General features: G+C 36.8%; 1 protein-coding gene, 2 long non-coding RNA genes and 1 other non-coding gene across 4 annotated transcripts; 1 reads left to right on the plus strand and 3 right to left on the minus strand.

Annotated features, from left to right (window-relative positions):
• Nucleotides 1-1415: 1415 nt before the first annotated feature.
• LOC145004064 (uncharacterized) lies at nucleotides 1416-4028 on the minus strand. The gene is made up of 2 exons (XR_013662254.1): nucleotides 2256-4028; nucleotides 1416-2184 (listed from the first exon to the last, which is right to left on the minus strand). It is a non-coding gene; the product is annotated as an uncharacterized LOC145004064 (long non-coding RNA).
• Nucleotides 4029-5578: 1550 nt separating this feature from the next.
• Nucleotides 5579-35339, minus strand: LOC145006401 (uncharacterized). The gene is made up of 4 exons (XM_078965486.1): nucleotides 34847-35339; nucleotides 6297-6976; nucleotides 6090-6212; nucleotides 5579-5993 (listed from the first exon to the last, which is right to left on the minus strand). The coding sequence occupies exons 1-2, from the start codon at nucleotides 35223-35225 to the stop codon at nucleotides 6339-6341; spliced, it is 1017 nt and encodes a 338-aa protein (XP_078821612.1). The 5' UTR covers nucleotides 35226-35339; the 3' UTR covers nucleotides 5579-5993; nucleotides 6090-6212; nucleotides 6297-6338.
• On the plus strand, nucleotides 8160-9685 carry LOC145005928 (uncharacterized). Its single transcript, XR_013662717.1, has 3 exons — nucleotides 8160-8958; nucleotides 9263-9358; nucleotides 9446-9685. It is a non-coding gene; the product is annotated as an uncharacterized LOC145005928 (long non-coding RNA).
• Nucleotides 35340-51547: 16208 nt separating the features above from the next.
• On the minus strand, nucleotides 51548-51654 carry LOC145007813 (small nucleolar RNA R71). Its single transcript, XR_013663177.1, has one exon. It is a non-coding gene; the product is annotated as a small nucleolar RNA R71 (small nucleolar RNA).
• Nucleotides 51655-72089: the final 20435 nt, after the last annotated feature.

Consider the following 72089-nt stretch of genomic DNA (forward strand, 5'->3'; position numbering starts at 1 on the left):
AGTAGTTTCCGGACTTCGGTCCGATGCAGTAGTTCATATGCTTGATGTCTTTGTGATTCAAGCAGGTTTTGCATTATGTGTTCCGGGCTTCGGTCCGATGCAGTATGCAGTAGATGTATTCATGCTATTTGTTATGATTATGCTATGCTATGTTCAGTCAGTTCCGGACTTCGGTCCGATGCAGAGGGCAAGGCCCTGGTTAGTTCCGGATTTCGGTCCGATGCAGAGGGCAAGGCCCTGGTTAGTTCCGGATTTCGGTCCGATGCAGTTTCCGAACTTCGGTCCGATGCAGAGGGCATGGCCATGGCCAGTTCCGGACTTCGGTCTGAGGCAGTTTCCAGATTTCGGTCCAATGCAGTAGGCAAGGCCCAGTAGTTGCTTTATATGTTATTGTATGGTATGAGGTAGTTTGGGGGAGCTCACTAAGCTTCGTGCTTACAGTTTCAGTTTCTGGTTTCAGGTTCTTCCGCTAGTAAAGGGAAGAGCTCGGGATGATGACATGACACACACCACAGTTTTCAGTTAGCCTGCGAGTCCACTCTGATATTTTGGATATGATTTGATATAGTCTTTGATATTAGACATTGTTATGGTTTTTGAGATACATGATGTATGGTTTTATTATATGATACTTGATGTTTGTGATTTTTAGTAATATTAAAAAAAAAAAATTTGGGTTGTATTTTTGGGATGTTTCATTAGAACCCGATCCAAAAATCTTCTTCGACCTTCCGCTATTTGTAAATTTCTTAGTCATTTGCTTCCAAGTGATTTAGGGTTTTAGTTCAATGCTTCGTTCAATGTTGCATGCGGAACTGAAAGGGGCATTTTTCAATTTTTATTATTTACGAAGCACTAAAATCTTGGTTTTGTTGGAGCGAGAATCCTTCCACTTGATAACCTCAAAAGTAAGGTTTTAAATGACATGACATTTGACATCGTGACAATGTCAAACGCATTTAGAACGACGTTTCTCAAGACATGGCGTTGGGTGGCGTTTCTTAAGGACTGACGTCGGAGACTCATCTTGGACTCATGACACGCATCGGCGCCGTCATGGTGAGCCTTTAGAAGTGCGTTCACCGGTTTCTACTTTCTAATGTGATTTTCAAAAATTACAAAATATTCCATTCGTAATTCAATGTTTACATATTTCACCCCTCGCACAACCATATATGTATTTCATTTAAACTTGGTTTTTACAATAATATTTTCGGATTATTCCCACCACTTCAATCTATCTCTAGATTGCCAAAAAATTAGTTATAACCGAAAGGTGATGATTTAGGTAAGAAATTTATTTATTTTGGAACACAAGTTCAAGAAAAAATGTTGTAGGAGTAAAACTATATACCGATAAATAACAATCGACAATTTTTTAATTTTACTTAGATACACAAATTCAAAATGTAAGATGTGATAATCATGATGCTCAAGAATGTAGACTTTAAATCATTATTGTTATACAGTAGAATGCATGATTAATTCCAAGATATGTACTAATTCCACTTACCAAAATACAACCTTATGGTGTCCGCATTAAATCTTCTATAAGCACTTTTCCTTTGCTTGCCAAATATGGGTAAATGGGTCGACCGAAATAGATCTACTATGAGGGGGAATTGTAGAGTGACAAAAAATGAAATCGGGATGAAAGCTAATCCACATATTGGACCAAGCATCCATGTTTTTTCATCACAAAAGACAAGGAACAATGTTGCGCTGAAGGCTACCATCATAGCAGTTGTTGAGATCAATAAGGCACAAATACCAATAAGCAATCGTCTTGGAAGACTGACTAGAAAATCGTTCTCAGCAAAACGTGCAGTAAGGATCGATAAGAACACTAACATATGCGGTAGTGGATGCAAATAATGAAATTGCATCTGATATTGCAAAAATAGAGAAGGCAATGTCTTTTCTAAACAAAGGAGTGCCTGTTGTTTCATTGGTTCCACCTGGTACTGTAATTGCTGCTGCAAATACAATTGTGGTAATTAGTGCTGCAGTGATGCTGCATGATTCCGCTGTGGTTTTCATCCAATTTTCACCTTCTTTCAACAAACTCTCGTGTTCCCTTGTGAACACCCTGTCTGGTGTCTCCTTAAAAATGTTATCTTGAGTTATGTATGTAGGAAACACATGTTTCTTCACCTCCGGAAGGATTAGTTCAACTTGTTTATACTACCATATATAAAAAATTCATTTACGACTGAGTTTATACTACTATGATTTATAAATTATTTAATATTTACCTCACGCCATTGAAGTTCTCGTTGTAGCTGTAATGCTTGCACCTGTTCTACGACTGAGTTCATCTGAAGGTGCCAACTTTCCAACTAAGTGCACGATATTATTCTTAGAAGAATCAAGAAACGTTCTGTATAGATTCTCCCGCTCCCCAATGTCATAGATAGGGTTGTATACTTTATATGAACGGTGTAAAACTGGTAATATAATGATGTCATATCCATTTTTATCTGTACAGTGAATCGCTTCAGGTGATCTAAATAAAATCTCATCAACAACCTTATAAACATTTTGACGCGCAGCCTCAAGAATTGGTCCCGTGTAATTGGGATGATGTGTACCACAATATTCTAACTTGTCTATTTCATCACATACCAATTTTAGAAGATTTTCTGCTTCTTCCCATTCCTTCTTTTTCTTCTCGATATGCTTAATGGGTTATGGGTGAATTACAATTCCAATTATAGTGGATGTTTATTTTCTAGAATCAATAAAATACCGCATTATATAACCATGATACAACCAGCTTTAGAATTACAATTCCAATTATTCTAATTTAGCTTCCTTAAAACCTAGCTTTAGTTTATAAAAAGCACGAATACTTTTCACTCTAGCAATCAAAATTGGATAGCTTTGAATTTTCGTAGTGTCCATATCCTCACTTAGTCTATCATAGCGGCGACACAATCTTTTAGCGGCGACAAATGGTTGAGTCGTCGGTAATTGTGTCAACGCTAAAGGCTTTTCACTCGAATCTGCGTTATCCCCTTTTGATATACTTCATCCGTTCGATCGAATATCTAATACAACGGTTGGGGCCTATTATCCGCACAAAACCAATACCGGCGACATTTTGTCGCCGCTAAAGGTCGAAAAAGTCGCCGCTAATAGTGGTATAAAAAAAATAAGCGATATCATTCCCTCCGGATAGTCACCGTTGTTAACATTTGTCGCCGGTAAAGCCTCTATTGTCGTTGCTAAAGGCGTGCGCAGATAAAAAGAAAAAAAACGACGCATTTCATCAATTTTGCTTTTTGTGTTCGGTCAAAACCCTTTCTCTGGTTCTTTCTTGTCCCGTTTTCTGCGATTTACCTTCGATTCCATCAAGAAATCTCCCAACATTGTGAGATTAAGGGTCAAAGGTGTTTAGGGCTTCAATTAAACGGGTTTAAATCACGAAAACAACAAATTACTAGCTCCATCTCGGGTAAATAGGTAACTTCAAGTTCTTATATCTCTTTATATTTCTCCTTCACATCGATTTCTAGCTCCATTTGATGATTAATTGCAAATTATTTTTCAATTTCAGTGTTTTTGGTCCTTTGTGTATTTGGATTTACTGTGAGGGGTAGGTGAGAGTATTTTCCTGTAAGTACCAATTTTACTGGCGACATTGAGTAATTTCTGCCACTACAAGTTCTATTTACTTCTATTTATTAAGAAATTTGAGTTTAATCGCAAGCTATGTGTAGTTGTATAAATTATGTGAAAATTGGCATATATTTGATATATATATATATATATATATATATATATATATATGTGTGTGTGTGTGTGTGTGTGTGTGTGAATCAATGTAAATTTGGTGTATATATGTCAATGTATATGTGTTTGGTGTATATGTGGAATATTAATGTGAAATATGTGTATTTGGTATAAGTAGGTTGTTATTATCTATATATGTGAAAGTATGTGTGTATTTAGTATAAATAAGATGTTATTATGTATGTATGTGAATTATGTGTGTTTGATGTATATATATATGATATATGAATGTGAAATTTGTGTATTTGGTATAAATATAATGTTACATATATATATATATATATATATATATATATATATATATACACACATAATGAAAGTATGTGTATTTGGTATAAGTAGAATGTTATTATGTATGTATGTGAATGTATGTATATTTGGTGTATATGTTGTATATATATATATATATATATATATATATATATATATATATATGTGTGTGTGTGTGTGTGTGTGTGAAAGTACGTGTATATGATGATCTTTGTGTATTTGGTATAAGCAGGATATTATTATGTATGTATGTGAAAGTATGTGTATTTGATGATCTTTTGTATTATGTGAAAGTATGTGGTTTTGGTATATGTAAGATGCTATAGTTGGAAAAAAAAAATGTTATAAATTTTTTTAAAATACAATGTTATAATTGGAAAAATGTATCTATATATACGATGGAAAAAAGCTAATCGCTAAACATATAAAGTACAAGTAAACATGTGTATTTTTAGAACATAAGTAATTGTAATTAAAATTACAAGTAATTATAATTAAAATTAATTAAAAAAATACATAAATTACAAGTAATATCTACTTTTTTGAGTTAACATGTGTATTTTTAAAACAAAAGTTAGAGACTGTTATATTTTCAACATGTGTATTTTTAAAACAAAAGTTATATATGCATGTTGATTTGGTAATTTTCGTTTTGTGGTGATTATTTGTTAAAAACTTTGGTAATTGAGTTTTTGTCCCAAGTGCAAAAAATACCAATATACTTTGGCTTTTTGTCTTAATTTAAAAATAACAATGTGCTTTGATAGTTTTTGTTAATGTTTGATAATTTAACTTATAAGTTTATATATGTTGTTATTTATTATGTAGTTGGAAAATCTTTAGGCAATACTCAACGACCCGACATGTAGGGATGATCCTTATTCGTTTTTTCAATCATAGAATAATCGAGGAAACGATGGGAACGAAGATGATGATATGTAGGAATGAACTTTATTTGTATATTACACTTGTTGTCACTTTTTGCAACTTGTTAGAATTGTAAAACTTTTGGTTGTTTTATGTAATTACCAGCGATACTATTACTGGCGACACTATTATTTTTGATATTTAATCGGATATTATTATGTAATTACTGGCGAAACTAATACTTTTGATATTTAATTGGATGTTGTTATGTAATTACCTGCAACCAAAATCGTTGATTAAATAAAAATTAAAAAATGAAAATTGTTATTATCGGCAACACTATTACCGGCGACTATACTCTTTACCGGCGACACAAGTATTAACGGCAACTGTCCTCTTTAGTGGCGACAAATTGATCAATAGTGACGGAGCCATAGCGACGATTTATTACCGACGACGTGTCGTCGCTATTACCATTACTGGCGACTTCATGACCCTTTAGTGCCGACTTTTGTTGCCGCTAATTGTCTTTTTCCTTGTAGTGATGTATTAAAGTAAAAAAGAAACTATTGATTTTATATATATATATATATATATATATATATATATATATATATATATATATATATTATTAAGTTGGATCCCCATTAAGTCAACTGAGTGAAAAGAAACACCATCTTAGTTTTTAGAATTTACCTAGATTTCAAATTAACCAAGTTGCAATAAGTGGATTGACTGCACATGCTCTTACCTATCACCGATAAAGCCTTCCACAAAAGATAATATATGCAACAAACCACTGATATGAGGAAATATATCAAACCACCGACGAAGAAAGGTATCACCACTAGAACTGCAAAAGAACAAAAAAGTTATCAGCAGAATAGACTTCGCTTTGAGTTCAAAATATAATAATAAATCCTTGAATGGGTAACTGCTCCATTTTGGGATAGCGTCATCCTCCACCACGAAGAAACTGTGTATAAAGAGCGGGATAATCAGAAATGACCCGAAAACCATTATTGTTGCATTCTCTAGTGCTTCCCAGATACAGTCCAACGCTAAAACAGGAAAACCACACAATCAATTACCCTTAGAACAAAAATAGAAATAAAAAATAATAGAGAAAGCTCTTTCCTAGTACATTAAAATCTTACATGGATAGATAAGTGTTTCCTAATGGTTTAGTCCACTCGGAAAGCTTTTAGCTAACGCCATGAGTACACCATCAGTTTTCACAGCAAATTTAGGAAAATCTTCAATTAATTCCGATGCTAGATCTGCGAAAATAATCAGTAAAGTATGATTATTTAATGCAATATGTCTTTATGTAACAATATTTATGTGATATTGCGGCTACTCACTGAATTCGTGGGCAGAAATAAAACTAACAAGAAGGTCATCCCCTATTTGCACAGTAGGGTGAAGTTGAGGGTGAGTGAAGTAAGCGACCTGCTTTTTAGCCGTGAAGGAATAGACAACGCCGTGGTTATGGCAACAGTACCAGAGGCTTTGAACAAATATACCAAGGTATCAAGATGCATATTTTCATAAGCTTTATGCAATGCTTCATTGCCTTTATGGTCTTTAATTAGTAACAAGCTTTTGTCTTTATCAACCAAGAGATGCGCTGCATATCTATTCCCAACAATTGCAGCGATGTGGAGGGCTGTGCTTCCATCAGAACTTCTCCTTTTACATAAGTCTCCATCTTTTATATACCAAAGTAAATTTTCCACAAATTCGTTATGACCTATTCCAACAGCCAAGTGAAGTATTGTGCTGCCGTCTTTGCTCATTTCCAATTCCACTGCATGTTTCTTGTTTCTTATTATGCTTTCTGCTTTATACCAATCCCCCTTCACAGTAGCTTTATGCAACTTCTCGTATTCGTCTATTGTTACGGGTATCATGTTTTCTGTCTGATTATCATCTGTTCCAATATTTATCGTGGCTGTGTCGTGTGGGTCTTGTGTTTCTGCTTCCGCTGTAACCACTTCTTCTATGTCTTCTTGCGTTGCTTCTAATTTTGTTGGACCTAGATCTGCATACCATTTTGGAATTTTATATTGGTGATTTTACATCACTAATATTATTTAAGTGTAATGAGGTTAATTTGTTGATTAATGTCGCTATGAAAATTATTAGACAAATTAATATGGTACGGAGTGTATATTTATTTAATTTTGTCTTTGTTGGAAGTATATTGTTATTAAGGGACGAAGCTCCTGAACAGGGGTCCGGGGGCAGCGACCCTAGGAGCGGGGTCCAAGGGGTGGTAGCCCCTAGCTAGTGTCAAATTTTCTGTAAATAAAAATGTCATTTGGCCAATTATATCCAATTCTATAATAATATTAATATGTGTTACGTTGCTATATAAAAAATGTATCAAAAATCCATATTTTCAGTAAATACACCTTGTTTTGTTATCTATATTTCAGACCCGGTTTTTAAGTTATTTTATGACCGTTTTGGACAGTTTTAGGACATAAACTATCATTTGATAGTTTTAAGACAATAAGTTGTTTCCTGTTATATGATCAATTTCGAAATCATTTTGGATAAATAACTTCATAACATCTTATTCATTCTTCATTCTAGAAAACAATGAGTTTTATCCGATTAGAGATTTTTCATTATACTATCGAAATACTTTAATCTGAAAATGTTTTACAACTCTCATTGATCCAAACAATTCTATACCCCGATTTTCTAACATTCTAGTTATGTAACAAGGTCTTTTAAAACATCAACTTTTCTTTATGGACTGTTAATTACAAAATGGTTGATTAGTTTACTAGCAATAATAATTAATCACCAAATTGTCCACTTATTACATCGAGGTGGAAGACAAACGTGCAAAAAGCGATGCCATATAAATAAAGGTAGACAATTTTCAAATTGATGAGTTATTTCCACATGTATTATCCTTTAATCCTGTGTATTTCTATTACATGATAAATTCATCCGGAATATATTGGCTGAATCATTTGGTGGTTATTATTCCAGCATCGATATAAATTCCAAAGAGATGGATATATCCCTACATATGGATTAGAAATAATGCTTTTATATATATATATATATATATATATATATATATATATATATATATATATATATATATATATATATATATATATATATATATATATATATATATATATATATATATGTTAGAAATAATCACTAGTACATAACTCATTTAATACTGCGATGCCATTTTATTTTTTGGTGCGGTCTTGTTTAAAAACCGCAGTATTAAATATATATACATCGCATAAAAAAAACAAAAACAAAAACCACACCAAATATTGTTGTTGGTGCGGTTATGTGGAAATTGCATTAGAGCATATGGTATGGGCAACAAGAAGTGATATTTTTGCTGATGTGGCATCTCATGACATGGTCATAACACCATAAATACCATTTCCCCCTTGGTGTTATGGCATATCTTGTTCGCGTTATGACATATTGAAATGAGAACATTGATTGGCTACACATTTCTTCTCTCTCTAATTTTCTCCTCTTAACCTCCTCATAACATGGTCATAAAACCATGAACACCATTTCCCCCTTGGTGTTTTAAGTTGTTATAACACCACCTCAACGAGCCCATACCTAATGCTCTTAAATGTTTTTACAAAGTTACTTTTTGGTGCTATGTATCTAAACCTCACCACTAAAATAGATTTATAGGTGCGTTTAGATCAAAGACCGCACCTTTAAACCAAACGAATTCTCTTCTAATATTTTGTTTCCTGGGCAATGTCTTCCCTTCTAAATTTTCATTGCCCCGCGATGCTTTTTTTTCCAGTGCGATGCTATTTCTTAACCTAATTTCATTTGATAACATCATCGACTCTTGCCGCCATGACCATCATTGTTGAGTCCTGTCACCCCATCCCCATCAACTCTGATTCCGGCTAACCCCACCCTCCATCATTGTCAATTCACGACTTCAGGTCAACACCGTGGTGAATCTGATTTCTCTTTGAGCCATCAACCCACCACCAAGACTCTAAGGTATGTGTGTTTGATACTCTGTTTTAGCAATTTTGATTCATAAATTTCTTAATTTATATGTATGATACTATGATTTGTTAAGTTAGGGTTTCAACTTATAACTTTTAATTGATTAATGTTCATTTAGATCGGTCCTTATGAAACGTTGGGTGCAAAAAATGTCAAGGCCACAGTTAATGTGCAACTTAACATCCTGAAGTTGTTGAAATAGAATTTGCATTAGTAAATGTTATATCTTGCCTAATTTTCTCAAATTTTGTTGAAAATACCATGATATTATTTTCTTTTGTGTTTGTTGCCATAGTTTTTAAAAGTTATGATGAAAGTGGCTAACAGATTTACAAAGACTAATGTTGTTGGTCATACACTTGCTGGTTCTAGCCTGTTAACTCCAAATCATGTAAGTTATTTTTTTTTCGTTTTTTGGTGAAACTTTATATATGTACAAGTTGGATAAGTCATGGCAAATCATTGGTTCGCCATGCAGGTTATGGAAGCACGAAGGGGTTGGGCTAAGAAGCAGGAATTTGAAGTTTCTGAGAATTATGTTATCCTCACAATGATAGATGAGCCGTGTAAAGCTCAAAAGAGAGCATAGAAATGTGTAAAGAATTAAATAAAAAAGAAACATCTTTTTAAGCTGCGGTTCTTTTGTATGATTTAATGATGCGGTTCTATCATTTAATGGGGACACCTGTCAAGCCTTTTTTTTATGAAAAAACCATTTGTTTTTTTTTGGTGCGGTTGTGGTTTTTTTTTTTTAATGCAGTTGTATAACCGCACCATTAAATAAGGGTGTTTCTGATGCGATATTTGTTGGTGTGTTTCAATACCTATATCAATAAATCATTTTAAATGCATCAAAAAAAGCTTTGTGTACTAGTGAATGCTTATTGGCTTTTAAACTTATGTATATATAGGTACTACTCTCTATAAATATTCATGTGATTTTTCTCTCTGATCAATTAAAGTAACATGTGTTTGTAAATACATGTTCAATCATAACCTTGTATGAGGATTATAAAGGATTGATAAGGTGGATCAAGTCTCTGAAGGTTGAACTTTAGGATGGCATTTGAGAAACTCATTTGAATATGATAAATCGTGGACGACATTAAAAGTCTTGGATCTTGTTTACACATATTTTTATGGTATTGGGTTAATCGATCTCAACAAGTTCAAAATCACGTTTTAAATGAACGAAGGGAAACTTAGGAAACTTTATTTTCATTATTTGATTCTTTATTTATTTCTTGTTTAATATCTTATTAGGTTTATAATACTTTTTGTATAAAATAGATGTCATTCTTCAAATTTTTATGCAAATTCAACACTTTAGGTTTATTTTAACATTGTGAGCAAGTAAATTTCTTCTCCCCCTATTTTGTTTGTTTCATTTGTGCACCACCATAAATTAGTCTAGTTTATATTTCGTTCACTTGGTGTCAGTGAGTCGGTTTTGATGTCAAGTTGAAGCATCTCAACAACATTACCAATTTCTCTTGATGAGACTTGTTCTAATTATAATGAGAGACTAACCGAAGGTGTGTAATAAATGAACAGAAGACATCAAAGAAGGTAGCTTTGATTCAGTTCATTTTTGTAGGTGATAGAAAACGGTAAAGGTGCACATGACCTTGTTTACTTGATTGGTGAAAGAGTGCTCTCAGAACAAGCCTGATTAAAGAGGTTGGGGCTGTCAAAAGGGTGAATAGGATGTCAATAGTTAAAGAAGAAGGTTTGATGTCGTATCAAGTTTCATCTTTGAATCCAATGAATTACTCTATGTGGGTAGTCATAATCAAGTAGGATATGGATGAATACATCATACCGGAGACTCTCGAATCAAGGGCATTAGGTGATGTATCAAATCGAAGGAAGTTAAAACAAGATTTTTCCTTTTTGTTTCAATCAACACCTGAAAACATGGTAGTGCAAATAGCGAGTTACACCAAACCAAAGCAAGTGTTTGATGGTCTAAAAACGCACTATCTGGGAGTGGATTGGGTTTGAACGACTCGAATTTCAACCTTAAGGAGGGAGCTTGAAAGTTTACGCATGAAGGAAGGTGAAACAGTTGATGATTTTTTTGACAAATTTATCTGGTTTAGCCTCAAAATCAAGGAGCCTTCATTACGAGCTTGAAGAAGTAGATTTGATGAAAATGTTACTTGATTTGATGCCTAAGTATTATCTCCAAATCATGGCTTCAATAGATCAATGTTTCGAGTTGGATTCGATGTTATTCCATGAAATTGTAAGTAGTTTGAAGGTATATGAGGAGCATATAAAAGGAAATGAGAAAGTGGGGGACATTCAAGGAGGGTTGATTTTGGCTAGTGAAGAAAAATAGCATGTTTGTAAGCATTGTGGAAATGAAGGTTCAAATCAGGATGACTTTGGATGTGGTCGGGGAAGGGTTCGTGGGTCTGGGAAGAATCGAGATGGTAATGAATGAGTTCAGGATAAAAGTCATGTTAGATGTTAGAAATATGGTGAGTTTAATCACTACAACAACAAGTGTCCTAAGTGCAAGAAACAAGAAACACACTTGATTGAAGAACTGACACTACTGTGAACGAGTGGTATGATCAAGCCGATTAAGTGGGTGACTATTGGCTTAATCATATTTTATTAGAACAAGTTCAACCTCATGTTTTGAAAAAAGGGAAATTTAGGAAACTTTATTTTTCATTATTTAAGTTATTATCTCTGTCTTGTTTTAGTATCAAATTAAGTTGCAAATCCTTAGTATAAAATAGGTTTCAATCCTCAATCTTTTTTTCATTTCCATCACTTCCGTTTTATTTTAACTTTATGATCAAGTTAATTTCTTCTTCCCTTATTTTTTTCCCTATGTTTTGTTTCTTCTCTGCACCACTAGAAATTAGTCCGGTATATCTTTCTTTTAAAAGGCGAAATGACACATTAGCCCTATAACGTATTGTATATTTTCCCATTCAGTCCCATAAGTTACTTCAGTGCTTTATGAGGGAATAAAGTTTTTTTTGTCGTTTCTAATTAGTCACTTTTGAAGAAACGAAGGGGTCAGCCGATGACTTCTTTTTCACCTCATCTAAAATGCTAACAAGTCAATAACTTCTTTCCCAGTCCCTTATTTCTCTCATTCCCTTCTTCTTCAATTTCTTTTTCTCCTTTATTCTTTTTTTTTCCTACTACATCCAAACAAGAAACGATGGTGAGGTGCGATTATGCAAGTATGGCTATCGTAAGGACTTCCACCACTAAGAAGAATCTAGGTAGGGAATAATATGCTTGACCGAATATGGTACACCATTCTAACATAGTTTTACTAATTTATGATATTGAAATTTGTGGGGAATCTAGGAGTGGGTTTCATTTGTGGGTTAATGAGGCTGAAAATCATGACCATGATATTGAAGTCCAAAATCAAAGTTTGATGGAAGTGGTAATCCAAAATCGGAGCCTGAAGATTTTCTTGAAGGAGGTGGTAATAAAAAATTGGAAGTTGAAGATTTGTTTAATGCTTAATTGGATATATATATATATATATATATATATATATATATATATATATATATATATATATATATATATATATATATATTGCATAGTTTTCTGCAAGCTGTAATTTGATGTATCTTAGAACTGGATTTGTTATGGATCAATGATAACTTTCTTTTGGTTTTTGGAAAAATCAGAATCTTCGTCTTCCTCCTCCCTCCTCCAACATTAATAATCTTCTTCACACCACCATTTTTACCGAGGTTTATATCCATCACCATTAATGTTGTTATATTATAGTAAGAGAACAAAAAAGAAGATCAGTCTGTAGAAAGAGAAAGCATTTGAGGTCGATGAAGTCGATACAGGGAATGATCAATGATATTGGATTGCAGAAGTCGATACACTCTTCGACTGTAGAAGTTGATACACTCCAAAGATGTTTTCCGGTTTACATACCCATGATTTTGACTTTTACAATCTGATTTTGACTTTGAAATGGTAAAATGCATAACTGAACAAGAAACCATCTACTAACAGTAGAGGGCCTAAAAAGACAAGTCATTAATAACTTTGTTCCCTTAAAAAAGATGAAAATTACTTAAGGGAATGAAGCTTCAAATGCGCAATACGTTTATAAGGATAATGTGTCATTTATCATTTTTAAAATACAAATGAGAAGTATTTGGAGCATGTAAAACTTTCTAAGTCACTTATTGAAAAGCAAGGTGATTGTGTAATCAAATGTTTATGATTAGATTTTTGTGGAGAATATAAGCAAAACTTCTTCCAATTTTGAAAAATAATGATGTTCGCCATTAGTTCTCATCACTTTACAGATCTCTACAGAATGGAAAATTGGGAAGGAAAAACATAACTATTTAGAATTATCAAGAAGTATAATGAATGAAAAGTTGCGAAACTGTAACATCCGGGATTTCAATTATATTAATTATTCTTTTTATTTTGAGTTTTGTGGAAGAACTCGACGAGTTGGTGCGTAGACTCGCCGAGTTGAGACGCGATTTCTCACCCGGATTGATGCCCGGACTCGGCAAGTCGCCTTGGTAGACTCGGCGAGTCTGCGCTGTTTAATGAAACCCTAATTTCTCGGGTTTGAGGCCTATTTAAAGGGCCTTATGGCCGTCATTTGTGCTCATCAGTCCCCAGAGTGAAACCCTAGAGCATTTGAGCAATTCAAGTGAGGGAAGGAGCCATTATTGATCTTGGAGTTATTTTCTAGCAAGGAAAGAGGAGATCTAGCCAAGAGGAAGCAAAAGAGGGGTGGATTCCCGAAGACTAAGGTCCAGAACATCACAACTAAGGTACAATTCCGAACCATTCTCTGTTACTGTGATGTTCATGTAGATTTAGGGTTTTTGAACCCATTTATGGCTAGATCTAGTGTCCTCATGGTCCCTTAGCGAGTTAAGGTTCTGGATCTGGACCCATAGAGGTCCAGAGCATCCCTTTACCAAAGCTTTATATGCATCCATGGAGGTTTTGGCTTGAGATCAAGGTATTTGAGGCTAAGATGCCATTCATGAGCTATTCGGTGCTTAATGAGCACCAAGACTTGGACTTTATGTGGTCAATCAGCTTAAGGGGACTGGATCTATGAGTTAGTAAAGCGGATCTGACCTCAGAAGGTCGTTTGGGGTTGTGCATGGAATGCACTCGCCGAGTCCATTCCCAGACTCGGCGAGTTGGTGCGGGTTGTTCAGTGATTACAAACCACGGGTTGAGTAACCGAGTCGGGTGAGTGACTCGGTGAGTCGAAAGAGATTCAGAGGGATCGGGTCCCGTAGGGACTCAGCGAGTCCACGCCAGACTCGGCGAGTCGGGTCAACCGTTGACCATTGACCGTTGATCGTTGACCAGAGTTGACTGGTTTGACTTCGTGGTATTAGTCAGCCAGGGTCAAGGTGGTATTAAGTAGAAATATGCTTGTGTTGTAGGAGGACGATAGCTCGGGAGATCGAGCACTAGTAGTTACGAGATTTACGAGTTACTAAGATACGCGAGGTGAGTCTTCTCACTATACATCACCTTGAGTAGGTATTTCGAGTTGACCAGAGGGTCTTATGTGCTATGTATGAGATTATGTGTTGTCTTAGAGATTTCGTGCTATGTGTTATTTGTATGATGTATGATTATATAGACCGGGCCGGAGGGCCCAACGATTCTGACCGGGCCAGAGGGCCCAATGAGCTATGACGGGACCGGAGGGTCCGACGAGCTGTGGGACTGGAGGGTCCCGCTGAGACATCTAGACCGGAAGGTCGGATTTAGCCTTGAGTGGCGTATTTGTGGTATGTGGTATTTTGGGAACTCACTAAGCATCTGTGCTTACCGTTGTTGTGTTTGATGTCTCAGGTACCAGTGAGGACCGTGGGAAGGCGACGGCTTGACTTGTACACACCCACCCCGATGGAGTTTATGTTAGAGAGATCTTGGGATTTGTTTGAAAATACTGTTGTTATGGATTTGAAATTATGATATGATATACATTTTGTGGTTTTAAAAATGAAAAATTAAATTGGAAATTTTACGTTGTTACAGAAACAATTTTGGGTAGAGGTAGTCTCTACTCAACCTACTTGGTAAATCATAATATTACCATAAGTGTTCAAGGAATGACTCCTCAAGAAGCTTTGAGTGGGTATATGAAATCAACCTTCAATTAAAGAACCACGAGTATTTGGTTGTATGGCCTACTCACCTATTTAGGATCATAAAATGGGAAATTAGATGATAAATCAGAGAAATTCATTTTCATATGGAATAGTGAAAGTTTGAATGTTCATAAATTGTTTAATCCACTCAGAAAAGAGTAATTATGACTAGGTATATCATCTTTAATGAACAATGTACTTGAGATGGCTATGTAGGATAAATGAAAAAAATAAGGATTTGTATTAAGGATAAAAGGGAAGAAATTATAAGTGATAACCCATAATCAAGTACCAATGAAAAATCGAATTAATCTATTTCAAGTACATCACTCTCTTAATCGAAGTTAAAATAAAGGCTTTAAAATGGCTATATCAGTCCTTATTACCCATATAACACCATAAATGCTTTGAAAATAGGGAACACAAGATTTGATACTTAGACACTTAAACTAATGGTAAGCTTTGGTGACTAAGTACCATAATAAGAATGATTTATTAGGGTTCGATAAAGTATTCTTTTATGTCTAAGTTGGAACTACCATGAGGAATTAGATGATAAATCAGAGAATTTTGGTATGTCTAAGTTGGAACTACCATGAGGAATTCCATAATTGTGGAGTTGAGAAAAGATTTATATAGTGCCATTTCCAAGTTAGAAATTACTCGTGAAGTGAAGAGTACAAGTGGAGACTATATGAAGACATTCGTTGCTCAAGTTGGGGCTACCGGAAGGGATGCAAATATGCTTAAGCTGGAGCTATTAGAATAGAATGAGGTGCTCATGTTGAGCACATTGAAGAGCTCATCGATAATAATTATTACACCTTCAACTCGATTGAACGGTTCTCAAACAATAAATATTGTAATAGATGAATATCAATTATTATACCTTCGGCTCAATTACCACATGTCACACTCTCATTCAATTTTACAAATGTCATTTTGTGTTTATTTTGAATTAATTTCTTTTCCAGAAGTCATTTCATGGATTTTTCTATTTTAATAAATTCCACATAATATTTTAATGTAATAATTTCAATAAATATAGTAATAGATGAATATCAAATTTCATTAATAAACTTACCTTCTTATTTCAAAATTCTCAAATTAAAGTTTATTGGTTTATTTTGTTTATTTATTTAAATTTAAAAGATAAAAATATCAATTTTAGTAATTCATTATTTTTCTTATTTTTTTATATAAATCCAAAGTTTTTAAATATTTAGACCTTTATATTTAATTTTTTAAATTAATCCATGTAATACAAGAGTTTTATACCTAGTTTTAAAATAAATCAGAAAGTGATAGATGATGACTACTGAGGCAAAGACAAACTTGATGTGGTGACATGTATAAATACATTAAATTCACTCCTAATGTGTGCACTATTTGGTTTGAGTATGACGTTTCCTTTTATAACTTCCTCATTTTCTATTCAATTAAATACTCATTTAAACCCTTTGTACAAGGGTGTCGTGGTAGAGCCGATTGACGAAAGTGACGTTATGGTTAAAGTTTAAATATAAAGGTTTTGGTTAGAAATCAGCCGGACCGTTTTCCATTTTTTTTTAAAATGACAAACTATCTAAACTTACTCCTAAATACCATCTATATCTCCTAAGAAACTCGAACCCATGACCTCTCATTTTAGATGATCACTCCTTACCGTTAGCCCAAAGGCCTTTTGGTTTACAAAAATAGTGGGCGTGGATTGTCTTGCTATACGCATCACCTAAATAATTTTCAATTAAAAGATTGTTGTGGTTGGAATGCCAAATGAATCCACGATAATTGTATGGGGCAAAAAATGTTATGAAGGAATGTTAGTGGCGTCTATGACTAAATATGTTGTATATGTAGCACAACCAAAAGGGGTTGGCCATGGTCGATGTGAAAGTGGTAAAGGATTATTTTGCTTTCGGATGAACTCTCACGGTTACCACAAGATCGAATTAGAGTATATTATTGATTTAATAATGGGAACCGATACAATTGCTAATCGAGAGTTGAGTAAGGTTATGATTATCAATCGGTGTTCCTTGTAGATAACGACATTTTTTTTAATTAATGTCAAAGGAATGTCATCCTTTTACAATATTGATTTGAGAACGAGGTATCAATAGTTAAAAGTACAAAAAATTTGATACTCCAAGGTCTTCCTTTTGTCTCTGTTACAAGCATTAAGAAATCTTGATGATATCGTTTGGGTTGATGATTGTTCTTTTGCTCTTATAGAATCAACGAATGTATATGTCTCTCTCTACTGGATAAATAATTTATAGTTTTTACTTAAGACCTACTCGTTTATTCGAAAAGATAGATGAACACCCGATTCATTTGCATCAGAATTTGGTACTTCTTCGAAAAGAAAAGTTTTATCAAAAGTTCTTTAAGTGAAAATTTTAGCTTAGAGAAATCGAGTTTATCAGACACACGTTGTTGGTGGTGAAGGTATTAAAGTTGATCTTAGACCGGAGGGTATGGGTGGAGAGTTTCTCTCACTTTTTGTGGATCACACCACCATTTCCCTTACTTTTATTTTCCTCACCTAAAACCCAAAAAATGTGTGGAAAACTTCACTCGCTATTTTTTTTATTATTTTTTAAAAATATATTTCCTATAAATATTATACTTATTTTGTAGGGAATGAAAACCATAAGTTTTGATATATTTTTTTGTAATTTTTAGTAGGTATATAATTTAATAAATATTAAAAAATATACAAAAAAAAAGTTAACCAATAGAAATAGGAGAGAGATTGAGGGAGTAAGCTCCCTCACCACCTTTCCCTCAGTCAAGGGATGTTGTTCAGCTGAGAGGGTAAGCTTCCTTCACTCTTTCCCTCATCCATACCGTTCAGCCTTATTAGTGTTGATTTAGTGATACAGTGAAACCGTTCGAGATTTGTAGTTTTCACAGATTAGCTACTTATTACGAACTGTAGAAAAATTTTCTAGTATAGAGGCACCATTGACTAACTTGACAAAGGAGGCTAAATTTTTTTAATTTTCGAAGGCAAAATATGTGGCATATAAACACCTTAAACAAGCCTTGTTTGAAGCTTCGGTGTTGGTACTACTGCAATGAGAAGATGATTTTGTTGTTTACAGTGACAATTGACATGTCGTCTCAAACGTATTTTAATGAAAAAGGACGTGTACTTGCTTATGCATTAAAAGTGTTGAAGGAAACAATGCATGTTACTTGTTAGAGGTGAAATTTCAAACATTAGCTAATCATAAAAGTTTGAAGTACTTATATAATAAAAATAAGCTGAATATACGACAATTGAGGTAAATGCAATTGTTGAAAAATCATGAGTAGAAACTTATATCACCTCAATAAAGCCGATTTGGTGTAGACACATTGATTCAAAAGGAAATACATATTCGAGTTGTGTGTACTTGAATACGAGTTATCAGCCATTTACCTAATATGATACGAAAGACGTAAACTGAAACGACAAAGCTAAAGATTTTGAAAATCGAAAAAATGGTTGGTTATATGAACCATTATGATAAAAAAAAAGTTATTATCAAATTGAATAATCATGTTAAATGTGAATGTGAGTTAACCTCTTAGTGTAATAAATCATATTAACAAGGGATTAATACATTATCTGAATAAGAATCTAAAAAGAGTTTTATCAAGTTTACGAAGTTAAGGTTAGAAATTAAAGTAATAATTAGCTTTTAGTAACTAATAGTGTGAGTTTATAGAATCCTTTTCATTCGAGATACATGGCTTAATTGACTAAGAGCAATACTTTAAGATACTTTTTATTAGAGTAAGTATTTATTATGTCAATAGGGGGTGAAAAATGATAAGAGTGTGATGTAAGTACATACTAAATATTTTCTTATTGTAAGTATTTAATCATATACTACACATGTTGATATTGTTCCTTATGATCATATGGAAAAGAGTAGTGTCTGAACATCTACGATATCCTAAAGATAGGATAAGGGGAAATTTTAATGGGAACATATATCCATTCACGAGGTATATGTTTAGTGTTACCTTAACAAGTTGATTTCTTCTTCCTGTTTTGGTAAGGTTGATAAGGTTCCATTTTCTCATGAACCCTAAGGTCTAGATCAGTATCTAACTAACTAGTATCTAACTAACTAACTGAAGGATTTATGTTAATAAAGAGATACTACCTCTGTCCCAAATTAATTGTCCACATTTGACTTTTGAAGTCTTTGTTCTTCAAATTTGACATTAAATATTTTTGTTTTTGATAGATAATACTTGATGTAAAAAATATGAATGAATTGTATTTTAAATGTCGTCTCATTGTTATAATTTTTATCAAGTAGTATATAACACAAATAAAAATATTTAAAGTCAAAGTTGAAAAAAAAGATTTCAAAAGTAAAAAGTAAACAAGTAATTTGGGATGGAGAGAGTATGATACATGAAGGCCCATAAGACAAAATTATGTTTAAGGTCATGCATTTTATATATGTATGTACATACACACACACATACACACACACACACACACATATATATATATATATATATATATATATATATATATATATATATATATATATATATATATATATATATCACATTGTATACCCATATGGGAAGAAAATATTTTAATTATTATATGATTTGATAAAATATTGTTCTTTATTCCATACAACTCCCCAAACAATGTTGTCTGATATATACTCTCCCCATCCCAAAATTATTATCCACGTTTGACTTTTTAAGTCTTTTTCATTCAAATTTGACCTTAAATAATTTAGTTTTTGTCATATAATTTTTTATGCAAAATAAATGAATAGATCGTTTTTAAATGTATTTTCATTGTTATAAGTTTCATAAAAAATTATGCAACACAAATAAAGTTATTTATGGTCAAAATTGATATGGAAAGACTTCAAAAGTCAAACATGAACAATAATTTTGGGACGGAGGAGTATTTTATTTAATGTCATGTATCTCAAATTTAGGTACAAAATACTAGAAGGCAAAGATATATATATATATATATATATATATATATATATATATATATATATATATATATATATGTGTGTGTGTGTGTGTGTGTGTGTGAGCTTTTGATAAATAGAAATAGACTTAGTTTCTATCATGGAAATATTATATGCTTAGTATGGTTTACTTTTTATTAGTTGTACAACCGTGTTAATATGTTGTTTTAAAAATATGATTTTGGATCCTGAAATGGTAACATTAGGAGCAATCCAAAATCTTCTCCATAGTATGCAAGAAGATAGTAAATAAGAGATGAAATGGTAGATGAAAGAACATTTAGTTGCTTCTTACCAAACACATCTAGAAATTCCTACCGAATCGCAAGCTACCGAAAGTACTTTCCTGACCCAAGAATCCTTACATGAAAGTCCTCCAGATGTTGACAAAAATAATGGATTTTATTTAAAAACCTTCATGGTGTGTAAACGTAAAGAGTATAAGGGTAGTTGTGCTCCAAAAGTGACTATGAAAATTATCAAGATTCATCGAGTTTTTAGGATTTGTAGTTTTCTTCATAATATGAAAGATTTTCAGGAATGAATTTAGATCCTGAACCTGTAACATTAGGAGCAATCCAAAATCTTCTCCATAATATGAAAGAAGATAGTAAATAAGAGATCAAATGGTAGATTAATGAACATTTAGTTTCTTCTTCCCAAACATCTCTAGAAATTCCTATAGAATCACAAGCTACCAAGGGTACTTTTTGGACCCAAGAATCTTTTCATGAAAGTCCTCCTGTAACACCCTATTTTGATTCGTTTCTTAATTCGAGGCCGTGACACAAAGATCATTTGTCAGAAGTTCTTGGGCGTTGAGTATAATGAGGTTTATACCCATTTGGATTTAGGTGATGTAGATTTTGTGATCCAAGAGTTCGGTTTGTACTTTAGAGCATAAGGGTATATTGGTAAAGTGATGGTTTAGACCTTTAATTAAATTTAAGGATTTTAGTTTGATGTGTTTTAAGTCAAAAGTAAATAGATAGGATTGTAGAGCTCATCAATAGCTTTCCATGGGTAGAAGGATTTCTGAAAGTTGAGTTGGAAGGAAGGAGTTATGACCATTTGAAGTTATGAAGATTTTGGGATAGTCAAGAATGTTGGGTGCACAAGGATTATACGTTAGGCGTTTAGGGATGGGTGATCGCAAAGGCTCCTTCGCGTATTCTAGGAATTCCGTAGGAACTCTGGGCATTCGCGACTCAGAACCAAACCCTAATTTAGGGCCTTAGACCATATTTAAGCACCTTAACTCATTTCCAAACCTCCTTACCTTCAGCCTCCACCCTCTTAAGTTGTTCCCTTGAAACCCTAGCCTCATATGGAAGGTTATTAAGCTTTAAATAACTTTGGTGGGTTCTTGGTGCATTTAGAAGAATAGGAACTCATTGGAGAAGAGTTTGATTGCTTAGAGCTTGTAGATCCAGACTTTGTTCACCTTGATCCTTCTTCTAAAGGTATAAAGCTTGAATATTGATGTTGTATTTGTTAGATCTAGCTAGTTTTGGGTGCTATGATGTTTTGGTCATTTTAGTGCATAAAGTTTAGATATTGAAAGTTTGTGACCTTGTTATGGATAAATTTGGAAACTTTATCCATCTAAACGTCATATTGATTCAAATATAAAGGTAGAAGACTTGGACTTAATGGATTAAGTTGGAAAAGATGCACTTTTGGTCCCTTTGAGATTTAAAGACAAGATCTTGTTTGCTTGGAACATGATAATGGTTAAAGTTGGAAACTTTATCCATTATGAAGCTATTAGGAACCATAAAAATGTGATAGCCATGGGAAGTCTTTAAAGACAAGATCTTGTTTGCTTGGACCATTATAATGTCTTAATGGATTAATAAGTTAGGGTTTTGGTTTTTAAAATTTTTCTAGCCATGGGAAGTCATTAAGATGGAAACTTTATGAATTAAGTCGATGTTTTGAGTCTATATCCGAGCTATGGACAAAAGGTATTAAGTGATAAAGTACTTAATGGGGAAATAAGATCAGGTCGTGTAAGTTGGGCGTATGCAGCTGCCGTAGACTTTGACTTTTGACTTTCGTTGACCGTTAACTTTTGACCAAGCTTGAATTTAGGGTTTTGGACTTTTAATTAAGGTTTTACTTGGTTTTGGTGATTAGCGGATTCGTGGAAACACACAGTGCAGAAAGGCAAACATGTCTTAGTTTTTCGAGTTTCTTCATTTCAGGTGAGTTTTGCTTGATTGTATCCGTGGGTCGAAGGCACCAATGTCAGCCCACTAGCTTTGGTTAGCTTTTAATAGAGGGATTCCGTAGGGACTGTATATAGTTATGTAGGATAGGTTTAAGACTCTTGATCTAGGATTTCTTGCATGTTCCTTGTTTGGTTGTGGCTCTAGAGTAGGATCCCTTGTCCAAGTGTCTATCTCACCTCTGAGTATATACAGTTATGCATTCCTTGGATTTTTGGTATTTAGTATGTTGCTATGTTGTAGTGATCTGTTGTATCTGTATCCTATTAATTTGTATGTTGCTATGTTGTAGTTATCTGTTAGATTTGTATCATGTTGTATGTGGTCATGTAGCATAGCCTGAGAACTCTTGATCTAGGCTTTCTTTCTTGTTCCTTGTTTGTTTGTTTGTGGCTCTAGAGTAGGATCATCTGTTTGGGTGGCTATCTCACCTTTGGTTACTTATGGTTATGCATTTCATGGAGGATAGCTGGTAGCGGGAGAGTGTGTGGTGTGAGGACTAATAGGCGGTACTATGCTATATGATTATTGTTTGTCTGTATTATGTGCCTACTTGATCCATGATTGTTTATATGCCGACATACGGTTGTAATTGGTTAAGGCGGTCCTGTTTGGTACTGTAGGCCAAGATACACGGTGTGGGATGAATATAATCCGAAGTCATGGAGGTTCGGGAGGAGCTGTTGGGTTAGGTTGGTAGGTCAACAAACCCTTGGTATTCCAACCTGATGGCTGAGTGGACCCAACGCATGCTTGTATGTTTATCGCATGAGAGATTTTGGGGGAAACTCACTAAGCTTTGTCCTTACCTAATTATTTATTGTTTCAGGTATCATCGGTCGTCATGGGAAGGCGAAGGCATGACCGTACACATTCGTCAATGACAATGAAGATTACGCGCTTTAATACTATCCTGATTTCAATAAATATATTTAGAATAAACAGTTTTCTTCAAAATGGATTTATAAATGGGAAACTTTAATTGAATAAAATGAAAATTTTTTGTTGTGAAAATGGGATGTTACAAGTTGGTATCAGAGCCTTGGTTTGAGTGAATTGTGTTGGATTGGTGTCTAAGCCCCTAATTATATTTGGTAGGTATTTGATCTGGTTGTGCATGGTCCTTTTGGGTTGCCTTCACCAAAGAAACTTGATAGGGTGATTTATTAGGAGAGAGGTTAATTATGATTTATTAATATATTATATGAAATATATATTAAAGGAGAAATCATATTGTTTAATTAATATTAGCCAAGAATTAATTAAGAATTAGTTTTGTGGATAAAAGAGATTAGTTAAACTTAGGGGACTAGAATTGTAATTATAAGATAATTGCAATTGGGCTATGGATCACCTTGGAACATAGGTTGGACAAATTCTATGGGAAGCCCATAATGAATTCGTTTAAGGAGTGCTCTAAAGGGAGTCCATGGGCTGCTTAGAGCCTAAGCAGTCAAATTAGGGTTTCCTTGTTTGATAACCCTAATAGCCTCACTATATAAAGACCCATATGGCTCCAAAAACCTGGTGAACCCTTTTGGAAGAACCCTCGGACGTTTTTTGGTGTTCCTCCTCCCTCTCACAAGCCATTCTCTTGCTCTTGGTGTGTGTGAGCCATTAGAGGTATTACACTTGTGGTACTTGCTTTCAAAGACAAGAAGATTCAAGAAACAAGTTGTTATTACAACATAACAAAAAGAGGTATGTATTCCATTCTTTTTTATGATTTTCAAACTTACTAGGGGCATGCTAGGTTTCTTTTTTGTGCTCATAATGTTGTATGACTAATAGTGAAAACATAGATCCGTATCTAGGATTGCATGTACACATAGGATTGTTTGTATTAAATCCATAAGTGGTATCAGAGCATTTAGTTTTGTTTTCAATTAGTTTTATAAAAAACGTATGAATTTGATATATTAGGGTTCATAGCCAATAAACCCCAAGGGCATGGTTTTCAAAATTAGGGTTCATAAACCCTAGATTCCAAAATCTTGATAGGGGTTCCCAAACCCTTTCCTTAGCCTCCAAGATTTTGAATTTTAGGGTTATCCAACCCTAGGGTTTCAAAATTGCCTCCTCCCCAAGATAAGATCCCTAAATTTTATAGATTTGGATAATTTCATATCTTGTAATTATCCCTTAATTGTTTAAATTTGGTAATTGAAGATTTTGTATTATCCCATCCCAATTTTCGAATTTTAGGGGATTTAAGGGATTAGGTTAAATTAATTGTTTAATTTAATAGATAATCCTTCAAGATTTCATAATTCTAATTATTTATTTAATTTTGGGATAATTATTAAATCAAAGTTTTAATATTTAAAATTTAAAATTAAAAGGTTTTGAGTTTTAGAAATTTTAAATTTGATTAAAACCCTAGTTTTTGAAAAGTTCAAATTACACCCTTATGGTTTTATTAAATTAATTAAGTGTATAATTAAAAGAAAGTTAATAAATCCATAGTGATATGGTTTATATTTAATTAAATTAAAAGTGTAATTTATTAAATTAGACCACATAGTATTTTAAAAGTGTTAAATGCACCCTTATACTATATATAACATTAAATGTCTAGTATTATATAACTTAAATGCCAGTCTTACCGTTAGTAGGCCTCATTCACGAAAGGTTATCGCCTATAAAATGGTTGTTATCGCCTATAAAATGGTTGTTTAATGGGTGTCCACTCTCACCCACCGCTTCGTTGATTGGTGGAGGGTCGTTAGCCGAATGGGTAGGATAAGGCAAACCCTTTCCACTAAAAGTATAATGAATTATAAAGTAACTAAATGTTTTTTACAAAATTCCCAATCTTAGTTACTTTTGGCAAAAGTGAATTTGATGTAATTCCATGAAATTACACTTTGTACCATTGCGAAGACGTTAGTGGAGCGTGTGTGGTTAACTGACACACTAAATGGGCTCTAAGCAAAGGTGGCAAAGGGTGACTCGATGTTTGTCATAGATCGATGGAGCGTGTATGGCTAACCGAAACGTCAATTAGGTGACTGTAACATTGGGGGCACCATGTATATTTGCATTGTTATTCACACCATGTTTTGGGATTCTCGGCATCCAAGTCACAAAAAGAGGGGCATATTGAGATTAAACATGCCATTGAAAAGTTCAATGAATCTCAAAAGATCTAGGAATTTTTGATACATTTAAAACTTAATCTCTATTTTCGTTTTTCATGGTGGAAAATTAGTGAATCGTCATTCACTTACCTTCAAATATTCTACGACCGGATTACAACATCCCTCTTCGTGTTGTAGAATATTGTGTTGGTTCCTAGCCTTAATATCTTATTTGGGTGTTTTATTAAGGACTCAATCAATCAACTAACTTGAATTTTCTCCCATTTTGTAGATGTCAAAGTATAACAACTATGGTCTTCCCAAATCCCTTGGAACAAGCTTTCCACATGAAAATGATATTCCACGATTCGATCGAGGAACAAGAGATCATGCTTCACTTCCTCCACATCCTCCTATTATTCTCCCTGACCCACAAGTTCAAAGGCATGAAAAGTTCAAGCTCACTCAAGCCCTTTTGGCAAGTAAACACGAAGAAGGAAAGTCAGTGTGTGCACATGTCTTAGAGATGAAGCTGCACATTGACAGGTTAAGAATGTTGGGAGTCATTTTTTGTGAGAAGCTGGCTGTTGACTGGGTTCTTCAATCGATTCCTGACTCTTATAGTGAGTTTGTAAGCGAGTACTATATGATAGATCATGATGTAACCCTTATCGATCTCACATATTTGCTTGTTGCTGCTGAATCAACAATGATTTGGTGCACTGGAGAAGCAAAGTTGATTGGTAGATCTGCCTTCCAAACCTCTATGGACATAGGAAATGGCAACGAAAGGCATGCCATGGTCGAAATGTTTGACTATAAGAGAAAGGCAAAGTCTGAGGTAGTTCCGTGTGATGTTCCAAAGGAGTCAATCTAGTTTTATTTCTAAGATAAGGGGCATTGGAGACGAAACTGACCTGTCTATCTGAGAGATCTAAGAGATGGGAGAGTCAAGACGTATGACTCTAGTTCAAGTAAAATCCATTAACTAACTCTATAAGTTCCTATTTTTTGATTCTTAATACATGATGTGATAAGATTACATTTGATGTTTTGTAGGATCGAAGAAAAGAGAGGAAGTTTAGAGGAAGAAGTGAGCTGAGTCTGATCGTGAAGAAATGGATTTCGATCACATGATTCGATGATCGGATTTTTGGAGCTTCTACTTTTAGAATTATGATAGATTGCTAGGAATATGTAATAGCGTAGTTTTCATTTGAATTGCATTGTAAGGACAAGTTTTTCCGCACCTTTTATAAATAAAATAAATTATTGTTTTTGTCTTATTTATTTATTTCCTTGTAATGGCATGTATGAAAAATTGATGTTTGTGTATTTCTAGTTTTAGCAATGTTGAAATGGGATGTGATTCTTAGTTATGTTATTTGTGGAAATGTCGAGAATTTACCAAATAAGGAAAGATTCTTGTCGACCAAGTTTCCGTTGGACAGAAACTCGGAATCACACAACCTGCATTGTATGATGAATGAGAACCTTTATATTTGGAAATTAAGACTAATTCCATGACAAAGAGTCAAGTGAAGGACTAGGAGAACGGGTAAAAAATGTTGTGCACTAGTTAAGTCCACCACAAAGAACAATAAGATTATTCGTCATGATTTACTAAAAGTCTAGTAAATGTGGTTATGCTTACAAGATTAAGTGTAATTCTGAATCATTGAAAAGTTTCAATGTATGGCAGAACGAATAAGAAAAATCAATTAGGCAGAAAGATAAAAAGTTTCTCCAATCTAAGAAAAAGGGAGAGTACTTTTGTATCGTATTTTATAATCATCTTGTTGATTGTAAAACCATATCACAATTAATCCTCTAAGGACATATTAGTGCACTAGTTTGGCTAAGAAGAGGAATCGGAAATTGTTGAAATGGTTAAATCAAAAGGATGAGTCATACTTTGTTCCACAATCAAGTCTTAGAATCATACTCCAAGATTGTGAATTGAGTGACACATCTTAAGAAGTTCTAACACACTCTTCAAATATGAAGTAGAAAATTGTTTTTCTTACTCTTGCACGTTTGAAATTGGTAAATTGTGATGTCTTGGATAAGACAAAGACCAACTAATACCAATGGTGTATAATGTTTATGTTGATAAAAATCCTCACTAACTCTTGAATGTTTGTTTGTCAAGAAATATTTTCTTGACAAGAGAATCATATATGTCAAGGGGTCAATGGGAGTCTAAACGATCTTGAAAAGTTTCAAGAACTAATTAAGAGTAAACCTACTATTAAACATTAGCACACGACTTGAGGTTTGTAACCCATCGTGTTGACGTATTCTTGTTTCTGTGCCATTCCAGTTTAGTAAACTATGCATATGAGTTCTACGAGTTCTCAACAGACTGCATAAGGGCAAGCACCTTGTTCAATGAAAGTACATTTACTAGTATAAGTGAGATGCTAAATAACTTGGAAGAAATGGTGGGATCCTTGATGACAAGAAATCAAGAATAAACAAGTTTAGTCCATATGAGTTTGGATTTATCACAAACATTATCTTATGATTGTGGTGGGACCCTTGATGGCAAGAAATCAAGAATAAAGTATCATGCTTTTATGTAAGACATTATGAATCGTGTCCCATACGCTTCTCGTATATGATTGATTGCATATGTTGTAATATTTGATTGTTCTAAAATTTTCCAAATGTCTAGGGCATTAAGAGGGAAAAAGGGACTAAAATTGATTTTGATAAAGTAATTAAACAACTGTCAAGGACAATCTAAGGTTTGTCAAGGATTAGTTGCTTATGAGCAGTTGGAAGTATACTAATGGATGAGCCATATTGACATTATTATGAATAGATAAGATTCTATTTATAATGAGTTGTCATATGGAAAATATGGAAATGTTTCCTTATTGTGAGTTGGACGTTAAGAATTTATGTTTAGATTATAAATTTTATGCAAGAAGGATGTTCAAAGGAATGTACTTTGAATGTGAGACTTCACATCTATAGTATTGTCTTGTAACAATCTCCAATATAGTACTTTTTAATTTCATTGGCAAAGTCTTGGTGACTTTGGCGTTGTGATATTACCAAAGGACCGTTGCGTAAAATGTTAGAATCTGACATATTCTAGTAGCGGCGAGAGTTTGTATTCTTACACTAATGATTAGGATTAGGAATTGTGAATTGAGCATTATTGGAAATGTTTTCATTTGATCTGTTTCACAAAATAAGGACCATAGGTAAACATAGTGTGCGTGCTTGGTGCATAGGACAACTGTTGTTATAATTCAAATAATAATTTGATTACTCGAAACAACAAATAATGAGTAATCATTATGGTGATTAAATAAAATGTTTTATTTATACCCAAATTTTGGGGCCATATGGGATTAGTATTATTCTTGTGTTTCACTTTGCATGTTTTGACTTCCCGAATAATCAGATTATTCAAATCCTCCACAGTCGCTCATACTTTGGAAGTATGTATGAATGAAGACTGCCATGAATCAGTCTGTAGATTGTCTAAAGTGTTTAGATATAGCACAAGTTTGCTACAGAGTTCATGAGTGTTGTTATAAGATTAGAGTATTGGATTAAACCCACGTTCACTTGGAATTCATTCACTATTTCTGCTCCATGAAATTTCTGACGAGTTTCGTTATTGCTTGCTTGGGACTTGTGATGATTTTTTGTTGTTTTTGTAGGCTTGAGTTGTCTAGTCGTGTTGTAAATCAACTCATTCCACACCCCAAACAAATATTTCCCTCTTACCTTACCTTACAGTAGATATGTTATGAAATTTGTTTCCTATTGAATCATTTTGTCTATATATTATTTTCTTTAAAGGTTGCAAAAGGCAGGGAATATGCTTTATTTGTGAGCAGTTAAACTGGTGGCGTTATTGCTGTTGCAGATGGTGTTTCTGGGTATTATATTGCTTTCTCTCATTTGTCATATTAAGCAATGTTGGAGCTTACAACTTTAAATTTGTGATTAGTAAGCATTGGCCTAAACCAAATATAGTTGAAGGAGTGTCCAGTTGAGGCATGCAAATTCTTATAATTCACTATCTAGCCTCCTCCTGAGATTGGTAAGGTTAGCTTTTTATTGTGCATGTAGAATTCGGTAATACATGAGAACTATACTTTTATGATTTTTTTTTTTGGAAAAGTACTTTTATGAATTAAGATTATACTCTAATGTATTAAAGGCTTGATAAAAACTTTGAGGAGGCTTGTACTCACTGCAATCCTATACGAACTCTAAGAAGGTTTAAAAAAGCATCTTCATTTTAATTTTTCAATCCAAATTTATATTCTTCAAGAAGGTTGCTTAACAAGTTCATCTTCTCTTTTTTTTTAGCTCACTAGTGACGGGACCCACTTCTGTATTGTTTTTTGAGAAGTAGACTTCCTGCTGAAGTAGGTAACCCGCTATTCATTTGCACCATATTTAATATTGATTATTTATTAGATTTGGTCCTTTTATAAGTTCGAATGATATGTATTTTTAGTTTGTTGATTCACTTGATTATATAATGATAATAGGTGTGAAACTAGTATAATACACGGGTTGGTTAAAGAAAATTATATATGAAGATATAAACTTTAAATATTCTTTTAAAAGAAAACATTAAATATCAAAGTGTAAACATTAAGATTTTTTTTAAAATAAAATTTCAAAATATATATACAAACAAAATGATGAATAAATAAATAATTCAATTTATATTAATAAAACAAACTATAGAAAAATAAATATATTTTGACCATATAATATTTTTTTAGTTTGTCAAAAAAAAACCAACAAAGTTTGGTTATTTTTTTTATATAGACCATTTTGTATAAAATGATAATGAACTTTAAAAGAAACATATCAATTTTGAATTATATATATTGAAGGAAACATATTAAAATTTGAAAATATAAGGAAACAAATTAATGTCACATTAATTACTTTTTATAACCTAAAATTTAGATAGTTAGTTAAGAAAATAAAAAATTACCACAAAATGACAAGTGAAAATTAATTTTTAAGAATTAATCGCAAAATTGCATGTGTCCAAATGTATAAGAAATGACAAGTGGCAAAAAGTTATTTATTTATTAGGGAGGAATTAACTATGATATTTTTTACTTGTAATATCTTGTTATAAATCAAATTGATATTAATATATGATATATTATAAAATGTTTTATAAATCTAACTATCTTATCTAAGGTTTACATACACAAGAAGGGTAAGAGTTGACTAAAAGACTTTGACTTTAGTTTGTTGACCTGTTTGGTTTTGTTAGAAATAAAGTGATTGTGTCACTTAGGAACAAGTCATGTGTTTCGAGGGCAATATAGTCTTATTATAGGGTTAGACCTCTGCAGCTTGACCTTAAATAGTCAGAAGTTTTCTAGTGGTTTATGTTCACTCTCTACAAGATTTTAACAACATAATATATTTTGGTTATAATTGTCTCATAATATAATTCATTAAGTTTTGTAATTAAAAGGTTATGAGTCAAATTTGTCTAAAATAAGGTGGTTATATTTACTTACTTTTCTCATCCAAATATATTATTAAATAACTTGAATAATTTTGGACAAAATGTGAAAAAGTAATTTAAAAAAATAAACCAATTTCAGGAAATTTCTTTAGAAGGGCATGGGATAAGTGTTGTTTCACCACAAGTATGGGAAACAAGTGACATCATAAAAGTTGATCTTTCAAGAAACTCAATTGAAGATCTACATGTTGAACGTTGTTCATGTACTTCCCTCGAGGTTAAATCGTCCATTTTTAATCTAATCTTGAAAATATCAGTGGCATTATGGTAATTAATTATTAAACAATTATCGTTCTTGCAGACTTTGATTTTATCAAGGAACAAGATTAAAGTGTTGTCAAATGCAATCTTGAAGTCACTTCAACATCTTCTGTGTTTAAAACTTGAGACTAATCCAGTTACACAGGTAAACTGGAGGGTATATTGAACATTTTTTATTAAAGGGTATATCAGTCATTTTTTGTTTGTTATCTCATTCTCCTTGATTTGTAGATTCCATCAGATGGGTTTGAAGCTGCTTCGAAGCTTCAGATATTGGATTTAAGTGGTAATGCATGCTTTTTTTTTCTTAAATATATAATTTATAATTAGAATGAAATTTTGTTTTATTAACTTTTACTTTCTGTTAAAATAGGAGGATGCAGATTCCAGAAGTGAGGGTGGATATTATAAGTTTGCATAAATTAAGGATTCTTTTTTGAGTCAAAATTCCATTCATTCATTTTGTTTTTGGACCCATGCATCTTCAGATTTAACAGCCTTGTTGTAAATTTTATCGAAATAACCATTTTTCCCCTATGTTCATAACAGATGCAATAAAAAATATTATCGAGAAATAATAAGGCTATTATTGCAAGAAATACCAATATACGTACTCTCATTCAGTTGTTCATTACACCTTTTTACTTTCAAATTAACCACTTTGTTTTTTAGCTAATTGTAAAAAATAACAATGTAGTTTATAGTTGCTATAAGTTATAGCTTCTTATATTCTTTATTTTATTTCTATTCGAGCTTTGGACTTTCACACATTTTCTTTGGCTGTGTATGAGATGAAGTGTTATCAATCGGTTGTTGATTGGGCTATATTATATTTATGATCTAACAACTTATAATTTTTGTTTGGAAAAATAAGATACTATGGTTAATAGCGTTAGTTAATGATTTTTATTTTTGTAATTTGAGTTTTTCTTGTGATTATCTTAACCAGGTGAAAATGGACCAGCAATTTAAAATAATGACTAGATATTGACTTTTTTTGACAACTAAGGTTGACTATTTTCTTGTGAAAAGTGAACTCATTTAGGAATCAATTTGGGATATAATTAAATAATAATAGGTTTCATTTTTTCTGTTTTTAACTTAATTTCATTTAATTGTGTTAATCGACAGATATTCTTTTTATTTTATCATCTTTTAATGTTTTTTTTTCATTCTTATGTTGCTTAATTGAGTATATTTGTCGTTGTATAAATTTAATATGGAACAAATTGCAGAATGATGATATAGAAGTGAGAATATATATATATATATATATATATATATATATATATATATATATATATATATATATATATATATATATATATATATATATATATATATATATATATAGGTTCAGGTTCATTTGAGATCATTCTAATTTTGTGAGACCGTGAGACCAAATCTAAAAATAATTTTAAAATGCAAAATAAATGGAAAAATCCAAAAATTCTTTTTTTTTTAAATATTATTTTCGGAACTTGATTTAACTAAAAAAAATATAAAAAATATAAAAAATAAATAAAAAAAATTCTGTTTTTTTTAATAATACGTGAAATATTCTAAATAGAATATTACACTGACATATTCTAAAAAATAATTTTAAAGTGCAAAATAAATGGAAAATCTAAAAATTCTTTTTTTAAATATTATTTTCGGAACTTGAATTAACTAAAAAAAATTAAAAAAATAAATAAAAAAAATTCTATTTTTTTTTAAAAATACGTGAAATATTCTAAATAGAATATTACACTGTACATATTCTAAAAATAATTTTAAAATGCAAAATAAATGGAAAAATCAAAAAATTCTTTTTTTAAATATTATTTTCGGAACATGAGTTAACTAAAAAATAATAAAAAAAAAATAAAAAAAATGCGTCTCACGGTCTTACAAAATATAGGTGGTCTCAAATGAACCTAACCCTATATATATATATATATATATATATATATATATATATATATATATATATATATATATATATATATATATATATATATATTTTATTACAGCGTGGTATAACAATAATTAGTAATGGTATGGTTGGAAATAAACAAAAAATATAAAAGTGAAAAAGGTTTGTGAGGTGTACAAAGCTCGAACACAAAACAGTAAGGGCGGAAAAAGATTCGAAGTTACGCTTTCTTTCCATTTATACTAGCAAACAATTTTATTAAGTTTTACATGGAATAGTATATATTGTATATTAACTACATAATTTTGTTCAAAATTGAGGCCTAATATTTTTCGGGGTCTTATGTGGCTACACCTCCCGCACATGCTCTCGGCCGGCTATGATAATTAGGTTCCTAGATCTGACCCTTGTTAATTTTTAATTCTTTATTTTAGTCTATTATCAAATTAAAAATATTATTTTGAATTTTGAACTTTTGATATCACATATAGAAATAAGATTTTATTTGCAAGTTACATTTTAAATTTTTTACCTCCTATTCCAATTTTAATAATTACAAATCGCAAATGCTGCACATTGAAACATTCATTCTCAATAAGCAAAATGTTTGATTTTTTAATTTTAATTGGTCGTAACATAAATATAATAGTCACTAAATAAAAAAAAGAATAAAGCAAAAACTTTGGACGGAAATTACCAATATAAATATAACAGTTTTATTTACTTGAATCAAAATATAAAAACTAGGAAAACCACAAATTACCAAAATTATAAAAAAAATAGAAAACCAAAAAAAAAAAACTCAAATACCAAAATTATAATATACTATAATATATTCATGTATTTTAATCTTTTTGAAAAGATAAAATTAAAAATACAAAAAATTAAAATAACAAAAAAATTAATAAATAATATGAAAAAAATTAATAATTACGAAAAAAAAAAGTATAAAATATATGAATATATTAGAGTATATTACTATGAAAAATTTTAAAACATATAATTGAATATAAACTTTAACTTAATTTTAATTTTTAATAAAAAAACTAATCATATATATATATATATATATATATATATATATATATATATATATATATATATATATATATATATATATATATATATATATATATATATATATATATATATATATATTACAAGTGAGAGATACGAGATTTATAGCTCAAAATTTGATCGATTAAGAAAATGAAGATACAATTATCTTGCGATTGTTGAAATGTTGGACTTCCTTGTGGATTATCATTTATAAAAACACTAGTTGTGAGACCTATATATTAAATGAGTTAATTTAAAAAAAAAGTTAAATTTAAAATTCAAAATATTTAAAAACTTTGAATTTATAAAACAATGATAATAATAATGAATTATTATAATGAAAAGATTTTTTATCTTTTAAATTTAAACAAGTAATTTAAATAAACAAACAAAATAAACAAATAAGCTTTAATTTTGATAATTTTGAAATTAAAAGGTAAGTTGATTAATGAAATTGATATATTATTATATAAAAATATTATATGGAATTTAATAAAATAGAAAAACCTATAAAATGTCATGTGGAAAAGAAATTAATCCAAAATAACCACAAAATAATATTTGACAAATTAAATAAGAATATAACAAGTGACAAAAAAAAATTCATTTATTTAAATTTATTTAAGTAGATACCTTGATGAGGACCCGTAGTTGAATCATAGAAGGATTTCAATTTGTCCCAAACTTCTTTGGCGGATTTGAGATCAACCACAGCGTCAAGTACATTTTCGTTAACCGAAGCAAAGATCCAACCTTTGAGAAGACTATTATATTGGCCCAGAATCAAATTGCTTTGAATTCTTGGACCGACAATTGTGTGATCCACGAGGCCAACCATATTGTGACTATTCATGAGACAAAGCATTTGTGTCTTCCATAGATGGTAGTTGCCGTCACTGGAAAGTTTCACAGAAACAAAGTTCGAAATGTTGGCAATTGATGCGTACAAGTAGTCAAGGTCTTGTATTGGTGCTGAAGCAAAAGGAGGAGGAGCGTTTGATGAGCTTGCCATTTGAACGGAGTATAGATATAGGCTGATAGAGAATAGCCTAACAGGTATAGATGAATAAGGTATGGTTATTTTTAAGGTAGATGCAGTCCAAGGTTTATAATGAAGACCGCCCAATATTTCCACATCCAAGATTGTGATAAAATACTCAAAGACTTTTAGTGGCAGATAGCGGATTGGGTCCATGCCATTTTGCTCCAAATTCGTGAACTAATTTCAAGCACACACATAGCTGATTTAAATTTCCGATTATACACCTTGGTTTTACAAAATGTTTCTAGTTATGATGTTTTTCAAAATTTGTTTTATGCCTTTGTAATTTCAATCTTTTTTAAATAGTCCCCTATAAAAGGTTCACTAGTTTTGGTCAAAGATTCGGATAGGAATGTTGATAAAAAATTTTCTCCAAAATATTCGATAACGTTGAACCTGATTTTTTTAACCCGAACCGGAAGCCGCTTTTTGTGCTATATTTCTTCCTGACAGTCAAAGAAGTGGTTGTTCATCTTCAAGATTGACCGATTCTTCATTGATGTCGATGTGTGTTCAGTTGTTGAATTGTTGTGAAGCTCCATTAGTGTTTCTTGAACGCTCTAAACCGAAAGAAGTCCGTTCTTTCATTTCTCTTCATTTGGGGGAACATCCTTCAACCTTAGCCAAGTTTTAAGACATGGAAAAGGTTTGTGGGTTCCTGTTGTTTTTTCATATTATGCCATGGTCGTGCTAAAGACATTGAAATTGCTTGACCAGCTTTGTATATAGGTTGTTAAGATTGTTATAAATTCTACTGAATTCGTCATATTTTAGCCTCAAATCGTGTCACTTGGAACTAATTTGGTGAGGATTTCGACTCTCACTTTCCATTAAACCGTAGAACACAGTTCAAACTTTTTCCGAAAAACAAGTAGATGCTTCAACATCTCCATCTATGGGGTCTTAGGAAGCCGAAACTCATGCTTGTGCTATTTTCTTTTCTTCCTCTTTTGTCCGATTCACCCTTTCTCTTTAATTGGCTTGAGTGGTTTTAGCGGGTTTTTTTTCCTTTTTTTTTGTTGGGCTGGCACCAGGCGCTGTTAAGCCCTTCACCTCCTTCTGATGATCATTCCACTTCTTCGCTGCGGGAACATCTCTCTACTTAAAAGAGGGAACGAAGGCCCCGACCAATCATCGTGAAGAGAACCAATAAGAGCCAAAGGAGGTGATGAAAAGACCTTCTCTCTGGCCCCCTTTTCTTGCAGCTTTCGGACTTGGCCGATCATGAAGAAGATCATCCTCGCTCGGTCACGGGTAGATAAATAAAGGAAAAAGCCTTCTCTGGAGCATGCTTGGTCAGCGACTTTCCTCAGCCTCAGAGCCGACAAAAGCTTTTTTCTTGATTTAGGAGCGAAAGAAGATGGATCCGTGGTGAGTATTGTGTTTCGGCTACAAAATCTAATGAATTTTGTGGTGAAAACCTGGTTGTAAATGTTAGCGTTGTGAAAGTTGGGATTGTATTTGGAATTGTATTTGGAATTGTTGTTGATATACGAAAGCAGTTTGGAATTGTTGTTAAAACGGTTGTTGATAGGGTTGGAAATGTTGATATGGTTGTTGAAAAAGTAAAGTTTGTTAGATAGGGAAACCATTTTGTAGAAAACTCATCAAAACCACCTTGAGGTGATTCCATGATCGGGTATTGATGTGGAGTTGTATCTAATGTAAAAATGTTATCAGACTTGCGGTTTTCAATACTTTGGTTGGGAGCCATGGTTTTGAATTATAAAAGAATAAAAATGCATGTAACTGAATAGACAGAGAAGAATGGTGTGAAAAATATGGTTGTATGAAGTGATATTTATAGGTTACATTTTATAAAAAGAATGAAAATAAAAAACTAGTTGTTACATGGCTAGTCAATCGAGTCAAACACCCAAACTCTTCTATTGGTCGTTGTTCTTTGTCTTAGCTACCACAACCCACTACGAACACGACCAATTATGAGCACTAGGGTGGTGATCATTCTTGTAGTTCTTGCTAGCTTGGACACCGAAGCCCTCTGTTGAGGGTACCACATGAACCATTAGATGATGATTAAACATAAATAAAAAATAATGTATATTAATTTTGACATTTTTTTTAAATCTTTGGGATTAGTTTTCAAAATTATATCAATATCGCATAATATTAACATATTATATATGGTTATAGTGACTAGTAAGTTGAAAACTTTTTTTCTAGATAAAATAGCAAAACTGGTTTTTATAGTTCTTAAATTATGTGGTTTGGTCTAAAAATATTTTGTGGTGCAAAAGTGTTCCAATTTTATGGTTCAAAAATATTAACTTTAACAGTTTAAATGTTAATTTTTTAAAATGATAATTTTACTCTCATGAACCCTTTCTACAACCCAATTGTAAAGATCATTTGTGTATATCTTTTTTTATTCAATTATTATACATGAATTCTTTTAGCTAATTCAATTTTTTATATTAGATTACTTTTTACTGTATTATTATATATTAATAAATATTATTTTAATATATAATATTTATACATTAATAAATATTACTTTATTGGATTATTAGTTATATTTAGTTATTTATTTTTTAATTTTTAATAGACTATTTCTTTTTTATTAGATTATTATATATTAATAAATATTATTTTAAATTTTTAATATTTACATATTAAAAGTATTATTTTACTGGATTATTAATTTTTTTTAGTTTCTTTTTTATTAGATTTATTTTATTTTATTGGATTATAGTTTACTAATAATTATTATTTTTAATATTATATATATATATATATATATATATATATATATATATATATATATATATTAGTTTATTGGATTACAATTTTTTTAATTCCTTCTGATTGTTTTATTTATTATTGTAAATGAAAAAAAACCCAATAAAAATCTCACCCGCCCCATATCTCCTAATTTATTATAAATATTTGTAAGATAACATATTTTTGATAACACCACCATCGTTACCCAGTCCAGCAGTGGTGGAATGAGTGAAGATTTTTTTTAAAATAAATTAGGATAGTGGTGTTGTTGTCCAAAAATAATTAATCAAAGCAATATTGTTGTAACGTCCGTGTTTCGAGGCTAATCATTAGTAAAATGGTATAATAGTTAGGGTGAACAATTATAATCTACTTTGAAGTAATAACGAGAAATTATTTGAATATTATGTAAATTATGTGATTTTATGTGCATTATTATTATTTATAAGATATAATAAGTTAAGAATAAAAATAAGCGTCAAAAATAAAATAATAGATAAATTCAAATCTATGAAGAAAATTGTAGTGGTCGTGACAAGGATTTTGGGGATATAAAGAACGCTGAAATCCGAGCTATAACAAAGAATTTATGACCAGTCGAAGTTTCGTGACAAAACCGGCACGACATCGAGAATCTTAAAAAGTGAGTTTATGATAAACTACTTTTTAGCCTTGTAAATTTAATTTTGTGGTATTGTGAGGGGGACTCGGCGAGTTGGAGCTCAGACTCGCCGAGTAGGGACGCGGATTTGGACAATGGAGCGCGCCTGGACTCGACGAGTCCAGGATATGGACTCGGCGAGTCTGCGCTGTGCAATGAAACCCTAAATTTCCGGGTTTGAGGCCTATTTAAAGGGCCTTATGGCCATCATTTGTGCTCACCCAACCCTCAGTGAGAGACCCTTGTGTTCTTGAGCGATTTGTGAAGAGAAAGGAGCATTTCTTGACCTTGTGTGTGTTATTTAGCAAGAAGAAGGAGACTCTAGGCAAGAGGAAGCAAAGGAGGTTGCTATTTCGTGGATTTGGAGCTTAGATCATCACTCTAGAGGTATGATCTCGGACTATTTTCTGTTTGGTGAAGCATTATGCAATTTAGGGCTTATGATGGTCATTTATGGGATGATTTGGTGCCCATTGGTTCCCTCCTTGAGTTGAGGTTATGGATCTGGACCCATAGAGGTCCAGAGAGCCTCACTCATCAAGCTTTATGTATGACAATGGAGTCCATGACCTTGTGTTGTAGTAAATGAGTCAAAAACATCATATATGGTCATATAGAGGTTGTATGTGCATCAAGATTGTAACTTTACGTGCTAAATGAGCTTGGAGGGACTGGATCTATGGATTAATGGACTGGATCTGACCTTTAGAGCAAGATTGAGTCAGTTCATGGCACGGACTCGCCGAGTCCGAAGAACAGACTCGGCGAGTAGCATGAATGTTGCCCGACCACACAGTGAGTGGCCTCGCCGAGTTGGGGAGGGTGGACTCAGTGAGTCAAGGGGGAGCCAGAATGGACAGGTGGACTGAGTCAAACTGGACTCGCCGAGTTGTTCTTGAGACTCGGCGAGTTGAGTCGTGGTGGCCCCACAACTCGTGCCAGGTGTAACTCGTCGAGTTGAGTGAATGCTCGACGTGTCAGGGGAGGATTCCAAGGAAATTGGGGTATACGCTCAGACTCGCCGAGTCGCTATAGCGCACTCGCCGAGTCCGGTCAAAGTTGACCGTTGGCCGTTGACCAGCTTTGACCTGGATTGACTTGTTATAGTATGGTCAACCCTAGTTGGGAAAGTGTTAATTAGAGATGTATTGTGCTATAGGGGGACTACAGCTCGGCAGATCGAGTGATTAGCGATTTCAGGTTTACGATTTACCGAGACACGCGAGGTGAGTCTTCTCACTATACTTTACCTAGAGTAGGTAACCAGAGTTATGTGATAGAGTATTTGTATGCTATGTATGTTATGTTTTGTACTGCATTATTTCTATGTGATTTATGTGGTGCATGTCTATCAGAGCTAGAACCTGAGGGTTCACAGAGTTTGGGTGCACGGACCCACAGAGTTATAGCCTAGAGTGGCTAATATGTGTTGTATGTGGTATTTTGGGGAACTCACTAAGCCTTGTGCTTACAGTGTTTGATGTTATTGTTTCAGGTACTAGTGACGACCGCGGGAAGGTGCCGGCTTGATCCGTACACACACACGTTCGGAGCTTGATATTATGATCTTGGGATTTTGTATTGTCTTGTTTGGATAATTAAAATGGTTGTTTTTATGAATATTGATGGAATTATGTTTTATAAAAAAATTGAAAATTTTGTTTTGAAATTTACGGTGTTACAAATTGGTATCAGAGCCTTGGTTTGAGGGATTCGGGTACACCTTCGGGGGTATTTGAACTCAAACTGAGGAACTGAAGAGATATTTTCAAAATAAAACCAAAATCTTCTAAGAGTAAAAGATTTTCCAGGAAGAAACGTGTGTACGATCAGTCAGCGCCCGAACGGTGAATTCCCAAAATACCTTTATATTACGTGATAATTATTATTAATATGATGTGTTTGTATGCTAGAGTAGGCTAGGTATTGCTAATAGGACTAGAGTGGCCTGTTTTGTGATGCTTTAGCCTAGGGAGGGGTGAGCTGCTATGAGATGCTGAGAGTAATTAGGTAGCAGCTAGGGCTTTGTGTGAGATCTGTTACAAAGTGATTTAAGTATAATAGAGTACTTGGGGATTGGGATCCGAAGAGGGAGATTTGGGGTGTGTACTGTGACGGTGCGGACAGTAGTATTGGGCCCGTACTACTGAAAGCACCGGTGCGGTACACAGTCCAAATAAGAATCTTGGGATACCAAGAATCAAGGAGGGGTGGATTGTCGAATGTAAGGGTGTTCGAGTGAATTCTAATTATCGCATGTTGTATTTCAGAGGTTGATCATGGTGAGGACACGTCACATGCCGGAGAATGCCGGAGCCAGTGATGAGGAGATTCGACAGATCATTCATGAGGAGGTGGCTGCGGTCATCAGAGCTGAGATACCAGAGATGTTCGGGTCTATTAAGACCGCGTTGATTGAGACATTTGACGAGCGCTATGCCGCTCTTTCGGAGGCTGCTGTTGCAGCGGCTACCGCAACGATCGCTGCGGCAAGACCCCAGGGAGGTGATGCGTCATTGTTTAGGGAGTTCAGCAACACCAAACCACCAGAGTTTGATGGTACGCAGGATCCGGTGGCAGCTATGAGGTGGATATCTGATATGGAGGGATGCTTCTTCACTTGCTCGTCCCCTGAGCATTTGAAGGTTCGGTTCGCACTGAACCAGCTTCGCTTGGGAGCGAAGGACTGGTGGAAGTTTGTGACGGCGCACTTCACACCTACTGAGCTTTCGGCAGTGACCTGGGAGAGGTTCACTACCATGTTTCGAGATAAGTACGTTCCTCAGGTGGAGAGGGAACGTCTGGCACAGGAGTTTCTGACCCTCAAGCAGGGTACCGAGTCAGTTGCAGCGATTACGAGGATGTTTCATGAGAGGGCGATGTTCTGCCCTGAACACGTGTCCACCGAGCAGGCACGTATGAGCCGTTACCTGAGTATTCTGAGACGGGATATTCGGGAGTTCGCTGCGAACTCCTCGTATCGGACATTTGCTGAGCTTCAGGCAAATGCTCGGAAGAGGGAGATTGAGCTTGAGACTCAGGCCAGGGAGGAGGCGGAGTCTCTAGGGAGGGATCGGCGTCCGGCACAGTCCCAGCCGGCAGCCAAGCGGGCCAAGCCCACTGATCCCAGACCCGGGAGCCAGAAGGGCCGCACTTGTGGGAAGTGCGGTAAGGGTCACGATGGAGTCTGTCGAGCAAGGTCTTGCTACAAGTGTGGCAAGGAGGGGCATATGGCCAAGGACTGCCCCAAGGGGTTTGCAGTGTGCTTCCACTGCAACCAGACCGGACACCGGAAGGCAGAGTGTCCGCTGCTGTGCGGAGCATCTCAGGGGTCTACTCCCGCCGCCATCAGAGCTACAGAGAGTCGGCCCGTGAAGGCCGAGGCACCGAGGGCTCGAGGGAGAGCCTTTCAGCTGACTGCGGAAGAGGTCCGCGCTGCACCCGACGTTGTGGCTGGTACGTTTCCTTTCTATTATTTATTTATAGGGTTGAGATATTATGCTTATATCATGCTATGCATATGTACCTTCCTTGTGAACTCTGTACCTGCTTTAGTGTTATTTGACTCGGGTGCGAGTCGATCTTTTGTATCTTTGACATTTAGTCAGCATATCAATGTTAGTCGTGGGGCACTGAGTCGGCCCCTGCGGGTTTCCATAGCCGCCGACAGAGTGATTTGTGCCACGGAGGTCCTCCGGGGATGTGTATTGGAGATTTTTGGGGTTGAGTTCCCGATCGACCTGATTCCTATTGCGATGGGTGATGTCTGTGTTATAGTGGGCATGGACTGGTTGAGCCGATTCGGTGCGGTTATCGATTGCGAGCGTCAGCTGGTGACTATACGAGATCCTAGTGGGGGGGTTCTTTCAGTTTACGGCGAGGGTACACGTTCTGGATCAGCCTTTTGTTCGGCTGCTAGGGCGAGGCAGTGTTTACAGCAGGGCTGTAAGGGTTTTGTGGCGTATGTGATGGATACGCGAGTGATCTCCAAAAGACCGAGTTCAGTGGATGAAGTTCCGGTGGTGCGTGAGTTTCCAGATGTTTTTCCCGAAGAGTTACCAGGTGTGCCTCCCGTGAGGCAAGTGGAGTTCGGTATCGATTTGGTTCCGGGAGCCGCGCCTATCGCTAAGGTGCCGTATCGCCTTGCGCCTCCAGAGATGCAAGAGTTATCCTCGCAGCTTCAGGAGCTGCTGGGGAAGGGGTTTATTCGGCCGAGTAGCTCGCCGTGGGGAGCACCCATCCTGTTTGTGAAGAAGAAAGATGGCTCGCATCGCATGTGTATTGATTACCGGGAATTGAATAAGCTGACGGTCAAGAACCGTTACCCGTTGCCGAGGATCGACGATTTATTCGATCAGTTACAGGGAGCATCTTGGTTCTCCAAGATTGATTTGAGGTCGGGCTATCATCAGGTGAGAGTGCGGGACGAGGACGTCCAGAAGATAGCATTCAGGACGCGTTATGGGCATTATGAGTTTGTGGTGATGCCTTTTGGGCTCACCAATGCCCCGGCTGTGTTCATGGACCTCATGAACAGGGTATGTCGGCCGATGTTGGATCGGTCGGTGATTGTGTTCATTGATGATATTCTGGTATATTCGAGATCTAGAGAGCAGCACGAGGAGCATTTGAGGGAGGTTCTTGGAGTTTTGAGATCGGAGAAACTTTATGCAAAGTTTTCCAAGTGCGATTTCTGGTTGCGGGAGGTCCAGTTTCTGGGACACCTCGTTAACCAGAAAGGGATATTGGTCGATCCGGCCAAGGTTAACGCAGTGATGAGGTGGGAGGTGCCAAGGTCACCTTCTGAGATCCGGAGTTTCCTTGGGTTGGCAGGGTATTATCGGAGGTTTATTAAGGATTTCTCCAAGATTGCGGTTCCACTCACCAGATTGACCCGGAAGGGTGTTACATTTTTATGGGGTCCCGAGCAGCAGACCTCCTTTGAGACGCTTCGCCAGAGGTTGTGTGAAGCTCCGGTATTAGCTCTTCCGGAAGGGATGGAAGGTTTTGTGGTATTCTGTGATGCATCGATTTTAGGACTGGGAGCGGTACTGATGCAGAAGGGACATGTGATAGCATATGCATCGAGGCATTTGAAGCCTCACGAGACGAGGTACCCCACACATGATTTGGAGTTGGGGGCAGTGGTGTTCGCCCTCAAGATTTGGCGGCACTACTTGTATGGGGTTCGTTGTACGATTTACACGGACCATAAGAGCTTGAAGTACTTGATGGATCAGCCTAACCTAAATATGCGGCAGAGAAGATGGTTAGATGTGGTCAAGGATTATGATTGCGAGATCTTGTACCACCCGGGCAAGGCTAATGTGGTAGCCGACGCATTGAGTCGCAGGGCGGAAAGTACTCCACTGAAAGCTGTATGTTTGAGATTGACCGTGATAGCTCCAGTCCTGGACGCCATTCGTGGGGCTCAGGCCGAGGCTGTGCGTCCGGAGATGCAGAAGCGAGAGCGGGTCGTTGGGTTGGTTTCTGAGTTTATATCGGATAGTCGGGGTCTTATGACTTATCAGGGCCGGATCTGGGTACCGTTTGTGGGCGGTACGCGTACTACATTGATGAAGGAGGCTCATAGATCGAAATTTTCGATCCATCCCGGGGCTACAAAGATGTATTTGGACTTAAGGAAGGAGTATTGGTGGCCTTGTATGAAGAGGGATGTCGCATGGTTTGTCGAGAGGTGTTTGACCTGTCGAAGGGTAAAGGCCGAACACCAGAGACCGCATGGCAAGTTGCAGCCATTGGAGGTTCTCGAGTGGAAGTGGGAACAGATCACTATGGATTTCATCACCAAATTGCCGAGGACTGCTAGAGGAGTCGATGCAATTTGGGTGATTGTGGATAGGTTGACAAAAAGCGCTCACTTTCTTGCCATCAGTGAGAGTTCTTCGGCGGAGAAGTTGGTGGAGATTTATGTGAGGGAGGTTGTATCTCGGCATGGGGTGCCGATCTCGATTGTTTCAGACCGCGATGTGCGTTTCACTTCCCGGTTCTGGAAGAAATTTCATGAGGAGTTGGGTACTAAGCTGCATTTTAGTACCGTATATCACCCCCAGACCGACGGCTAGAGTGAGCGGACGATTCAGACACTTGAGGACATGCTTCGAGCATGTGTATTGGACTTCGGGGGTAGTTGGGATACGTATTTGCCCTTGGCAGAGTTTTCCTACAATAACAGCCATCATTCGAGCATCGGTATGCCGCCCTTTGAGCTGTTGTATGGTAGGAGGTGTCGGACTCCCATTTGTTGGGGAGAGGTTAGGCAAAGGGTAATGGGCAGTACAGAGATCGTCAATCAGACGACAGAGCAGATTCAGCTGGTCAGACAGAGGTTATTGACCACTCAGAGCCGACAAAAGAGTTATGCGGATAGGCGCCGGTCCGAGCTGGAATTTCAGGTCGGCGACTTCGTTCTCCTGAAGGTTTCTCCTTGGAAAGGAGTGATCCGGTTCAGGAAGAGGGGCAAATTGGGGCCCCGGTTTATAGGTCCGTTTCGTGTGATTGCAAGGGTAGGCCGGGTAGCCTATCGGCTGGAGTTACCAGCAGAGTTGGGGCAGATTCACAACACTTTTCATGTATCGCAGTTGAGGAAATGTATAGCCGATGAGTCGGTAGTGGTTCCATTAGAGGATATTCAGGTGGATGCAAGCCTGAATTATGCTGAGAGACCAGTGGCTATTAGGGATCGGAAGATCAAGATTTTGAGGAACAAGGAGGTACCTCTGGTATTGGTTCAGTGGCAACATCGGAGGGGATCAGAAATGACCTGGGAGCCGGAGGGTATGATGCGGGAGCAGCATCCGGAGCTGTTTTAGAGCCAGACTTCGAGGGCGAAGTCTAGTTCTAGTGGGGGAGAGTTGAAACATCCGGATTTTTACCAGGTATCTTGTAAATTTAATTTTGTGGTATTGTGAGGGGGACTCGGCGAGTTGGAGCTCAGACTCGCCGAGTAGGGACGCGGATTTGGACAATGGAGCGCGCCTGGACTCGGCGAGTCTGCGCTGTGCAATGAAACCCTAAATTTCCGGGTTTGAGGCCTATTTAAAGGGCCTTATGGCCGTCATTTGTGCTCACCCAACCCTCAGTGAGAGACCCTTGTGTTCTTGAGCGATTTGTGAAGAGAAAAGAGCATTTCTTGACCTTGTGTGTGTTATTTAGCAAGAAGAAGGAGACTCTAGGCAAGAGGAAGCAAAGGAGGTTGCTATTTCGTGGATTTGGAGCTTAGATCATCACTCTAGAGGTATGATCTCGGACTATTTTCTGTTTGGTGAAGCATTATGCAATTTAGGGCTTATGATGGTCATTTATGGGATGATTTGGTGCCCATTGGTTCCCTCCTTGAGTTGAGGTTATGGATCTGGACCCATAGAGGTCCAGAGAGCCTCACTCATCAAGCTTTATGTATGACAATGGAGTCCATGACCTTGTGTTGTAGTAAATGAGTCAAAAACATCATATATGGTCATATAGAGGTTGTATGTGCATCAAGATTGTAACTTTACGTGCTAAATGAGCTTGGAGGGACTAGATCTATGGATTAATGGACTGGATCTGACCTTTAGAGCAAGATTGAGTCAGTGCATGGCACGGACTCGCCGAGTCCGAAGAACAGACTCGGCGAGTAGCATGAATGTTGCCCGACCACACAGTGAGTGGCCTCGCCGAGTTGGGGAGGGTGGACTCAGTGAGTCAAGGGGGAGCCAGAATGGACAGGTGGACTGAGTCAAACTGGACTCGCCGAGTTGTTCTTGAGACTCGGCGAGTTGAGTCGTGGTGGCCCCACAACTCGTGCCAGGTGGAACTCGTCGAGTTGAGTGAATGCTCGACGTGTCAGGGGAGGATTCCAAGGAAATTGGGGTATACGCTCAGACTCGCCGAGTCGCTATAGCGCACTCGCCGAGTCCGGTCAAAGTTGACCGTTGGCCGTTGACCAGCGTTGACCTGGATTGACTTGTTATAGTATGGTCAACCCTAGTTGGGAAAGTGTTAATTAGAGATGTATTGTGCTATAGGGGGACTACCGCTCGGCAGATCGAGTGATTAGCGATTTCAGGTTTACGATTTACCGAGACACGCGAGGTGAGTCTTCTCACTATACTTTACCTAGAGTAGGTAACTAGAGTTATGTGATAGAGTATTTGTATGCTATGTATGTTATGTGTTGTACTGCATTATTTCTATGTGATTTATGTGGTGCATGTCTATCAGAGCTAGAACCTGAGGGTTCATAGAGTTTGGGTGCACGGACCCACAGAGTTATAGCATAGAGTGGCTAATATGTGTTGTATGTGGTATTTTGGGGAACTCACTAAGCCTTGTGCTTACAGTGTTTGATGTTATTGTTTCAGGTACTAGTGACGACCGCGGGAAGGCGTCGGCTTGATCCGTACACACACACACGTTCGGAGCTTGATATTATGATCTTGGGATTTTGTATTGTCTTGTTTGGATAATTAAAATGGTTGTGTTTATGAATATTGATGGAATTATGTTTTATAAAAAAATTGAAAAATTTGTTTTGAAATTTACGGTGTTACACTTAGTGATCTAAACGAAAGTTAAAGTTGTAGAGTATGTGTCCACCTACACGTGGATATAAAAAACGTCAAAAACGGAGTTCGTATGCAAAAGTTATGAGCTTTCGAAGATATAGCAATCTAAGACTATGACACGTGGCAGAAACCCTGATCACCCATGCTCCAAGACGTGGACATAAGATTCACGATGTGAATGTGATCTAGGACACTTCTCAAGTCTAGAATGTAGATGGCAAGTCTACAGGAGTGATGTGTTAAGACTCCACGATATGGACATAAGATTCACGACGTGAATTTAGTATCTTCACACCTTCCAAAGCTATGACACTAATGGCAAATCCACGAGGTAATACAGCTTTCCTTCACGATGTGGACATGTTTTGGGTAGCCTATAAATAGCAAGTTCAACCCTTGCTCTCCTTACACCAAATTCTTTTTTTTTCTTTCTCTCTCTCTCTCTCTCTCTCTCTCTCTCTCGCTCTCGTTTGCTGAAGGCATTCCGCGTCCCGAGCCCGATGATCACGAATTATTGATCGTTTCTAGTTAGATTCTATCAATTCACGCTACTAAGGTGAGTGCATAGTTATTTTCATCTTACACATAAATATGAAGTATTTAATATAAATTACGTACTATGTGTGCATATTATCTGTGTTCTTGATATCTATGCTGGATGAACGATTTATACATGTTATAAATGATTTAAATTGTATATGTATTTTATATCTACAAATATGTTGGGTAAAACATGGGTAGATAAAACAGTTGATGTGTGATGAAATATAATGATGAGAGGCCTCGATCATCCAGGAGAGTATAGATGACGACCGTGGACTATTCTAGACAGTCCAGTGGAACGCTGGCAGGCTCACAACCTATAGTTGTTTTTTTGAACTACATGTTCACCAGGTGTACTCCATCCCCCTCATGGTTGCCTTCTTCGACATGTAATGCTGAGGAATCCCCTAAGTAGTGTTGTCACCTGGCTGAAAACCCTTAGGCTAGGTCCCTTACTTTAGATGCTCTAGGGATAGAAAGTGAGTATAAAGGGAACGGGTAATCAGGTTGTTTGATTTGATGAAATTAATAAACTTAATTATTGTGGGTTGAAAACCCTATGTGCTCACTAGGCTCCCAAGCCTGACTAACTCAGTTTATTGCATTACAGGTAGTGGCAAGAGAGCACATGAGTGATGGTCTGATGAGAGATCAATAGATTATAGGCCACTAGAATAAATAGATATTATAAGGCCTATATTGTTTCTATTTACACTTTTGATCTATATTGACAATAACATCCCAAGGTTTTTAATATAATACATTTCTTTGGAAATGATTTGATAAGTTCATTATCATATTTTTCGGAACAAATTCCGCAACATATTTCTTTAAAAATATACTATGATTTTCAAATAAAGCATAAACAAATCGGTCTTTTGTGGCTGTGAAATTGGGAATGTCACAGTTGGTATCAGAGCATTAGTTTAAGCCAACTAGGAATTTGTAGGATTTCTAGACTTAAACATAGAATTCTAAGCGATGATTTGTGAGATGAGTATCTACTACACTTTAGACACGAGCACTAGTTTATTTTAGGAAAGATGCCTAAAACGCTTTTATGTGATAAATGTTTTATGTTATAGCTATAAAAATGTTTTATATGATATTCTTTGTTTGGATCTATGGTCTATTGCCAACCTGATCTGGAAAACTTATGTGTTCAGGATTCTAAGCATTCGGCTACGATATTAGAACTAGCATGTATCATTTCAGAGTGATAAGGAGGATTTAAAACGTCTATCATAAATAAAGATCTAAATTTTCCTAATTTGGTGTATAGATCGAAATGACAAGAACTCAAAGTTGAGTCAGAAATGCCAATTCAAATGTCAATGAGCAGCCTTAGCTCCAAGTGATTAAGCAAGTGCATGTAGTAGCGGCTGCACCTGAGCCAATCACAATGGCTGGAGTACAAGTGATATTGCCATATTTATACATATTTTTAGGCAATATTTGATTTTTGATTAATATTTTGATTATTTGTATAGATAACTGGTACTTATAAGATTAAATTGTATTTTGCAGCCAAAATGAGCAATCTTGAAGAACAAGGACCAAAAGTGACAAGTGATGGAACTTTGAAGGCTTGGAGATTGAAATGACAGAAAAACCACGGAAAAAACTGAAGCCACGTCATGGACTTTAATTACATGACGTGGCGTGGACAATTCTGGAATATGCGTACACAGAAAGTCGATGTCCTTGCCCGGTAATGATTCAACCAAATTCACGACGTGGAGTTCAAAATCCCGAAAATATATATATATATATATATATATATATATATATATATATATATATATATATATATATATATGGTGATTGGTGGCTTTGATAGGTTGGATAGACATTAGAGGGTTCTGAATACAAATTCCACAGAAGAATTAGCAGAGAAATCAAGCTTTGGCTTTAAAGGAAGGAGAAGGAGAAGATCATAACTTTATTCTTAGTTTGGTACAATTTACTATGTCTTTATTAGTTGAGATTATGTGTTCATTTGTTACTATGAGTAGCTAAATATACCTGCTTTTGTTAGCTAGATGAAGCTTGAACTCATTAATTAGTATTTAATTATGGATTTTTCGTGTTGGTTGAATGCTTGTGTTTGATTACTAATACCTAGCATGTTAGACTTTGATACTTAAATTGCTTTAACTCATGTTCTGTGTAGTTTAGTGAATATTAAATTGCGTGAACTTGACAACGAGTAATTTAGTGATCATTAAATTGCTAGAGCAAGGATCCAACAAATCTTAGTAAAGTAATTAAAGTATTAATTTTGGCTGTGCTAAAGAACATATATTGTGACTATAATATTGTGTTTGCTTAGTCAATTTTACATAGCTCCAATAAAAATTAATAATTGATTCTGTGTTAAATTATGTGCGACCATGCATAGCTTTACATGAATTAATTCAACATTAGTAATTTGGAATTGAATTGATAATAATATATTAATTGGTAACCATTGAGAATTGTCCATAATTAGTAGCTAATCATTGAGGGAAAGTGGATTTGAACTAACAAAAGTGTTTTTGATATTTGATTGAATAAGTTGTCGAGAATTTAAGTTTGTCTAAACTTGCAAAATTAGATAAAAAAAACATATTACTTTTGCTTAAGAATTTTAAGTTAATTTAATAGTAAGTAGCTTAAGTAAATAATTTCGTTCCCTGAGATTGCTACTCGACTGTTGTGCTTTACTATTTACGAAAGGGTACACTGACCTTCGTCAAATAGCTAGTAGGATAGTATGTAAAATTAGGTGTAACTATTTACACACATCAAAGTTTTGGGTGCCGTTACTGGGAAACGGTTATTTTAGTTTTTAATTTATTTTCTTTAGATTAATCGATCCTTTTTGTGGCGTAAAACCTGCAAAAAGTCAAAACTTTGTATTAGTTTTTTATTCAGTACTGAACTCACGACATGAGCTCAGTCATTTACATTTTCTTTCGTTTTTCATGTTTTTGTTAGATTTTCTGCAACAACACGACGTGGTGCCCTTTACCAAGTCGTGGTGAGCAGTCAGTAAGCATTTTTATTGAACTTTTGTTCAGTTTTACATTTTTTTGTTGCAGTAGTTGATGACCCGAGGATCCAACACACCTTTGATACCACCACTTGAAGATCCAAAGTCTGCCTTTCACAAAAAGACGGATCAAAACGTAGGAGAATCCAACCAACCAAAGAAGTCACCTTTCAGAGACCTCAAATCAAGTTTTGGAAAGAAGAAAGGAAAGAACGTAGGAGAGTCAAGCAGTCAAATGAACGACGAAAACAAGATTGAAAGCTTTGAGCAAAATCCTAATCCAAAAGATTTCGATTACGAGACCAAAACTGAATTCGAATTAGAAAATAGTGAACCCAAAGACGAGCTGAAAAACGAGATGGAAAACATTGTTGATATATCCATGGAAGCATATAAGAAGAGAATCCGAGACGACACCAGTCCCGGTCTAGTGCAGCCCGAAATCCCAGACATCGCTACATTCGAGTTGAAGGGACACATTTTGTCCGCACTAAAAGAAGTATTATTTTCTGGGAAGGATCATGAGGATGCTTACAAGCACCTAGATGAAGTCAATGACAATGCTAACTACTTTAACGTCCCAAATGTTCCACGCACTACAGTTTTGCTAAGAATTCTCTCTGTCATTTTCAAAGGATCTGCAAAAGATTGGTTAGAAGAACTTCCACCCGATGCAATTACTACTTGAGCACAGATGTGTGACCAATTTCTAGAACACTTTTACCCACCTTCCAAGGTTGCTAAACTAAAGAAAGCCATAGAAAATTTTAAGCAGCAACCAGGGGAGTTACTATACGAAGCATGGGAACGCTACAAATGATTGATAAGGAATTGCCCCCAAAATGACTTGAATGAGCAACAAGAAGTATCTATCTTTTATGATGGGGTTAATGTCATGACAAGGCAACTCCTTGATTCTCAAGGGCCATTGAATAAAATAAATCCAGATGAAATCAAGGAAATAATTGAAGAGTTTTCCAAGCATTCTTGTGACCAACATAATCCTAAACATGATGGGGCGAAGGGAATTGGTAGTGGAACTTCTGAAGACATGGATGTTGTTCTAGCCATGCTAAACACTATGGACTGAAGGATGATAAAGATAGACCAATCAATTCATGCTATTAGAGTTGGTTGTGAAAGATGTAATGGTCCACACTCGACCAAAGATTTCCACTTACATGAAGACGAGAAAAAAAGGCTCAAGTTTGCTACTCGAGTGGAGATAAGTATAATGCAGGTTGGAGGAAGCCAAAGAAATAGTGCTTGCCATATGATGAGTATAAAAAGAAAAAAGAAGAAAAATATAGGCAACTTGATAAAGGCTTTTATCAAAAAGAACAACCACCTGAAAATAAAGTTGATATTGAGTCTATGCTACATAGGTTCATGGAGGCTTCGGAGAAAAGACATAGTGACACTGATGTTGTGATAAGGGAACATCAAAATCTCATGCGAGACCAGCAAGCATTGCTAAGAAATCATCAAGCATCGATCCAAAATATTGAAGCCCAACTTGGTCATCTAACAATTTTGGTAAATGAAAAATTGTCTCCAAAAATTCCCAAGAAAAAGCCTCAACCACATGTTATGGTGATCGAAACTGAAGAGGATACCATCTATGAGTTCCTTGAAGCATTTGAAGTCGATCCACATCAATCTGGACCAAAGTCGAAGAAGTTAAAACTCAAAGAAAAAATGTTGTTGAAACATCTTACTCACGACGTGGGGATTCAAGTTTCACGACATTGGGAGGGTCTGAACAGAAAATTTTTAATGATGTTCAAGCGTATCGTCCTCCTTTACCATTTCTGCCTCGAGCTCATATTCACCCACTGGAGCAGGAACACTTGACGATTATGAAGCAAGTGAAGGGTATTTCCATAAATAGTCCTTTTATTGAAGCATTGTCTGAAGTTCTTGAATATACGAAGTTTTTACAAGACTTATTAGACACTCACCAACAGTTAGAGAAAAATAGCAAGGTGATACTAAGTGAGCAATGTTCTAAAGTAATATTGGGAGTTGCCAAAGAAAATGGGAGATCCTGGATGCCTCACTCTTTTGTGTGAATTTGGAAATAATACAAAGACTTATGCTTTGGCCAATTATGGAGCTAGCATAAATCTAATGCCTTTTTCATTCAATCAAAAGCTTAATCTTCCAGATTTGAAGGCTACAAGAATGACAATTCACATGGAAAATCGTTCAGTAACTCATCCAAGAGGCATCGTAGAAGATATTTTGGTAAAAAATGGGAAATTTGTTTTTCCAATTGAGTTTATCGTTTTATACATGAAGGAAGATGAAAATGTCCCAATCATTCTTGGTTTCCCTCTACTAAATATTGCTAGGGCCTTGGTAGACATTTGCGAGTCAAAATATACTCTGAGAGTGGGAGATGATGAAGTTACCTTTAGAGTGGAAGATGTTTTTTAAAATAATGATGCTCAAGGTGAAGTATTCAACACTGATGAAGAAAATGAAATTGAGGAACTGGAAAAACTTATAGAAGAAGAGATTCAACAAGTTAAATGCACAAAGCCGAGAGCATCTATTCCAATGGTTTTTGAAATAATTGCTTGTAAAATTCCGACATCTTGGGTAAGTAAAGAGGGTGAAGAAGACTTAGTATCAAGTGATGAGTATGAGGTTACTTCCAAAGAGAAGAGACTAACTTTGGACAAGAAGATGGTACCCGTGGAACTAAAGAATGCAGAAGAAGTGGGACATAAACTTATGGTGAATAAAGGAGTTAAGAGGTAGAATGAAGAAACGGATGCGAAGGGTAACAAAGGAAATTCTAAAAAGGCCTATCTTAGACGAGTTCAAGCTTATAAAAGGAAATGGAAGGAAAAATATTAAAGATGCAATTGGTGATGGATTCTCGGACAATTTCAACGTGAAGCGGCACAGAGTCCGGCTCATGAATTCAACAAAAAGAAGCGGTTCTCGGGAGGCAACCCGAGCTCAGTTTGAAATTCTTTTTGTTTTTGCATTTTTAGTTTTTGAAATTCTAGTTTATTTTTAGGATAATAATCATCTAAGTCATCTTAAGGATAGAAAAGGCAGAAATCTAGTGTGGGGGTTCATAAATATTGTTTGAAATTTTTTTTAGACAAAATTAAAGTGCTAATTTTTTTGGCTCTTTTTGTCATTTTAGCGACACCACGTCATGGTAAATTCATATGGCCTGATGATTCTAAGCCCAATAGATGAGCACACAACGTGTATTTGAAATCCACGACATGGACTTTAAAAAGTCATCGGGGGGGGGGGGGGGGGGACCAGTATAGGTTACTTACCTTTTGACAAATCCCATTTGCCTAACACACGCATGGACGAAGAACGAGCAACCCCACAACCGATTTTTTGCATTTTACTTCCAAAATTTACGGTTTTATTTGTTTCCTAACTGCATTTGGTAAGTGTTACATTCCTTAATCTAGTTAATTTCCCCTCATTTTATGCATTTAGTTTTTAGGGTTTGTCTTAGAGTTAAAATACCCAGAATTGTGTCACTTGGTTGATGAATTTCGAATGCTTGTATGATGTAAGACCTTAGATATATAGGATAAACAAACCCTAAGTCCTATTGTTGGTTAGTTTTGACCCTACTTGTACCGATCTGTATTCTCGACATGAACCATGTCCACAACGTGGATTTGAAACCCACGATGTGGATTCTGAGAAACCGGTTTTTTTCTTTGTTTTGTTATTTAATATCTTGGTGGGTTTGGTTTGTTTTGTCTGTTATTGTTTATTTCAGGAACAAATGGGTCGAATAGCTAGTAGGATAGTAGGTAAAATTAGGTGTAACTATTTGCACGCATCAATAAGCCATGATTCGGGCTATGATGGCCAAATAGAAGGAAGCGATAAGGTAGATGTTGCAAGTAAATAGGAATGAACCTATTGTGACCATTATCCAACTTGAGCTAATCGCCGAACAGTCAGAGGAAGGAAATTACAGTTGCACTGTGATCCAATTGGAACCCCCAATGGCAAGAAGGAATGACCCGGAGAGGGGAATCAACAGAGATGAATGTATGTATAAGAACTTCTTGTGTGCCAAACCACCAAGTCTTTCTACAAGCCCAGATCCTATATAGATTATGGACTGGATCTCTGAAATGGAGATGGTATTTGAAAGCTGCAACTGTAGCGACAATCAGAAAACCGTCTTTGTAGTCAGACAACTAAAGACCGGAGTCTTGAGTTGGTGGAAGTTATTGGCAGATACAATGCCACAAGGAGAAGCCCTGAAAATGTCTTGAGAAGTGTTCATGGAGTAGTTGAAAATGCAGTACTACTTAGAGATAAATCTGAATAATAAATTTCGGAACTTGAAGAAAGGAAAGATGAGTGTTGATGACTATGCCACCATATTCACTTAAAGAATGAAGTTATTTCCCTACTAGGTGCCTATTGAACTCGCTAAGATAGAGAAATTTGCTAACAGATTTCCATCAGACTATGGGTCAGTAGTAAATATGGAAAGCACGTTGAAGGTAACCATTAGAGCATCCAAGAATGTTGAGACCCAGTTTAGGGAAAGAGGCGTGGAAAGAACTGAGGTTGGTGAGAAAAGAAAGTTTGATGGATCTTCGAGGTCCAACAATAAAAGTAAATTCTCGAAGTCTGATTTGAAGAAACTAATACGAGGACGAAATAAAGCGATGTGATGCGAGAAGTGCAGAAAGATGCACTTTCAGAAAGCTACAAGTGTGGAAAGACTGTACATTATGATAGGTCATAATATAGTGGTTTGGGCTAGGCATCCATCTTGTATAGGTCTTGGTAGGATTTTGGGCTTTGTAATGGTGTTTGTAGCTTGTTTTGTGGTTGTGTACGACCAGACTCGTGTGTACGTACACCCTGTGTACGGACATACATGGGTGTACGGCTGTACACGCGTGTACAATTGGTGGTCCTATAAATAGCTTGTGTCAGTGTCAGTTTGAGGGTGACGTATGTGTGTGTATCCGAGGTGCACCTGGCGTTTTTTGATATTAACGTGTGCATGCTTGGTTTAATCTTTCCTCTACTCCATTCTTATTCTAATTGATTGCTATCTGTTTGATCATTGGTTTGGATCCTAGAAACCAGGACTTACAATTGGTATCAGAGCCAAATCAGTGTCAAATTTGATCTTCGTGTGTGTACGACCAGAAAACTTCATCATTTTTTATACTATTTCGAGATTACCTATTGAGCTTCTGCTTCTGATCAACATTCAAAAGCATAGAATCAAAACTTACTCGGAAATTCAAGTGTTTTGGTGTGTACGGTTAAACCCAATGTGTATGGTTGAGCTTATTTGAAGCGTGTACGGTCGAACTTGCGTGTACGGCCGTACTCCATTAAATATCGTTGAATGTAATCGAGTGAACGGTTAGAGTGTCCGGTTGAAGTGTACAATTGAGGTGTACAGTTGAAGAGTATGGTTGTGTGTACGAGTGTAATGTACGGTTGGCGTGTACGGTTGTGTTCCTTGTGCAGCCGTAAACTTCTTAGTTGCTTGAACTTCTTAATTTTAAATCATATTTCTTGTTAAATTTTCGATCTATTCATTTCTAAAAAGCCAAAAACAACAAACAAAAAGAAGGACTCACAAAACTCAACAATCCATCTTAACTGGATTCCATAATAGGAACAACCACACATATTCCACGCCTGTTATCTACCAAAGGTTTCCTAGAATGGAAATATCGGATTGAGAAATACATAAAGATGAAAGATTTCAAAGTATGGCGTAGCATTCGCAGAGGACCTGTCAAGATTGCTACCACACTTGCAAATGGAACAATAATTGACAAAATGTTTGCAGACTAAACTGATGAGGATTTTGAAAAAGTGGAAGAACAAGATAGGGCTTTGGCTACTCTGACCATGGCTTTATCTCCCGATATAGCTTAAGGTTTCAGAGAATATGATTCAACCAAAGCACTATGGGAAGCTCTAATTGAAGTCTACGAAGGAAACGAAGACATGAAACAGAGCCGTCAGGATATGCTAAGACAAAAATTCAATGTGTTAAATCATTATCTTGGTGAAACCCTGGAAGCTCAGTTATAGCGATTTACCGCACTCACTACTGAAATTAGTTGCACAGGAATTTTTGTGCCGAGATTTGAAATCAACAAAAAGTTGTTGAATTCCTTGCCAAAATCATGGGATATGAATGTTGCTATGATCAAGAAAACAAAAGACCTCAATCGTCTAAGTTTAGCTGAAACAATGGCAATCATTAAAGCTTGTGACTTGGATGACAAGCAGAAAGAGATCAACCATGTCAATTCATACTCCACTACGAATCTGGGGATTCAATCCGACAATGCTTTTTCATCTTTCACCACTCCTCAAGTTCAACCATTCGCTGCTTCCCAACCTTCAACATATGTCAATCTAACCATGCAAAACGTTCAATCTCTAGTTTCTTGTCCACAAGTCACTTCATCTTCTAAGGCACCTGCTCCAGCTCTCACTTCAACCCTTGCTGCTAAAGAAAATGACAAAAATTTGGCTCTAGCAACCGGTTTAGTAAATTTTTATAATGATTTTATAGTCGGTGAACTGCCCCCTCAATTGTCATTTGTTGATTTGGACCAAATTTATCCTGAGGATGTTGAAGAAATGGATATTATTTGGCAGATTGCAATGGCAGTATTCAGGGCAAAGCAATTTTCAAAGAAAACTGGAAAGAACAATCGGGGAATGAATGCAGAAAAGAAGGTAGGTTTCAACAAGGGAAAGCTTCGTTTCTACAACTGTCACGAGTCGGGTCACTTTGCTCGTGATTGTTCGAAGCCCGACAGACGAGTAAGCACTGATCGAATGATGGTACTAGTTGGGAACATTCGAGGAAATGTTGGTGTTAACAATGATACTACAAATCTGGCAGTGGTAGCTCAGTAATTTAACTGGGAGGACCAGATTCAGGCCTTGAATATTTCAGGACCTGAAAATGCTCATCTCGCCCAAATCAATGATGTTGCTGAAGGAGAATCTGAAACAGACCCAGAAGCAGAAATGATGGAACTCTAATTTGCATTCATGGTTCAAACCATGCCGGAGTCTGCAAAACCGGAGGTTAGTGAAACTGCTTGTACCCAATCTTGTATTAAGACTATCAAGTTATTATGTGATCAAATCGAGTTAATTAAAAGAGAAAATAAGGATCTAAAATATGAGAGATATCAACTTAGGAAAGGACAGAAACCTTTGCAAGCACAATTAGAAGCAAAAAAAAAAAGATTTTAGGAAAATTTAGGAAGAATACAGCAATAAATGTGCAAACTATAGATATGTAACAGAATAAGTTGCAGAGTTAACTGCTGAACTTGACGCATTAAAACAAAAGTTTGAAAATGTGGATTTTGATTTCAGAAAATTTAGTGCATCGAGTGAAGTAGTTGCATCAATGATGGAAAATAATTTGAGATTTAAAAATAATCAGTCAAAGGGTTTAGGGTATGATAAAGTGCCTCCTTCTCTTAATCACACCTATCAGTATAATCCTTTGACTAAATAGGAAATGGACACAGAGGCACATCTCAAATATGACAATCCTGTTGTATTTGTGTAGGGATGTGGTCCTCAGGTTGCGAGTACTAATGTTTCCACTTCTTATACAGATCAACCATTAAGTCAAATCAAGCAAGAAGCTGAAGAAAATGTGTCTGACAATAAGACTGTTTCTGAACCGGATGTTTTTGTTTCTAATGATGTTACTTTTGTTTCTGATTCAAAAATTAACGTTGTGTCTTGTGATGATTTTGTGTTAAAGTCTGACAGCTTAAGTTTCTTTGATATGTTTGATGATTTGTTTGACAAAGCTAATGTTCCTGTCTCAAGCACACCCACTTCATCCTCACCATCCACCTCACCCTCACTCTCACCCAACACACACACACTAACTTTTGCATATGTACTTGTGGGAAAAATAAGGGCGCCATTAAAGAAAAGAAATCAGAGAAAGGCAATACCAGTTTTCGTGATAAAAAACAATATGTTTTAACTGTGGTACTGCTGGCCACATTGCTCGGAATTGTTCCAACCGGGCATTTGTGCATTTTTCCTCACCAAGGAGAGAGAACAAGTCTCGAGGAAGGTCTTTAACTAGAAAGTCCTCGAGATCTCGCCATTGAGATGATGATTGGAAGGATAATCATAACAAGGAAATGGCCGTTTTTCAAACAAACAAACAGGTTTTAAATAAACAAGTTGTGAATAAATTGCCGAAATCGAATAAGGCTAAGCAAAAGTCGATTTCATCAAAGAGCAGATCTGGATCTTCAACCAATTCTGGTCGAAAATCCAGTTGCTCAAAACAAAGAGAAAAGAAAAATATTTCAAAAATACCCATGATTTTTCAAAAACCTAAATACCAGTGGGTGCCCAAATCTACTTCCGGCCAATCATCATCACCCTTTGAAAGTGTTTCCAATAATGATTCAAAATCAAAAAGTACAAAGGATAAATTTGTGAATGTTAAGGGTCAACCCAAGGTTGTAATGACTTGAGTCCCCAAATCAAAATAATCCTGCTCATTGTGCAGGAACAGTTGCGGAGGAATGTCGTCAGACCCTGGTATGTTGACAGCGGCTATTCCTGGCACATGACAGGAGACATCTCCCAGCTAAACGACATTCAAACTTTTAATGGGGGATATGTTTCCTTTACAGGAGGTGAAGGCGGTAAGATCACTAAAAAAGGAACAATATCAAATGGAGTGATGAGTTTCGAGAATTTCAACTATGCTCCCGAGATAAAACACAGCCTATTGAGCGTTTTTCAAATTTGTGACAAAGGTTATTCAACTCATTTCACAGATAAGGAGTGTCTGATTCTGAAGCCAAACATTGTTATCCTGGAAGACTAGATTCTTGTAAAATCAAAGCGGGGTGGCAATGCATACATCATTGACATGAATAACAACATTCCTGAACAAGTCACTTGGTTCTTCTCCAAAGTGTCTAAACAAAGTGTTATGTTGTGGCACCAAAGACTCGGACATGCAAATCCAAAGAATCTTAATCGTCTTGCGAAAATGATATGGTGCGTGGACTTCCTGTCAGGGACTTCATCACATTTGAAAAGTGTGTATCTTGCACCTAAGGAAAGCATCACAGAAAACCACACCTACTGCAATAGGTCAATTCAATCAACAAGGTGCTCCAATTGTTGTATATGGACTTATTTGGTCCGGTTAATATCCTTAGCATCAACATAAATTATTATTGTCTGGTTGTGATCGATGAGTTCTTGCATTTTATGTGGGTCTTCTTCTTGTCCAACAAATATGGGGTTGCTGATCTAATTAAGAAGTTCATTGTAATGATAGAGAACCAAACCAATCACCGGGTGAAGGCGCTTCAAACTGACAATAGGAAAAAATTTAAGAATGCTTTTCTTGATCACTTTTGCGAAAAAAAGGGGATCATGCGTCAATATAGTTCCGTTCGCACGGCTCAACAAAATGGTGTTGCTAAACGGAGAAATCTAACATTGCAAGACGCTGCAAGGACGATGCTATGTGACTCCAAGCTACCAGTTTTCTTTTTGGATGAGGTGATAAACACAACTTGTTATATTCAAAATCGTGTTTTAATCAAAAAAGCCGAGATAAAGAATCCATACAAAATTCTCTATGGTCACAAGCCTTCTTGTAACACCGAAAATTTCAAGGCAAAATTTTGCATTTAAAATAATCATTTTATTAGAACACTTGTTTAAAATCTCATTCATAATTGAATTACAAGACATAGTTCATTTTCAGTTAAATAGAAAACCAGGATCCTCCAAAACACAACTCTTTCTTCGGTGTGTACAATCGAACCGTTGCCATCCCGCGTTACTGTAAGAACCTGAAACAACATAACATAAACAACGTAAGCACGAAGCTTAGTGAGTTCCCCAATATACACCTTACGCACGTACGCCTTTCCAGGCCCTGACCTTCCGGTCCACTGCACAATGCCTTCCAGCCCATGAGATAATCGCCTTCCGGCCCAATAGATATTTGCCTTCCGGCCCATAAGATAATTGCCTTCCGGCCCATAAGATAATTGCCTTCCGGCCCATAGAATAATTGCCTTCCGGCCCATACACATATATAACACATAATACAATTACTCTAACACATAAAGCACATATATCGTATATCAACCTGCCTTCCGGCCCGAAACATATTCTAACACATAAAGCACATATATCACATATCATACCTGACCTTTCTGTCACATAATACTTTGCCTTCCGGCCCATATAACATGCATATCACGCGTAACTACTAACTTCCATTTACAGTATGAATACATAACGCATAACATGTTCGACCTCCCGGTCACACAATCAAACCCTTCCGGGTAAAGTATAGTGAGAAGACTCACCTCGCGGACACTGGAAGATAGCAACTCCTGAAATCCCTTGCACTTGATCCTCCGAGCTGCAAGCTCCCTGTAACATCATATATCTCTTATTAATACTTCTATCTTCCATGTTAACTGACCCTACGAAATCACACCGGTCAACGTTGGTCAACAGTCCACTGTCAACTCGACTGGACTCGGCGAGTTCCCTGGTGACTCGGCGAGTCTGGTCGTCCTTCAATCCTCTAAGATTCCCCTTCTACTCGTCGAGTATCCTCTTTGACTCGACGAGTTACTCCTAGAAGATTCGCGGGGCCACCCCGACTCCACTCGCCGAGTCTGAAGAACAACTCGGCGAGTCCCAGTGAATCTTCAAGCTACTCGCCGAGTCTGATCATCCGACTCGGCGAGTCCACGCCATGTAGTCGATCAACTGCTTCCAGAATTACGTATGGTCCCGAAATACACACTCATGGGACTTCTGGACCTCTAATCATCCTATTACTGGGGAATAAACTTTTGTATAACAACATAATAATCCATCAAATCACCAAATGGGTTTCATAAACCCTAAATCCGTGTACACGTCAAAATAACAGGAATGATCCGAAACATTACCTGAAAACGTACTCTCTGTGTCCCCAAACCTCAGAACTCGATCCCCTTGATCTTCCTTTGGCCAAAATCCTTCCTCTTCTTGCACCACAATTCCTTCAAAGTCACTAATGGCCTTCAAGCTTGCTCTAGATGCCACAGTCGTTTAGGGTTCTCCTCAATCGGCCAAAAGACGAACAATGACGGCATAAGATCCCTTATATACGTCCCAAACTGAACGGCTAGGGTTTTCCGCTGAACAGCGTCGACTCGCCGAGTCCATACCTGGACTCGTCGAGTCCAGCCGCGAACCCGCGACCACAACTGCGACCCTACTCGGCGAGTCTGGCTCCAACTCGCCGAGTCTCCCCTTTAAAACACCCCCAAAATGCAATTAAACAATACTTAAGATTTTGGGCTGTTACAATTCTCCCCCACTAGAATTAGACTTCGCCCTCGAAGTCTCACTCTGAAAATAGTTCTGGATGCTGCTCCCGCACCACACGTTTCGGCTTCCCTAGACACTTCCGATCTCTTCCGAGGTTGCCACTGAATCAATACCAAAGGTACCTCCTTGTTCCTCAGAAACTTGATCTTCCGATCCCTGATGGCCACTGGCCTCTCGGCGTAACACAGGCTCGCATCCACCTAATCGTTCTCTAGTAGAACCGCTGCTGACTCATCTGCTATACACCTCTTCAATTACGACACCTAAAAGTGTCATGGATCCATCCCAATTCCGTTGGCAGCTCCAACCGGTAGGCCACTTTTCCTACCTTCGCACCTTCACGCAAAACCCCAACATACCGGGCCCCTACTTATCCCTCTTCCTGGATCGAAACACCCTTTCCCAGGGAGAGACCGTCAGGAATACGAAGTCGCCGACCTGAAACGCATGCTCGTAACGGCGTCTGTCTGCACAACCTTCCTGTCAACTCTAAACGATCTTTAACCTCTGATTAACCTGTTGCATCTGCTCTGTCGACCAAAACACGATCGCTGTACTGTCCACCACTTCCTGCAACCGAGAATTTCCCAAGACGCGACTCTGCTCTAAATCTCAATGCTCACACGACCCATAAGGGTTATGAAACTCTGGATCACCGGTTCCCCGATCCTAAGCCCACTTTATCCATATCGGAACAACTGAGGGACCTATTCTCAATTCTCAGGGCAACTCTCACGAGTTCACCTCTTGCAATCGTATACACATGCTGCACTCGCCCCAACATACCTTTCCCTTCCCTCACTTAGTGAAATCCGCTTAACAACCTTGCCACTACTCCCTGTATCACACATGCACTGGATCTGCTCGCAAGGACTCTTGGGCCCATGCATTACCTTTCCTCAACGAACGAGGTTCCGACATCACCTTCCATGCAACAGCTCAAAGGGCGGCATACTAATGCACTAATGATGGCTGTTAATATGGAACAACTCAACCAATGATAATTACGTACCGCGGCTTCCTCCGACAGCTAATACACAAGCCCGAAACATGTCTTCGAACGTCCGCATCGTTCGCCCTCTCTAAAGTGTCCTCAGATGTCATCATGATAAGCTCCTTTCCCATATTCCTCTTCAAGACTAATTACCAGATCAACTTTTGGCTCCACATCTGAGCCCCCAACGGTCACCCATATCACGATCCAAATATTCCACTGACTTTTCTCCCCGTGACCACTATCCCGACCCAGTGACAAGTAAGTCACAAAATCTTCTTTTCCTCGTGAGAGAAAATACAATCCCACCGAGGATCGTCTCAACTCTAATCTCTGGTTTCTGCTGTGCCTCTTCCTTGCGTATCTCCCCGCATCTCCCGATAGAGACGAAGACCCCCGTCTCACCCCGACTCAACATCCAAGCTCCAAAGACTCAATATAAGGGCTACCCAAACTCGAAGCTCTTCCCCCTCATACGCTGCTCGAAAATATTCCAACCTAAAAAAATTCTCTTGCCACCCAGTGAGTACTGCAACTCCACGCAGTATCACAACACCCTCTGGCTAGTGAGTACTGCGACTCGAACATCCACCACAGTCTATGGAGGCAATCAACATAACGAACGCCCGTCTTGCGAAAATCCACCCTCTCAAATAATCTCCCTGAATGCCCATACCCGCAAACTCCTACTAAATCCGCAGATACCTGATATGCCACATGTCGATTCAGTTCGGGATTCCCGAATAACTCCAAAATAAGGATATCATACCCGAATATCCCGGAATACTACCACCACCAATGATCTCCTGCACCCCATAATTAAATCTATATTTTCCCCGCCTTACAACCTTGGTGCATCTAATTTCTCGATCGGAATGCGAGATAACGTTGACGTACGAAATGCGCTGATAATTCTCCAAATCCCTTTTTCCCGACACTCAAAATCCAAACAAGGATACGCATACTGACTCCGGAAGTTGACTACTCAATCATTCTCTATCTTCTTGCAACAACACCAATCTCCTGTCATGAATACGTTCGTTCTCCTCTTCAAGTACTTCCCGCATTAACTCACTCTAACCCCTTTACTCGATCATCGACACCTCTGGTCTCATGATTTCCTACTGCATCTCTATACTCCACTTATAACTACTCTTGGCAATTCTTTGTTTCCTACGTTCTGCACCCGGTTCTCCCCCACTAGGGTTCGAACCGTCACTAGTTAGCATACCATCAACCCACGACTATCTTTCACCAGCGAAATCGTACCTGCTCCAGGAAAGTGCTATGCAACGCCCAATAGTCCCTCCTCTTATGAAGTCAATCAACCCTCTATACTCAGAACCTCTGGTTAACTCTCCAAGAACTTCTCATCACGGCTGCCTCTAATCGTTCCAAATCCCATACCAATCTAATACTAAGCACCTGCACTGCTCGATAACATCTTTGACTCGTAGACTGCACCGCAAAATCATCGTTCCTCTCATCTCAACTCATCAACCCATATCCAACGCCGTATTTGTCCCAAGGACAGGAACTCACTCTCAACATAGACGAAACTCTCTGCACTGCAAAACTCGACTGAACTCTTCACTGCTACCACTATAACACAACCTGTCATTCTCAATTAGGTGTGGTGTGGTTCTCGACTACCTCAGTCCCAACTGACTGTCTGCTCACAGTAAATCACTGTCTCGCGGCACACCCGCTACCTGATGCTCTGTGGGAAGTTATTATCGAAAACTACCTGCAGGGTGTACTCCCAAACCCAGAACTGAAACACCAGACCCCTCGTGTCTTGCACACGAACATAAATGGCACTACCCACCTAGAAGGTGACCTCTCCTCTATCGACTGATTTCTCGACTTAGACCGAAATTTCCCTCTTCCTTTAACTCCCTACCACAATACTCTGATAGGTACCCGCCTTTCCTCCTCTCAAGGAACGCCTCTCCATCCTCAATCATGGTCCACAGACCTAAAACCCATAGCATCCGATCTCTACCTCATCGATCATAACCGGATAACAAGATAGTAACCAGCATCATCCACTACGAACCATGGTACTCATCCCATGACATGCCTTCTCAATTTGCTCCGGTGTATGGTACCTGAACCATAACATCACCCTCCATCTGCTCCAACGTATGGCACTCGAACCACAACATCTATTTCAATCTGTTCCGATGTATGGTGCCCGGACCATAACATCACCCCGCAATCTGCTCCGATGTATGGTGCTCGAACCATGACATCACTCCTCATTCCGTTCCTTAGGACCTTCAGAATGCTCCCTGTATCAAGTATGGTCCTCTTCTTTCAGTAGTACGGGCCCATACTACCTGCCACATCTACCCATACTTTCCACACGGACCATCCCAGAGTTCCTAAGTAGCTGATCGAGTTACTCTTTCACCAGTCCCATCGCGCGTTCTCGCTTTCCAGCGAAATCCTCTACTCTACCAGCGCACTCATCTGGCTAGTTTTACTCCCTAGTCCCTTCCGCCGTCCCCCCACTTCTTTGCTATCAGCTGCTGAAGAGTTCCTAATGATGCCAGCCATCTACCTCCTGAGTATCGTCATACTCACTTAGTAGCTGACTCCCATCATCGAGAACTCCACAAATCACGAAGCAAGCAGCATTCGAGCATCGAAGCATACATAGGACTCCCTATCCTTGATAGCTCCACCTTCTCGGCTCATCCTCGGAAGTACCACTGTACTCTGTAGCTCTACCCCTCGTGCGTTCTAACTAGATACTCTCACTCATCACATACACACAAAAGCATAACGCACATATAACAACAAACCCTAGGCTAAGGCATCACAAATCAGGCCACTCTAGTCCTAAGATATGAAATTCCTAGCCTGTCTCTAGCATGCAATAATATCTCATAAAGTGCATAATAGATATTTCATAACACAAAAGTAAGGGTATTTTGGGAAATCACCGTTTGGCTCTGGCTGATTGTACACACTGCTCTTTCTTGCTTTCTCTTTGAACTCTTATTCACTTTTAGAAAACTATTTATTTGAAAACTTTTTCTTACTTCCTCAGTTTGAGTCCAGATTCACCCGTAGGCGCGTCCGGATCCCTCAAACCAAGGCTCTGATACCAATTTGTAACACCGAAAATTTCAAGGCAAAATTTTGCATTTAAAATAATCATTTTATTAGAACACTTGTTTAAAATCTCATTCATAATTGAATTACAAGACATAGTTCATTTTCAGTTAAATAGAAAACCAGGATCCTCCAAAACACAACTCTTTCTTCGGTGTGTACAATCGAACCGTTGCCATCCCGCGTTACTGTAAGAACCTGAAACAACATAACATAAACAACGTAAGCACGAAGCTTAGTGAGTTCCCCAATATACACCTTACGCACGTACGCCTTTCCAGGCCCTGACCTTCCGGTCCACTGCACAATGCCTTCCGGCCCATGAGATAATCGCCTTCCGGCCCAATAGATATTTGCCTTCCGGCCCATAAGATAATTGCCTTCCGGCCCATAAGATAATTGCCTTCCAGCCCATAGAATAATTGCCTTCCGGCCCATACACATATATAACACATAATACAATTACTCTAACACATAAAGCACATATATCGTATATCAACCTGCCTTCCGGCCCGAAACATATTCTAACACATAAAGCACATATATCACATATCATACCTGACCTTTCTGTCACATAATACTTTGCCTTCCGGCCCATATAACATGCATATCACGCGTAACTACTAACTTCCATTTACAGTATGAATACATAACGCATAACATGTTTGACCTCCCGGTCACACAATCAAACCCTTCCGGGTAAAGTATAGTGAGAAGACTCACCTCGCGGACACTGGAAGATAGCAACTCCTGAAATCCCTTGCACTTGATCCTCCGAGCTGCAAGCTCCCTGTAACATCATATATCTCTTATTAATACTTCTATCTTCCATGTTAACTGACCCTACGAAATCACACCGGTCAACGTTGGTCAACCGTCCACTGTCAACTCGACTGGACTCGGCGAGTTCCCTGGTGACTCGGCGAGTCTGGTCGTCCTTCAATCCTCTAAGACTCCCCTTCTACTCGTCGAGTATCCTCTTTGACTCGACGAGTTACTCCTGGAAGATTCGCGGGGCCACCCCGACTCCACTCGCCGAGTCTGAAGAACAACTCGGCGAGTCCCAGTGAATCTTCAAGCTACTCGCCGAGTCTGATCATCCGACTCGGCGAGTCCACGCCATGCAGTCGATCAACTGCTTCCAGAATTACGTATGGTCCCGAAATACACACTCATGGGACTTCTGGACCTCTAATCATCCTATTACTGGGGAATAAACTTTTGTATAACAACATAATAATCCATCAAATCACCAAATGGGTTTCATAAACCCTAAATCCGTGTACACATCAAAATAACAGGAATGATCCGAAACATTACCTGAAAACGTACTCTCTGTGTCCCCAAACCTCAGAACTCGATCCCCTTGATCTTCCTTTGGCCAAAATCCTTCCTCTTCTTGCACCACAATTCCTTCAAAGTCACTAATGGCTTTCAAGCTTGCTCTAGATGCCACAGTCGTTTAGGGTTCTCCTCAATCGGCCAAAAGACGAACAATGACGGCATAAGATCCCTTATATACATCCCAAACTGAACGGCTAGGGTTTTCCGCTGAACAGCGTCGACTCGCCGAGTCCATACCTGGACTCGTCGAGTCCAGCCGCGAACCCGCGACCACAACTGCGACCCTACTCGGCGAGTCTGGCTCCAACTCGCCGAGTCTCCCCTTTAAAACACCCCCAAAATGCAATTAAACAATACTTAAGATTTTGGGCTGTTACACTTCTATCAGTCATTTCAGAATTTTTGGCTGTCCTTGCACCCTTCTTCACCTGGAATCCAACCCAAAGTTCAACGCCAAAGCTGATGACTGCTATTTTGTAGGTTATACTGAATGAATAGCATATAGGGTCTACAATAAGAAGACAAAACAAATCATAGAATCCTTCGATATGCATTGGTTGGAGGAGAATGTGACGGATGCTAGAGTGGGCCCTGATTGGTTGTTTGATTACACATCTTTATTCAAATCCTTTAATGTGTTTTCAAATGATTCACATGGTTTTACTTCTGGTTCGAAGACTGTGATTGAGGATGAAGACGAAGAAGTTGTTTACAGAACACCTGTGATGTCCTCTACGACTCCCACAATGGATACATTTGTTCTAATTACTTGTCCAGAATCTCCGTGTCTACAAACCATTCCACATGCTGATGCCACTCCTCTTACTCCCAATGAAAGAGAGTTTATGTCCAAAGATGCTTCCGCTGCTGCTCAAACTTTTATGGAACTTCTCTTTCCTGAACTGATTGCTAATGAGTTCATGGCAAGCCCTTCTCTCGAGTCAGGACCGTATGATGCAGATCATTCAGCAAATGATGGATTCGTCGATATTCACAATCATCCCATTCAATCAATGACATCAGCCAGAAGATACCTTCCAGAATTCAATGCGATCTTCCGATCGAAAATGTCATTGGCCAGCTGGGCGATGGTGTTAAAACATGGATTCAGAGTGGAGATGTAAATAAATGTCTCTACTCTTGCTTCATATCTCAAATTAAGCCTAAGCATGTTGAAATGGCTTTGAATGAGGCCAGCTGGGTGGATGCTATGCATGAGGAATTGAATCAATTTGAAAAGCTAGGGGTTTGGAAATTGGTTGAGTTACCTAAGGGCAAGAAGTCTCTTGACATACGATGTGTCTAGCGTAACAAGCAAGATGATTCTAGGATCATTGTACGGAATAAGTCTCGGTTGGTTGTACGTGGATTTAGAAAAATCGATGGTCTTGAGTACATCGAAGTTTATGCTCTGGTGGCTTGCTTGGAAGCTATTCGTACTTTCCTTGCGTATGCCTCCTACATGAACTTCACAATATACCAGATGGACGTCAAGACTGCCTTCTTGTATTGCGCTGTGAAGGAAGAAATCTATGTTGATCAACCCCCTGGGTTCGTTAACTCAATGTTTCTAAATCACGTTTACAAGTTGGACAAGACTTTGTATGGGATACATCAGGATCCTCGAGCATGGTATGCCACTCTTACGAAGCAATTGCTCGAGCATGGCTATTCGCGAGGCACAATCGATCGAACCTTGTTCATTAAGCATGTTGGTGCAGATCAAATATTGGTTCAGATCTACGTAGATGACATCATTTTCGGGTCAACAAGTTCACAACTATGCAAGGAGTTTGAAGTCGTGATGAAGAAAAGGTTCGAGATGAGTTTACTAGCAGAAATGACGATGTTTTTGGGGCTTCAGGTCAAACAAGATTCAACCGGAATCCTGATACATCAAGCAAAGTATGTTGAAGATATGTTGGATAAGTTTCGAGAGACAAAACTTGCATTAAAACCAATGGCCGAGAGACCCCTGTTGACTCTTGATACTGATGGCGAATCCGTAAATCAGGCTGATTATAGATCGATGATGTATCTAACTGCAAGAAGGCCAGACATCATGTTTGTCGTTTGTCGGTGCGCACAATATCAGGCTAATCCTAAATTTTCACATCTTATTGCTGTCAAAAGAATTTTTTGGTATCTCAAAGGCAGCCCAAAACTGGGTCTTTGGTATCCAAAAAATTATGAATTTGATCTATATGCTTTTGCTGACAATAATTATAGAGGTTGTGAGCTTGACAGGAAATCAACTTCTGGTGGGTGTCAATTTCTCGGAGACCGGCTGGTGTCATGCAGTGCAAGAAACAACATACTGTCCAACCTCAACAACAGAAGCGAAATATGTCACTGCTTCTGCCTATTATTCTCAAGTTATCTGGATCAAACATCAGCTATTGGATTACGGTTTGAATTATCTAGAAACCCCTATTTTTTGTGACAATGAGGATGCAATTAGGATTGCCAAAAATCCAGTCCAACACTCGAAAACTAAGCACATCAATATCAAAATACATTTCATCAAAGATTCTTATGAGTGTTTGCTCATTCGCTTGGAACAGGTTCCCACTGCTATAATGTGGTAGATATGTTCACAAAACCATTTAACAAAGCTCGATTCAATGTGCTTGTTAGATTCTTGAAAATGATACGTTTTGAGGACTATTTTTTTGTTGTTTTGCTTTAGGTTAGTTTAAATTCGCGCATTTTAAATTTCATTCTCACCCATGCACAAATTTAGGGGGAGAAATAAACAAAAACCAAAAAAAAAATAGAAAACCACAAACCAAACAAAAAAAATATTGAAGATCAAAAAGCCAAAAATATAGTGTATTTCTGTAGGTGTTGTGACTGGGGAAGTGATATCAACAAGTGAAGACGGGCAATTTGAATCTGTGTAAGGTACCAAAACTGAATTGTCTAGACTTTGTGTTTGATGCGCTGGTAGGCATGAAAGATTTATATATGGACTTGACTAGGCATATATGAACTTAAGGAATCTAGAGGCTTAACAAATCTTGACCTAGATAGATCCGTTTAGCCTTACAATATGACACTCGGATAGGTTGAGAAGGGAGATATACATGGGAATCTTGCGGATACATTAAATGATCTGTTTCTAGAACTGTGGATTAACTTTTCCTTGATGTGTGGACGTTGTTCTTAATTCCGATATTGACGGGGTGATCAGGGAATTCCAATAAAATTAGGTCTGTAGAAAGTTATTTTATTTCTTTCTATCTGTCAGTCATATGTTGCCTCCTCTATGTGATCGAGAGATCTGACCTGGACTGCAACATATACAATTCTATCTCTCTACATCTCCTATCTATGCAATTCTATCTGTTTGTTAAATGATGTCTCCTTTGCGTGATTTATAATCTGACCTGGTATATAGCATATGCACCATTCTACTTCTCAATCCCTCTAAAACTCTACTCAGTCATATGTTTCACCCCTGCGTGATTGGAAGAGATCCGACCTGGGTATATAACATATGCATTCTAAATCTGACTTCTCCCATAATAATGGTCTGTTCATCTAAAGTAAGGAGTATTTTGGAAGTCCCTGATTATTAGGGTATATCAGGAAGCGGGAAACATGTTCTAGTACATCTAAAATTGAACAATTAATAGGTTGTCTGTAAATCTTGCTGCTCAATTTAGGTGGATAAAAATATCATTGGTCGTCGTCAGCTGAATAGTCTCTTAGAAATTTTATCTAGGAACATAGGATCACAATTTGTCTTGTCACTTAATAGCATGTCCAAAAACTTGTCACAATTTTTCATGCTTAAGTGGATCACAATACCGGCGATCGACCAAATTCATTCATGAAAGGGGAGGTACCATTTAATGGATGAAGGCTGTCCAATAACTTTGATCCCAATCTCACAAATTTATTATCTACATTAGAAATTAGTACCATTTAATTTCAATTTTATTTTATTTTTTAATTTATTTTATCTTATTTAATTTATTTTATCTTAATTTCAAGTCCTTGAAATGTATTATTTTTAATAACTATTGTGTTGTTGGGCTTGAGTTCAAGCTAGTCGGGTTGCAGCCCATTTTAATTGGATCGGGTTTGGGGAAGTATATATGCTAAGGTATCCGACCAAACATTCTTCTCTTTCACTCATTCGAGTTCAGCCATACACCCCTCAAGCAGTCTCTCTCTATTAAATCTTCAAAGATTTCAATTTCTCTTAAAATTGAGCATTCATCTGTGTAGGTATCTCCTTGACGATCTCTGCGATCTTGTTCTTAAATAAAATTAACTTCAAATCGAAGGCCAATTGAAGCAAAACGGGTTTTTAGCACTGATGATGCATGTACGGTCGGACACCCGTGTGCGGCTGGACACTCCTGTAGGGCTGGACACTCGTGTACGACTGGACTCCCGT

Source organism: Lactuca saligna, chromosome 7, assembly GCF_052625555.1.
Source record: "Lactuca saligna cultivar CGN05327 chromosome 7, ASM5262555v1, whole genome shotgun sequence".
Classification (NCBI taxonomy): Eukaryota; Viridiplantae; Streptophyta; class Magnoliopsida; order Asterales; family Asteraceae; genus Lactuca; species Lactuca saligna.

Coding starts and splice junctions, on each gene's coding strand:
- LOC145006401 (XM_078965486.1), bottom strand. CDS start 35,225: ATGGCAAGCTCATCAAACGCTCCTCCTCCTTTTGCTTCAGCACCAATA. Junction 6,977..34,846: donor AACTACGGGTCCTCATCAAG/GTATCTACTTAA, acceptor AATGGTATGCAG/ATCTAGGTCCAACAAAATTA.